Source organism: Argentina silus (genome assembly GCF_951799395.1).
Source record: "Argentina silus genome assembly, chromosome: 5".
Taxonomy (NCBI): Eukaryota; Metazoa; Chordata; class Actinopteri; order Argentiniformes; family Argentinidae; genus Argentina; species Argentina silus.
Window position 1 is genome coordinate 16,781,184 of NC_139659.1, and position 70,799 is coordinate 16,851,982.

The window sequence follows — 70,799 nt, forward strand, 5'->3', positions numbered from 1 at the left end:
TGCGTGTGTGTGTGTGTGTGTGTGTGTGCATGTGCACAAGCCACGCTGATATGTGGTGCAACATTTATGTGATTAGAAGAACCTCTTATGTGAAGTGCATTACAAATAAAAGTGCATTGACTGCAGAAAAAAAGAGATAAACAAAGACATAAGAACATGCTGAGCTGTCACAACTGTACAGGTGTTACAGAGGAGCATCTGAGGAACTAATTGTTGCCCAGGTTGTTGCTGCAAAATAGACTTACCTGGTATAATGAGGGTTCAATCAAAATAAATCAAATATTCAGAGAATGCAAATAAAGGTAACAATGTAACAAGTGCAATGTTTGAAGACATATTGATTCAATGGCACTCTGATATCAGATATTCTATGGTCAACACTGGTCTCTCTCAGAAGTGGAGTGTGGAGTAAGATGGAGTGCTGAAAATCTGCACATCATAGTGCTTCACTTCTCACACTCAACCAACTGCATCCTCTCCACAGCAGCCTCCCTCATTACCATTTTACCCCAGGCTAGACAGAGAGAGAGAGAGAGAGAGAGAGAGAGAGAGAGAGAGACAGAGAGAGAGAGAGAGAGAGAGAGAGAGAGACAGAGAGAGGGGGGGGGAAGAGAGAGGGGCGTAAAGAGAGAGATAGACATACAGAGAGACGGAGAGGGGGGAGATGCAGAGTATCAGAGAAACATCAAAACCAGCAGCACAGAGACTTTTAACTGGGCTAAAGCTAAAAACACACATGTACCGTCTGCATACACCAAGATGAATATTTGATCAATGGCGTTTAAAGAGATTCCATTTCTAGACTTCATTAAGTTGACATCTCATGATTCTACAAGCTTTCTAGAAGATCAAAGGACCCAATTCAGAATTTAGATGAGGCACTAAGGGTCACATATTTTTGCGACTCCTATCTCATAATAAGGGAGGTCAATCAGAGGGAAAAGAGAAGATGAAATAAGATACAAAAAATGTTACCATATATAGGGAATGGTAGCATTACAGATTGGTAGGATAAAATGAACAAAATATTGTCTGTCGACTAAGGAGCTTAAAAATCTATATGAAAACTGATGACTTAAAGGTTATAAATAGTGCTAAACACATGTCCAATGATGTCCAAACATTTCTGGTTAATATAGATAGAATACAGACATAGATAGAATCTGTCTCCGCACAGCAACAGAATCATACATTAGGAATGTAGTAAACCAAGGCTCTCCTCTTGTCTATTTACCATGAGGACATGTCACCTGGGTGGCTGTGTAGCCTGCTGCTGATGTTCTCATTCCTCACTGCCACTTACTGGCTCTGTCTTACTGGCTCGATCTGTGGCTATGGCAACAATCTCTGGCAGAGAAACAGAAACTATATACATCAGGGTGGTATTGTACTGCAACATAACATTCTGAAAATGGATCTGTTTAGGATAACTAGTACTATATTCCCCCAAATCTTAGCCCAGTACACAACAGTTAGCTATCACAGGCCTATACAGTACTTACCCACCCAGACAGCATTGTTTACTTCGTTCTTCTTTTTACGGCACCTCTCAGAAATATCCACTAGAGGGTGGCATTTCCAAATACAACTCTGTACAAACAACTGTACTAGTCCAGCCACACAAATATTTTCTCCACATCCTGGATTTATGTGTATTGGAATACAAATGAAACACCAAATATAGCAGGAAGGTGAATGTGAGTGTGATTGAAGCCCCACAGGGCCATAGGAGGTATCTTTTGTTAAAGAGTTTTTATCTCAATGAGACGAACCTGGATGAATAAAGGTTCAATGAAAACATTTACTAGGAATCAAATGACACCAGATCAAATACAGAAAAGGAAACAAAACATTCACTTTTATTTATCCAAAGAACTACAAAATATTACTAAAGCATGGTTTCTACAGAGACAAAATACTCAATGATGTCGTCACATAACATTATGTCACAAGAGCATTATCAAAACACATGAACAAACAATAAATGATCTGTAATCTTTACGCTTCTCCTGCTGTAACAGAGTTTATTGATTTCTCTGAGCACACAAGGAGGCACCAGTGTCTGTTGATATTGACCAAACTGTCCTGAGAATCATCTGTATGTATGTCGTGTTGGTTTACACTTCTTCCATCAACAGACACCCTTGCCTAGAAAGAGGTACAAGTGCAATAAACTGTATTGTATGTATACAAATGTATTCCCATAACTGCACATTGATGTTCTATCGCACTCCCTCACACACTAACAACCCAGACACTAATTTAACACAGTGTTGGGAAGTTAAACAGGCTAACACTGCATAGAGGTGTTGCATATACCATCTGGAAGACTCGATGGTTCCTATTTCAGTGTACCCAGGTGAGCTGAGTCCTTCCCCTCCATGGTGTGGGAGAGTGAGGGGCGTTTGGAGGATGCGTACATGGAGGAGGATGAGGAGGAGGGTGTCCGGGGCAGGGTGGAGGACGAGGGCGAGGGCTGTGTCTGCCGGTCTGGAGGGCAGTAGGCAGGGGAGGGAGAGCGGCCTTTGCTCCGTAGACTGCTGCTGCTCTGCATTGGAGAGGTGGACGACTTGGGGGCTCGAGTCAGAGAGGAGGAGGAGGAGCTGGAGAGGGGTGACCTCGTACCTCCATACCCCAGGATACCAGTGCTCATCATGAACTCCCGTGAGCCGTATGCGGGTGGGGTGGGGCCGCGGGAGCCTGGGGCGCGCATGCTGTCTGCCGGTAGGCTGCGTCTGCTGGGGATGTCGTAGACCCCCGTGTCTGGGCCGTAAAGGGCCTGGGATCTGGCCTGCATGCGCAACATCCTGTCCCTCTCCTCATGCTCCCTGCGCTCCTGAAAGGAGGCCATGATGGCCTTGGACAGGTTGTCGTAGCGCACTGGAGAGGGCTCCCGTTGGATCAGGTCCCGCTGGAGGTGACTCTGTGGAAGGAGGTCTCGGGAGGTGAGACCCTGTGGGGTGAGGTCTCTGAGGAGCCCCTGTAGAGAGGGGTCCCTGGGCGAGGGGTCCCTGGGCTGAGGGGACTGTCTGGTGACCCCCATGAACACTGGGCTGTAGGCATGTGGTGGCGGCCGCTGCAGTAACCCTCCATCTTGGCCCAGGGTCATGAAGTGTGGTTGGTACCCCAGCAGAGGCCCCCCTCGCTGGGCCAGAAACTGGGGGTCTCCAGGGTTGAGGAGGCTGTCGTAGGAGAGGCTGCTGCTGCGGCTGGCCAGCACTTTGGGAGGGGGGAACACTCCTGGGAGGGGGTTGGAGACCAGGCTCTCCGGGTGCAAGGCAGGCAGCTGGGATTTGTTGCCGTGGCGATAGGCGTGCTTGAGAGTGAGGGAGCGGGAGTTGAGGGTGAGAGAGTTGAGCTGCAATGGACTGGACATGGGGTTGGAGTTGGGGTTGGGTTTGGGGTTGGTCGGGAAGGTTGGCTGCCCAGGTAGAGAGCCCTGCTGGTCTGGTCTGCCCAGGTTGGGCTCAGATGTGAAGTCATGCCCTCTGCTACTCCCCTGCTGCTCTGCTGCCTTGGCCATCTATACCCCAATACAACCACAACACCAGTCTATTAGGGAACACTCATACAGTGACACAACACATAAACCATACCTGTATAAACAGCTCAAAACACAACACAGATCTACTGCATGTCTGAATGCTGCTAGTCACCTGTTCACCGGGTGAGGGGGATTGGCCCTTAGAGGAGGGCTCCAGAGCTGGTCGGAGATGTGGCATGGTCTGGACAGATGGAGGGATCACATGTTTGGTGGTATGGATCCCACCCTCTGGAATGCAAAAACAGAGGACATTAATACATCAATATATTCAATATAGTGAGTTCCTGTTGATGCGCTCCTTAGAGAGTAGACAGCAGTGAACGTGGTTAACGTGAATGAACAAAAGCTTTTTTCCAATAGGAGCTACAGTATAACCATGACCGCCAGGTGGCAGTAGTGGGGTAGTGACTCTACAGTGATTTCTAGATTTCAGCTCTGTTTTGGGGGAAGGCAGGACATTATGCATACAGATTAGAGAGCAAATAGGGGGAATAAAGGTTTGGGAAAACTACAGCTAAAACTATAACTGTTGTAAGTTATAAGTGAAGAAGTGAAGAAGAAGTGAAGAAGTAGAAATGTGTCCCTACCCTCCAGAGCTGCTAGGTGGCTTTTGAGCAGGCTGGAGTCCGGTTTGGGGGGCAGGGGTGGTGGGGTGTTGAGTCGCTTGATGTCTGGCACATCCAAGCTGACAGTGGATGGACACTGGCAGAGGAGGGGCAGGAAATACAGTTAAACACATCAAGTCTGTGTGTGTGTGTACAGTGTGTGTACAGTGTGTGTGTGTGTGTGTGTGTGTGTGTGTGTGTGTGTGTGTGTGTGTGTGTGTGTGTGTGTGTGTGTGTGTGTGTGTGTGTGTGTGTGTGTGTGTGTGTGTGTGCGCGCGCGCGTGAGTGGGTGCGTTTGTGCGTGTGTGAGTGGACAGGGGCTTGTCCCCTTCAGAGGGCATTGGGCACAGACTCACTTTGTTTTGGAGATCACGATCATGACTCTGGATGCCATTGTCCCTGACCTTCAGTGGTATCTGTCTCTCAGCCTCTGGCCTCAGGAAAGGAGCCTGAATACGAACTGTTGTTTTCTTAGTGGGCCTCGCTGTGTACCTGGTATTTGGTACAAACACATAAATTAGTTCATCAGTTGCAATTCAAGGACAGTTTGCATAGTACATGATGCTTCCATATTTCATTTCTTACCTCGGGGAGATAGGACTACATATGAGATATTCCATGTTGCCACAGCAACCTCGAGTGAAAGGATTTACTCCTCCTTGAAACTTCCCAGTAACCTAAGGAAAAGTAAGCAATGATTTCATCATCAAAGCTACTGAGGACCGGCCTAGACCTCCAATATTGTATCTTTTTATCTATTTCATTATAAATCACTGCAATTGATGAATCTATCTAATCTAGCTACTAATTTGCAAACAAAAACAGTAGGATACTGTGTTTGTCTGACCTGTTCATTGGTGGTCCGGCCCCTGGACACCAGGTAGAGGTGGAATCCTGTCAGACCGAGGATAGGGATGAAGAACAGGCCTGACACACTCATCGCCACCAGGCTGGACACCACTGTCAAGGAGTCTCAATGGCCCTTTAGCATTAGGAATCAATGACCATTAAGCACATACAGTAGCATGCACAACACACACAAACACACACACACACACACACACAAACACACACACACACACATACCCAGCTTTCATGCCTCTAAATACATAGAATAGAGAAGATTATAATAATCTGTACAGAAATGGTATACGTATATGAAGATATGTTGGGCACATGCATGCACGCACGCACATATGCACACACACACACACACACACACACACACACACACACACACACACACACACACACACACACACACACAGGCAGAGGATGTATGTAAGGATACGTGACAGTACAGTGCAGCTTCCAGAGGTCCTCCTGGTGGTGAAGGACGTAGAGCAGGCCACAGGAGAACACTCCCACCATGTGCAGCGTGAGTGACAGCAGAAACAGGAAGAAGTAGCGGTAGTTCCGCCTCCCGATACAGTTGTTCACCCAGGGACAGTGGTGGTCAAAGTCCTGTAAGTAAAGAGCAAAAATGGGATCTCTCAGAGAATGACAACATAGCCCTCTCACTCTCTCTTGACAGTGTGCATGCATACTACAGAGTGGTCTAGGGTGGTCCTTAGGGTAAGGCTGACCATACATAATGCATTGTTTGGAGTGTGAAAGTACACTCTCTCACAGAATCAGAATAACACATTCAGGGTTCCAGGGTTGATATTCAGTGAGCTGCCTAAATATACCTTAGTGCACACAGATTGTCAGAACTCTTTTCAGATTTCATCTCTCCGGAGACCACAAATGGAGAGGGGATTAACCTGATTAATGGGATCTCTCCCTCCCTTCCTCCCTTCCTCCCTCCCACTCTATCCCTCTATCCCTCTATCCCTTATTCTCCCCCACTCTACATCTATTTCCCCCTCCCTCGCCCCTCACCCCCTCCAACACTCCCCCCCTCCCGTCAATAAGCCCTTCTCACTTCCCTTCCCTCTCTGTCCAACCCTTCCTTCCTTCCCTCCCTCCTTCCCTGTCTCCCTCCCTCCCACGCTCTCTCCTTCCCCCTCCCTCCATCCCTGCGTTCCTGCTTCTCTAACCTCCACACAGTGGTCACAGACACTGCAGTGGGAGCAGCGTGGAGGTCTGTAGAAGTGACAGGAGGCACACCACTTCATCCGGACCTGGACACCCTTCACGTCCACGTTCTTGTAGAGCGGAGCACGGAAGTCATCGTCCTTGTCCTCATCCTCATTAGCTGAAACACAAGAACACAGCTCTTGTCTAGAACAATGTCACCCAACCCATTCTCAAACTGCAATGATGTAAATCCCAGTAGGGCACTCGCTTTACAAATGAATCACACATATTCTTACTCAATTCATTGAGGTTGGGAAAGGACAAGAATGCAGGAAGGCACATCTTACTAATTACAGTATTATTGGACATCATCATCAATCATTCAATGCAAAATAGGTGAAAACTATGTCCATCTAGTTAGCCCTCGCCATGCTAGGTTATGCTAACTAACCTATTGGGAGCACGCCTGCATCCATAAATGTTGCCATGGTGAAGTTGGCCAACACGAAGAGGAAGAGGGTGGCACAGCATGGTGGCACCACGGGGTGGATGGTCACTGCCAGCCATGGGCACCTGTGACAAAGACAAGAGAGAGTGTTTCCACTGAGGAATTGTACACTCACAGCACACACACACACACACACACACACAGCTACACACACACAGTCACACTTACCAGTAATCACACACATACACACACACACACACACACACACACACTCAATCAAGCACAGTTGACACACAGTTCAAGGGTTCAAAGAAGTCCAAGAAGCAATCAAAACAACAACTATTTTTTTGCTTCAATTGAACAAATGAATTCAACAAAGGATTATGTTTGTGTAATCCCCACCAACATTTAACAAGGTTGCAAAGATCTACACATTCTACAAGTTCAAACTGATGTCAAATATCATCATGGCCTACAGTGTGTGCCTGTCTTTTAGCCTACAAAAGAGCATTTTCTATTCATCTGACAGTGGATTTTTATTTTTATATATATACTGTTACTCAGTAGTACAAGTATTTGGAATTTTAAGACTAAGTGTAAAGTCCAAAGCCAAGAATGACCGTAAAGAATTTAGCTCTTGACTTGTGGGGCTCCATCTTTCAAGTCTTACTGCACTTATCTTGCATACCGTATGTTCTCATGACCTACAGGCAGGTGTCTGAGTGACCATAACTGTAACAGTGACCGTAGCCAGTGCCATAATCAGTGTGAAACGGATACTGGCTGCCCTCCACATGGCCTGAACCTGTCTCGCCACAGCTACAACATTCTGGGTGTGATCCAGGGTGGCGGAAGGTGTCAACTCAAATGGAGAGAGTTCAGACTGTGTTCAGACCATGACTGCAAACACTGAGACCGATTTTAGAGTCATGAGCCTTGCCAAACCCCAGCCCCCATGCCACAGGCCCAGGGCCCAAGCCCCCCAACCCCCAAAGGACAACCCCCCAGTCAGAAATCAGGATGAGAGAGTGGGGGAGGGGCTACCCCCAGAGGAATGCCTGGTAATGCCCATGCCAGATGCAATCCCAATAATCCCCGGATTATGGACTCTGGATTACAGACCACTCTGCCAGCCCATTATGGTGGAATCCTCACATCAGACGCCAAATGCAAAGACCATGCAATCAGCGCACACACTTGTTCATAGGATTGTTCCAGCAGACTTCATACCCCCGCCTAGCAGACCTATTACCATTGAGCTAATAAAATAACTGGATATTTCCTTTGCTGGTGAGACTGTAAATAAATGTCTGAATGTGTTCCACTTGAAGGATTTTACCTAATTCTAACATGATCAAATTATTATAACCTTTAAGTAATAGTGAATTACCACACTGAAGACGATTTAGGGGCGGGGGGGAGGGGGGGGGTGAGGTTCTCTTCAAAGCTGGAGGAAAGGATTTGTATCTTAATTCCTCTCCGAAACATCATTTCACTAAATGTTGTCATGTTTGACATGCGCTTATATTATCATACCACAGCTTAGTTACTTTAAGCTATGCAATAAACAATAGCTCTCTGCAATACAGAGCTCATACTCAATAGTCCTGGGCTTCATCATGTCAGGCAACCCTAACACAAAGGTAATGTTGATTAAGTTGGCAAATTCAAGGGGCGGCTGAGCAATACAAACCATATAATGGACCAAACTCTCTCAGTCTCCATGATGTGAGTTCAAATGCATGCATATTGCTTCAACCAACCCTTCAACCAGAAAGACTAATGGGTGCTGAAGAAATGAGTTGCCAACGAGACGATCAAGATTGGAATAAGTATCTTTGGTGCTGCTTGTCTCTTCAAAATTCATTATCTCCCTAGTCAAATCCCCAACCCTTTCACCCCTCTGTCAAAACATGGCTCAATCACCATACACATACAAAGGATCTGAATCAAAACCACAAAATATGGAAGAGATTACGAAATGTTATTCCAAACAGACGGAGTTCTGCCAAATTCAATTGGCCTGAGTGTGGACACTAACAGAGAAGGTGAAGGGCAGCTATAGGAGGTCGCCTGCCTGACTTCTTATGGGAGGGATTACTATGGATGCCTTTGCATGGGCCGCCCATCATTGGTCTGTGACCATCTGGACCATAGGGAGAGTTCATTACACTGCAGCCTGGCCAGACAAGCCCCTGCGCCTAATGAAACAGCAGAGGCAGAGCAGCATTAAATCATCCAGAAGGGTAAGCTGCTCTCCAATCTGCACAATGAGCCCTTAGCCCAGCAGTGGGTCAGCAGCACTGCCACCCCTGCATCAGTCAAGCAGCAAGTCAAGCTGCATTGCTCAATCAGCAAGTACTGCTCTGCATCAACAGGCTGTCAGCTGAGGCTCCTTGAACATCATGAAAGGGAAAATATTTCTGTTGTTAGAAATATGATCACAAGCCCTTGTTGATCAATCAAATCCCTATGAGTTATTTGATTTAAACAGTAGTCTAATAAATTGCACAAAACAAACACACAACACTGAGCAGTTTAGAAACACAGCTTCAATTTAAACACTAAAATCTACTATCTATATAGTAAATCTAAATCAACTACAGTATATGTTAAACTGTATACAGTATGTACAATATGCATGTCAGCCAAAAACAAACTGTTTGAGTGGGGAGAAGCATTCTATAAATATCTGACCCACCATGGGTGGCTATCAAATATGACCTCCGCACATAGATCCAAAATTAACCCCAAGTAAGCAAGTAAAAGGTCAATTCTGCTTCTCTTCAAGGAATGTAACAACAGCTCAGCTTACAGTGGCATTAAAGATTGTTTATGAGACAAATCACTGAAGTTACCCTTGATAGTAAAGGTCTTTGGTCTTTGGTCAAACTTTCTTGTTCTTAGTTTTATCCATTATTTGAATTGGTGCAGACAATCTCCACTGAGTCTGAATTATATCAGAGTTTCATTTCGTCAAAACACCCAATCAAACAAAAAAAAAAGACATATATCCCGGGTCTTTGGCCTTTTGCATGGCTTATGTGAAGTATCTGCAGTAATAACACTTGAGAGAGAACAATGAAACACTAACATTCAGTGACTGTGAAGGCCAGGATAACAAAAGGAGGAAGTTTCTGCTTAAGCTCAGTAATGGGGCTGTTTATCAGACAAAGGATCACCAAAGGTTTCTACTTTAAATAGCCCTTTGCCAACTCGACCACATATTACAGTAAAACACACACACACACACACACACAAACACGTAATAAGGCAATTACATGGAATATGGAGTTGTGCAGTTTGTGTTGTTACACAAGTAGAATGAGGAACAGTCCATATTCCACTAATGTAATAACACAAACTGTTCAACTCTATTACTATACAGCATGTTAATACAAAGTTGTTAGTATAGTGATCACAGAGTTACTGCACAGGTATCAGGGTAACCTAATGTAAAGAGTGATTGATAAATATATGTATTAATACACATCTACACTCACCGAACACTTTATTAGGAACACTATACTAATACTGGGTAGGGTTCCCCTTTGCTCTCAAATCAGCGTCAATTCTTCGTGGAATTGATTCCACAAGATGTTGGAAACATTCCTTCGAGATTCTGGTCCATGATGACATGATTGCATCACTCAATTCCTGCAGATTTTTCAGGTGCACTTTCAAGCTGTGAATCTCCCGTTCTACCACATCCCAAAGGTGTTCTATTGGATTCAGATCCGGTGACTGGGAAGGCCACTGAAGAACACTGAATTCATTGTCATGTTCATGAAACCAGTTTGAGACGACTTTTGCTTTGTGACATTGTGCATTATCATGCTGGAAGTAGCCATTAGAAGATGGGTCAAATGTGGCCATGAAGGGATGCACATGGTCAGCAACAATACTCAAATAGGCTGTGGCATTCAAGTGATGATTGATTGGTAGTAACGGGCCCAAAGTGTGCCAAGAAAACATTCCCCACTCCATTACACCACCATGAGAAGGTGTACAGGTGTTCATAATAAAGTGTTCAGTGAGTGTATACGTCTACGTCTACGTCTATCTGTATATGCTTCAGCTCACTCTCAATACAAACAGACAGGGGGTACACTTTAGGCACTTTCTTTTGACATATTCAGCTATGCAGGGTCTTAATGCACCTAACAGCGCTCTAAGTAAAACCTGAGAGTGACTGGCACTCCCCCCAGACTCCCTACAGCACAACAACCAGGGAGAACACATGGTTGATTTTATGATGAGAGACAACCAAGGTCCCTTTCCCTCAGCGCCGGTACAGTACCAAGGTGAGGTTGCATGTCTTTGAGATAGCCTGAGCAGAATGGGCACAACCTGGCATCCATCCATCTCTGCTTTTAAAGAGAGTCAGCTCGTACTGCTGACAGGGCAAGCAGACTGTAGACATAAACCAACCTTTTGCTCATACTGTGTTAAACTAATATGATGAAAAGAGAGGTTTTATACACATCCAAAGTAGTAAAACGCTGTCATTTGAGCTGCATAACAAGTTTGAGCGGACATTACTCCTTTTTTATTTTAACTACTATGTGATACAGTATCATTCACGGCAAAGGGTAGTTGCAGTAACAAAGCGCTGGAGCTATGTCCATTCCTATCTTCAAGGAAAATTAATGAATTTCCTGTTAGATACAGATGAGAATGGGCCCCCACAGCACTTCCTGAGTGAAAGGACAAACAAAGAGCATGTGCGATTGGGCTGGACCACTCTGGTTAAACATGACCTCATCCCGTTTAGAATGGCTGTCCATGGAATAGATGCTGCAGACACAGACAGAATCCCTGAGAAAGCTGCAATGCACAGCTACTCAGCATGGAGCAGTGGTGTCCTGAGGGGAAATGTGCCCTATAGTGTGAGTGGCTTCTCTTAAAAATGCAGATTGTCTAGTAGAACTCCTGCCAGTTTATCTATAACTGATAGAAAATGACTATGAACTTTCATGATACAGTACAGGGCTAGGCTAGTCCTGATTGGACATCCTGATTGGGTCACATACAGTATATTACCACCACCACCACAGTATGTACAATTCAAATTAAAACATCCCCTGAATCAGTCCATCACAATAGCAGACCCCCAAGATTAACATAATACACAAGCCTGTCTATGTACTGCAATTATCTTGCAGCAACAGTATGTTAAGACATCTTTGGATTAGCATACAGCAAAGCTGTACCACTGGAATGTAGCAATTGAAATGCAAACAGCAGCAGCCATAAATAAAGATAAAACAGTAAGCCTATGATTTTACTTGTATTTTCTTTACACAGTAATGTTCTGCCAGAAGTGTCATTACTTTATAATTACCATGAATAACTCCAGATTTCTGATTTGCAGTAGTTCTGTATATAACTGGGCAGAATAGGCAATGGTCATATCTATTTCTTATGCACAGAGATAAGAGATAAGAGGTCTATTTTATTTTTCTCCGTGTCACAGTTCCCTGACAAAATATGAAATGGACCTAAAAAGATGAAATAGTCTTCCATTCCAAGGATTTCTGATTTTATACACAGAGGATTATATTTCTCTCTTAAGCTCACTTGTGACACTTGTGTTGGAACAGCAGCAAGTAAGAGAGCAAAACAATGGGAAGGATGTCAGTGTGAGATCATTCTTTCCAGGTTTTCTGACACCTCAGATGGGATAAAACCAAGTCGTGGTGGTAGTTTTTGGCTTCAAGTAAATCCACAGTGTACTGTAGTAGGCTATAATCATCCCACGCAGGCCCCATTCTCTGCTTTCCTCATCAAATATAATCACACCTATCACTACACTTAGACCTATATCCCACCCCTAGTTTCCCAGATGTGAAATCAACATTGATCAGATGATCCTAATCCCAAACTTCCCATCTGTTAGATTGAAATATTGCTGGGAACAGAATCGGATAAGAAACTAGGACAGATATGGCGTCAGAGGTCGATAGACTTATCGTACATCTGCTGTGGTTGGCCTACTCATGCAGTGTCTAGAAATCTTGGGCATGAGCAAATGCTTCTATTTTCCCTATGTGGAAGTGATCCCGTTCACATTACAAAATACTAGTTTTCATCATCTTGCCCTTGCTTAGCTTTTGGGAGGTTTAGGTCATAGAGTCATAAACAAATGCAATGAAAATACAACTGAACCTGTTTTGCTATAAGCTGACCCAGTCTGACTGCATCATTGACATTAGCCCCTGGAAGATAAAGAGATTTAGAAATAAATTGGGGCATTATGATCACTTGCTGCATGCTAGTGTGGGTTACAACTCTGAATGACAGGTGTGGATGGTGAGATGTTTTGTGTCTGAATTGAAAGTTGTTTTTGTTTTTTATGGAACTGGGTAAAACCAGGTGATTCTGTATCAATCCATTGGAATAGAATGGTAATTATATTGTATGTATCAACCATTGGGCCCAATCACCTGAATATGATGTATTGATGTTTCCCTCAACAAATGACCAGACATAATGGCCTCTCTCATACCTACAGTACCAACCCTCAATCCATAAGTAGCTTAGACTAGGAGGATCTACATGATATTAGATAAAGCAATGAAACAATTAATAATGTTGACCACACTGATAGGTAAATAGGCCTTGTACACGTGAAAGAGCAAGAAGTTATAGATAGTAGAAGACAACATCAGCATTTGTTTCAAACATTTTCACAAAATGAATATTAAAATAAAATTGTGGGCCAATTAATGTAGCCTAAGCCTGTGCGAAGTGGTACAAGAAAAGTTTAGGCTTATGTTCCATTCTGCTCTTTATTGCAATGTAGCGTGTGCCCATGCACATTCCATCATATCTTTACGCAGTGATTTTCAATTCAATTAATGTTTATGGTTGTACATGGACCGTGCGTGACTGTCTTTCAGTAGAGATAGCTTATGGTTAAACCGCGCTACTGGTTATTGAAATTATGATCGCAGCTCAATCTGATCCGATATGCAATTGCATACACTTCAGAAATTAAATTATGTAGTTTCGAATATGTCGATATTTTTTTTTTTAAAAACACCTTTTTCCTATTTGGCAGGCAGTTCAACTTACGTAAAAACGAAGAATAAAGTGGTTGACCCGACGAGGAGGCAGGCAGCGGTGGACACCGGAATAAATGCGCTGGGTTTAAATCTCTCACCGCCGCTGGTGGGCATTCTGTTCCTTCCACATTCATCAGTAATTTATTCCAAAGAAAGCAATAGGCAACTCCGAGATTCAATAAGTGCTTCACTATATAATGTATTCAGGCTCCACTCCATCCCCCATAGATCAAAGGCAAACGAATGCATCATCAAGAAAGTCCAATAAACTGTGGCCGCAGTGTCTTGGGAATCCCACCCGACCAAGTCAGCGGAGCGCACTAGCTGCTGGGTCACTGCTTTGATAGGCTACAATAAAGGTGGGGCTATCGTGAAAAGAATGAATGACGTGAACTACAACATAGTGGACGCCTGAATCGTTCCCATGTATTTCTAAATGATAATTGTGACTGTTACAATATATTTTCTTTCATGTTCTGCACTTGCTTAGACATTTCTCCACCATGTTCACTATTTTCAATGGTCACATGAATAAGGATAACCATTCTCATTCTGCACAGTTTGGTGTTGTCATGTTATGACTTTTACAAGCAAGGCTTTCTTAGCCTTGACGTTTTTTCCCAATGAGAAAGGCTGGATATTGACACTAATGTTGCATTAACTACTGTGATAAAATCATATGTAATGAGTATTTCTTTCCCCCACTAATAAGGCCTACTTGCCCTGGTGTATGATCAATTTGCTCAGGGTTTTTTTTGTTCTGGATGGTTGTGATTGGGGTGAAATTAGTTTTGCTCACTGGTGCTCTCAGATAAGATTGAATACAGATACGTGCTGAATACAGATAAGACATTAGATCCAAGAAGGGAATGCCTCTCTTCATGTGATTGTGTGGCTAATATTGGTATTACAACTGTGAACCTGCCCTTGTAAAAGCTGTGAAGTCATGTGTTGCCAGGTGCATATGACATGGTAGTAATGCAGTTGTCTTTGGTAGTCTTCAGTACATTCTGTATTTGGGGCCTGAGGGTGAGCCTATAGGGATTACTTGGGGGTTGGGCTTGATTATGCATGATTTTAACATCCTCTATAAATGTTAGGCCATCAAAGCTGCTTCAGTTCCAAGGCACAGTAAGGCAGGTTTAGGTCAGTGCTGAAAAGTCTGCTTAAAAATAGTGTATACACTGAAACTGTGCTGGAACTTTTGTGTGCGTAGAGAATAGGGTTAAATACTTAAATGCCCCTTGTGTGATGGATGCAGAAGATTGGATCGAATCCATTATCAGGGGACTCATGTGCCTGACAGGGATCCTAGGAAACAACTGGCTGGGCTTCCGCTCTCTCCCTGGACCCAAGTCCCAGCTGCGAACCAACGAGGTCCTCTTCATCAACCTGGCCGTGTCCAATCTCATCACCAACTACTTGGTGGACTTGCCTGACACCATGGCAGACTTCGCTGACCGCTGGTTCCTGGGGGAAACTTACTGTGGCGTGTTCTACTTCTGTGCTGACCTGTCAGAGACCAGCAGTATCTTCTCCACCCTATTCATCAGTGTGTTCTGGTACCAGAAGCTTGTTGGCTCACTAAAGCGTGGAGGAGCACCAGTGCAGCTGGACAACCTACGCCTGGTGGCCTACCTGCTGGTTGGCAGCTGGATGGTGGCTCTGGTTTTCAGTATTCCACACTTTTTTTTTGTCTCAATGGAGGGTGGGAATGAGAGCAAAGAGGACTGTAAAGAAGACTACCCCTCCCATACTGCAAAGCAGACCTACGAGGTGTTGTATCTCACCATTGCTAACGCTCTCCCTATTGCTGGTATAGTATTTTCTAGCATCCAGATTGTGATCACTCTGCTACGGAACCAGAACCGTATACAGGGCCAGACCCCTGACCCTCACAAGGGGGCAGCTAATGCTTTATCCAACAAGGGTGAGAAGAGGGACCCAGAAGGAAAGTACAACGAGAGGGGTATCAACACACCTAGTAATGAAGCGAATCCAGTGAGTTTTCCAGACACCAATCTAGAATGTTCTCCTTGTTCCGGTGACCCGAAGGACACAGATAACCACCCCAACCTACCTGGTGCCCCCTGCTCTGATGCAGGACCATCAAACAGTCACAGCTCCCCCAGCTCTCCCCACTACAATGTTGAGCCCAGTGCCGGGGAGAACGGAGTCATAGCCCCACTGGGCCCCCAGAGGCCCACCCAGCCTCCAGCTAGGCCCACCCAGCCTCCAGCTAAGCCCAGCCCAGGCTCAGGCACTCAGAGGGCAGCGAAGAGCGTGGTGGCTGTGGCCACTGTGTTCCTGGTGTGCTGGCTCACCCACCTACTGTTGCGCATCACCAGTAGCATCCACACATCATCGCTGGTGGTGGAGGTGGCCAGCTACGTCGCAGCCTCCTACACCTGCATCATCCCCTATATCTTTCTGTATGGAGTGAAAAAACTGTCTTGCTCCTGCAGAGGGTAGAAGCTCAGGCCCCAGACTGGGCTGCTCTTACATCTGGCTTGCCTGACTATATATCAGACAGATTTTCACATCATGCACTATGATATGATTACTGCAATTGCTATTATTGTCATGTAAAGAGTCAGACACCAGGGTGGATATCACTATAGGTTCTATAACTGAGTGTCTCTTATAGACAGCTAATTAGGGTGACTGAAGGAGGAGGATGTTAATTGATAGAAATATGACTGTCTTTTGAATGCAACAAGCACTTCATCAAGCCTTTCAAGAGGTTTGACTGTTCTCCAAGAATCTGCTTACAAGAGGGAAATCAATTTTGCATCTCAGGAGTCAAAGCTAGTCTAATTGTTTTGTTTTCAGCACATTAAAATCAAGGACATTTTCTGCCTCTGTGCTTCAGTAATTGGAGGAAAGTATCTCAGCAACTGTGTTAGTGACATCATCCAGCCCTGAGGCACAATTATCCTCCATTAAGGGTAATTATGTCAACAAAAGCAGCAGGGACATAAAGTATTAGTCTTAATTCTTGAGAACACAATCTACACAGGCATATCTGTTAACTGTCAATAATTGTGAGGTTGGTTCATGTAGTGACAGGTTATGTTCACTGTAAATGTATAATGCAAGTTCATAGTGCATAACTGAAGTTTTATTTGTCATAAAAAGCACAATCAAAAAGGTTACCCAACAGGTTGCAAATGTTATTATTCTTTTTGTTGCAATACAAACTTGAACTTTACCATCAACAAAAAAACCAATGAAAAATCTAAATGGGTCACTTTCTGTAAAAACTGCTTAGTATATAAAATTGCTCATTCCTGTGAGGGCCACCTTCTCAGAATAAAGCTACTTGAATGGCATCCTCATACAAGGCATGGATTGAGACTCAATTTACCTAAAGACAGAAGTACAACCTACATAATTATACACACTCGTACTTTCAAATAAATGCTATATACAACTTGTCAACCAAAACAGACACACTGATCAAGGTTTTACAGAATATAAACACGGAGACCTGAAAGTATGGTTTAGATGTTGCAATAAACCTTTACCAGAGAAGGTATTCTGAGTGTAATACGAGTCCAATATTCCACTTGTATTGGAGGCCTGGAGGTTGATTGGTACTTAGGAAATAAACATAATATGCAAAACCTTCACATCTCATGGGGGAGAACTTTAATCTAGGGTCAATATGAGATTAACAAGAAAGCATCCATAGTTACCACCAGTCCCCATGGGTAAATGTAAATATTGTGTGCTTTACTGAATCATGGTATGTTCAGTGAAATACTTTGTTTGGGGTTAAATCAGCACAATGAACAACGAGTGGATTCAAGTTGGAACCAATCAATCAGAGAACAGTCATCCCATCTTCTGGCCACTCTAAACCAACTCCATGGTGTTGGTTGAAGTGAAGACCCTGTTCACCCTTTAACATTCTCATCCCCTCAAATTCTTGTTTTTTTCCTCTCAATCTGTGTAAGATAACAGTTAATGTGTGTCCAACAGGCATAAGTGAAACAATTCACTCAGACAGCCACCTGTATCTTGTTTTGTTTTCCCCCACCTTTAACATAACTTTCATGCTTATTGTTTACAAAACAAATGCATATGTATAAAATAAGTTAAAAATAGGATGTAAAAAGTCAGGGGTGGACAGAGTGAACTGGTCACTGACACCTCTTCATGAAATACAGTTCTTCAGGTCTCCACTATTAGACTGAACGGTTGTCTAACAAACAACAGATTCACTTATCAGCCAGAAGAGAAGGAATACAAAGATGCATGGACTCCTGTGACAGACATTCAAATCATGTTATGCCAAACTCCTGATCATATGCAAAGCTCTGTCAATCCTGACGAGACTTCTGAATAGGAATTTAACAGTAGCGGTTTCTCTAGCTTCTCCTGCCCTGTGACCTCTGATGATCTGGTCAACAGCGGCCCTCTGTGACCTCAATGAACCTTCTCCAGCTTAGCCTGCAGGGCCTTGAAGTTGCCGATGGTCTGCTGCAGAGCAGAGTTGGGGCTGAGGGACTGCAGCTCCACCAGGTAACCGCAAATGTTATCCAGACACACGTTGGTGAACCGCCGTCTAACAGAGAGAGAGAGAAATATTAGGGAAAGAATTTTAAAGACGCACAACAACAGATAATGAAATACATTTTCCTATATTTTATGAAGCGTTCAATTGTCATTGCTATGTATGCAACTGTTTATGCTCTCCAATAAAGTTTGCAGACAAGGAAATAAAGAGTTTAGATAACAATCAAATATATTTTCTCATATTACATGAACAACACATTCATTGCTAAGTAATACAACAGCATATACGCTTGACAGCAGCAGTGTGTCTAGACTGGTCAGTTTATTCACCCAACCACTGAACACTGTCAACCAAAAATGGCGTACTTGGACAAGAAGAGAGTTAAGTTACCTGTCATAGGTTGGTACTCTGCTGGGGTCGTCCACGTAGCCTGACAGCAGCACATGAATGCACTCTACCAGGTGGAGAGGCTTTTTCAGACGCTGCCAACACGGGTCCTGGGAGCAAGACAGTCACACACACATAAACACCACTACTTTAAGTGTATGCCCAATTTCCTTATGAATGAAGTACTGCTTCGGTCAAACATGTGCGTTTGAGATCATACGAGACACATACTCGTGTTTTGAAGAGCTGGTCGTAGACCTCCAGCAGGCGAGGCAGCTGTACTCCTATCTCCTGCATGGTGAAGGTGACAAAGCCAACATCCCAGCCCAGACGACACACTTCCTGTTCCAAAAACTTCACTAGGAATTCTGGTAAGACAAGACAGGGGAAAAATAAATGATCAGTATTAAACATAAATTATATTAAACAATACGTGCATAAATTGTCAACGTAGCATAAATTAACTGCGTTGGTTGTGAATACATCAGAGAGATCATCATCATTGATGTGTGTGTGTGTGTGTGTGTGTGTGTGCGTGCAACAAATCCCTCGAGCCCCAGGGTAGGCAAGCTTGGACAGGACACATTGTTGGGTGTAAAATAAAGCAATTACAGATATAACATCCAGACCCTACAGACATACACCTTAGAGACATATGTGTTGACAGACAGTGTAATTAGATGAGCAGGTACGCTAAGTGGATAAGGTTGGAGAGGTAGTTTAAATGTTTTTTTACGGAGAGGAAAATCAGTTCTGAAATCATGGGGATAGTAGAAATGTGACTCTACTGGTAGATGAGCAGACATGTGGTTTTACCTAATGGGAAGTATCGGGGCGTTCCAGCGTATATCTTTCCCAGGGACACCAGTTTCAGACTCAGAGCCCTCATTCTGTCAGCTGGACTCATGGCCACACTGTCACCCAGCTCTGGAACACAGGGGACAGTACATTTCAGGGCACGAGGTGACGTGGCCTTAGGGCTTTGAGCGGATGTTTATCAAAATCCATCTCAGTCCAAAATACTGGTGGCACGCACAAACAAACACACCTTTCTCCATGATCTCCTGCCACAGAGAGTGCACGAGGATGGGGTCAGAGTGTCCTGCACAGTGGATGATGGCCAGCTTGCATTCAGACAACCGGAAGTGATCAGCAAACTCCCCATAGAGCTGGATAGGAGACCAAAAGGCCACAGGTTAATCAAACCATGCGGACGTAAACATGTTGTCACGGCGTGTACACTTTTTCATTTCTTTTATTCTTTTTGTGGCTTTCTAATGCGTCGTCACCTTGGTGATGTCCATGAGTTCCGAGTCCAGTTGTGACACGGCTCCTTGCACAGATGGATGCTGGGAGTACTGTCTGCTCAGTGTGTCCTGGATCTGCACCTGAATACGCACCACCTGGGGAGGGAGGGAGGGGCCACAGAGACGACAGGAGAAAACAGCATTCAGTTGAAAGGGTCACATTTGATTACATTCAGATCACTTCACAGAGAAGTTTAGGTGTGTTGTAGTCTGGGCTGTCGGGAGTGTTCTGCCACGTACCTCCATCTTCTCCTCCAGCTCATGCAGGAACTCTCCGTCCGCTCCCTGGGCGGAGATACAGGAGGAGCTCTTGGCAGACAGGATGGCACGAGAGATGTACTCCAGCCTCTGCTTCAGAGAGATCTCAGTACTGCGCGCGCACACATACACACACACAAAGATGTACACAGGTTAAATGTTGTGTAAGTGTAAGGCTTTGAGGTAAAACAGCCTGCTTCTCCATCATCATTAGAGAGGAAGATTAAACATGAGACGTATACCTGTGCATGTCAGCGAGCCGGGCCAGGACATGAGAAGCCTTGCCAAAGCTGCGACTCTTCTCGTAGTATCTCCACAACAGATCCATGTTCCGCACCTTACTCTGGTCCTGCTTGATCATGTGCATCAGGTGCTCCTCCAGGTAAGGAGAGTTCACCTGGACAACACACACACACACACACACACAAACACACACAAACACACACAAACACAGGCCATATCAATGTTATATACTTATCCACAATAAAATACAGACCGGTGTACTGTATATCAGGGTCTGACAGTGGGACTATGCAGCAGATTCTTACCTCCAGAAGCTTGTCAGTGAGGTCAGCCTGTATCAGCCAGTTGTAGAGTGCTATGTGGAAGAGTTCATCCTGTGACCTCTGGGCTAGACCAATCATCTGCTCAAACTACAACGGACAGAAGGGAGGAGAATCATGACAGGTTCTCACAACACTGGTAGTAAGTAAGGCTCGAATGCTGGTGGTCTTTTGTCAATCTTTTCATAGATGACCACCGGCTCCAATTTACTTTCTTCTCAGCACTCACGTGGGCAGTAGCGTCCTCGTTGCTGAGCATGTTGGGGTCAGAGGTCATGACGGGGGGCCCTGGCTGTTTGGGGACGCTGGGAGACTGAGGAGCGGCCTTGCTCTGGTTCACCAGCTCCTGGATGGTGTCTGTGATGCACTTATAACACGACAGCCTAAGGGAGGAAGGGACAGGTAACATCAGCACAGGAGGGGAAAATCAGGTCAGGAGGTCCCTGAGAGATTGGAACAAGATTTCCACTGAGGTCCTTTTAACCTCGGCTCCCTGTCATTCTTCTCACCTTGTTCGGAAAGCCTGGGGAGGTTTCAGGCAGAAATTCCCTACAGAAGGGTGGAGACCTATAACGTGCTAGCCACACTCCCCACGTGGCTAGTGTTCCAACAACCAAATTATAATTCCAGGAAAAATCCAAAAACCACTTCAGCAATGTCCATTTTCAAAAAATATAGCTTGCTAGCAGTGTGAGCTAAGTTGATTTGCTAACACTGACTAATTCGCTCTTTTCAAGAGTAACAAAAAGGGAAGGGGTTTTTTGTTCTCGAAGCGTCACTTCTGCCCAAAGCCTATTCATGCGGACGCAGTCAGTGTTCCATCCAAGCAACATCAGCAAATCGAAAATTCTCTAGACCTCCAAACGAAGCATGAGAACAACGTGATTTGGAGGTATGGCTACACAAAAGGTCTGTTTAACACTAATGTGAAGAGGTACTTACCTCTCCTGGAAGGCCTGCTGTCCAGCCTGGTCCTCTTCTGGCTCTCCATTCTTGTAGAAGTGAGGTCCCAGCCTCTGAGGATCCTTCTTATCTGCTGCAGTGAGGCACAACTCCAGAACGCCCTCATAGAAACGCACTGAGAGAGAAACATCCTTAATGTCACACACTAGACACACTAAATATGGGCTTACGTGGCCATTTCAAACTCTAGCTAGAGTGACGAACAGAGGTGTGTGTGTGTGTGTGTGTCTGACGAAAAGAGAGAGCAGCCTTACCCTGTCTGTACTGGGAACAGACCAGCGGCAGGTCTGTGTGGTGGCTGATCTGCTGGTAAAGCCGGAGGGACTCCCTCAGTGTGCGCTCCTTATCAGCCTTGTTCTGGATCTGTCTGGAGCCCTGCAGCAACTCATTAGCCTAAGAAGAAGAAAATGGGATTCAGTTAAAACCAAAAAACTGCACAGTGGATGGTTTCACCGCAAATGTGTGTGTGTGTGTGTGTGTGTGTGTGTGTGTACCTTGGAGCAGACGCTGTCATCGCTGCTGTACAGTAGGGGGCAGATGTCTCTGAGGTGGTTGCTGACAGCATCCACAGAGGCGCTGTCTTTGATGTAGACGTTGATGAGGGCAGTGATCAGCGCTCCGGTCAGCTCCCGGCCACGGATCACCACGTCCTTAAAACTCACGCCCTTCATCTGCTCCTGGAACTCCTGCACAACGGTCACACGGCGCTCAGAGAAGGCTAGCGAAGACAACCAACGCTAATGCAGCCCTGTCAATCAATGACTCCTAGAACATACAAAGCTCTTCGATATCCATATTATAAGCTAGTCAGTGATAGACAGAACAGTGTATGGGTTATTCCACCTGTAGTTCACCTAGGTGAGGTAGTGGAGGGTACTGTAGCTAGGTGAGCAGTGAGGTTGTGGAGGGTACTGTAGCTAGGTGAGCAGTGAGGTTGTGGAGGGTACTGTAGCTAGGTGAGCAGTGAGGTTGCGGAGGGTACTGTAGCTAGGTGAGCAGTGAGGTTGTGGAGGGTAGTGTAGCTAGGTGAGCAGTGAGGTTGTGGAGGGTACTGTAGCTAGGTGAGCAGTGAGGTTGTGGAGGGTACGGTCGCTAGGTGAGCAGTGAGGTTGCGGGGGGTACTGTAGCTAGGTGAGCAGTGAGGTTGTGGAGGGTACTGTAGCGAGGTGAGCAGTGAGGTTGTGGAGGGTAGTGTACCTTGGGCAGCTCAGAGATGATGAGACTGAACTGATGGTCACACAGCAGCTTCCACAGAGACAGAGTCTGGCAGGAACGATGCACCAGCTGCTGGATACCCTGCAGGGAGATCTTCTCATAGGCCTGCGCTTCAGCTGCGGAGAGGGGAGAGGAGAGGGGGCAGGTTGAGAATGAGAGGCATTAGACCATCAGTCAGAGACTCCCGCAACTCAATAACAGCGTTTCATTGTTCTTTCTAACTTTAATGTTCAAACAGAAGGTTATAGGGCCGATATCAAAGTTAGGCTGCAGTCCTCCCATGGTGGAACATGAGTCACACATTCAGACAGAAACACTCACTGTGATACTTCCTCTGGAGCTCTTGCTGCACCTGCTGAGAACTGGCACCGTCAGGACGCATGAAGCCCAGCAGCCTTTGCTGCAGATTCGCAGGGGAGCTGAAACTGACGAGATCAACATGATGTTATTTACCCAGGCTGACGTTGAATATGTGCGACATCAGCAGAATTAATTTAGCAAGACAGCTATAGAGCTGTCCACTGTATTTAAGCCTGTGTAAAGCAGTGAGCCCAAGGATTGGAGGTGACAGAGGGAAGGATCTTACCTGGCTACGCCCAGAGATGAGGGGCTAAACTGAGAGTTTTTGTCCAGGAATTCCTTCAGACCCCGGAGCTCCAGGAGCACTGACTCCAGATCAGAGGAGGTGGCTGTGCTCTCCAACTTGGGGGGAAAAAAGAGGAGACACACGGTAACAATGCAGATGAGACACCCTTAGGCTTATCACCACCATCATCATCATCACCATTGTTAAATCATCATAACACTATATATTTAAAAAGGGGACGGAATTGTATTGCGATACTCACAATACTGGCAGACTGGTTTCCTTTACTGATGATCTTCTCCACAGCAAGACTCCCGTCCCAGATATTTCTGTTCATCAGTAAATAACACAGATGATCAGAGAGGAACTATACTACTTTAGAACAATGATCACAAAATAGTCAAGTAACTCCAACCATGACGGAATGTCTCTCGCTCCAACACACACTTTAATTGTGTGTGTGTGTGTGTGTGTGTGTGTATGTGTCCTTAGTGACTCACCCCAGTATGCGGGTGAAGTAGACACTGATCCCATTGTGTTTCCCTGAGAAGACCACCTCCGGCCCAGAGGACATGGCTGTGATGGGGGCAGAGCCTGACAGCATGGGGGTGGCTGGTATGAAGGGTGTGGACACAATAGGGGGCATCATACCTGGAACAGTACGAGGAGAGACCAATAGGTAAATGTGTGTTCAATTATGTTGAAAAATCATCAGACAAATACAGTACGTAGAGAGAACATCAGGAGGGTCATGTACCTGGACCAGGTGTGGCTAAGAAGCTAGGGTTAGGGAAGGGGCTGCTACCAAGAGGCATAGGGGATCCTGAAACAACAACATCCCGACACAGGCAGGCTTGGTGTGAGACAAGAGATCCAGACAACTTCTCATTCATCTCTAACAACAACATCCCAACACAGGCAGGCTTGGTGTGAGACAAGCGATCCAGACAACTTCTCATTCAAGTCTAACAACAACAACATGCTTTGTCTGTACAAGTTTGAACAAGGGATATTTGCTATGACAATATTGACATTGGCATGTTATAATTAAGAGGAATTTCGGATGATAGTATGGCCCCAAAAAGACCATAAAAAGTAACCTGGTACAGGAGACCCAAACAGGGGTCCAACGTTGCTTGGGGCAGAGAGAGCTGAGGGGAACCTCATCTGAGCCTCTCCTCCATACCTATGGAGGGAATACATATAATCTCAGATGTAACAAAGCAGTAATGAACATTGGCCTAAGTGAGTTACTGTGTGAGTACAAGTGTGTGTGTGTGTGTGTGTGTGTGGTGAGGTCTGACCTGAAGAAGGCTCTGGTGGCCCACTGAGACACCTCTCTGTCGCAGGCAGAACTGGAACAAGCTAGAATCAGAGAAGTGGCACAGGCCTGTTCCTCCTGAAGGGGAAGAGGAGAGTATTAGTCAAATGTGTGTGTGTGTGTGTGTGTGTGTGTTAGAAGTAATGAGACACTTACTCTGTGCAGTTTGAAGAAGCGTTCAATTTCTTCACTCTCTCCACCGGTACAGCTCACCAACAGGTGGCGCAGCTGGTCCACTGGTCGCAGCTTGTGGAAGATGTGACTTCCCTGTGGGTCAGAGGAGCAATGATCAGAAGAATACAACTATTTCCAGACTTTATGCAAGGTACTAACATACTAGTACCATTCAAAACTTTTTTTCGGAACCTAAGACAAATAACTTCAAAATTTGGTCAATGAAGTCAATTTAATTCCAAAGTGTACAAGGTATAATATAGACTGTACCTTGGCAGAGAGGAGGACAAACTTCTGTGGGGGAACGTTGTGTTGCTGCACCACCACAGGAGAGTCAGTAAGGGGAATCTGATCCTTATTCATGGGTGTAGAGAGTCTGGGTGCCTTCTCCTCGTCGATGGCACACAATGCCCAGGAATGCCCATCTACATTCGACATCATCTGCAATATAACAAATACAGACAATTTAAGCAACGGGTTTTAGAGCATTTTGAACATGTGAGCTGATAGTAACTGCAAACTAAGATTAGTTTTGCCAGGAGGCGTGTGAGGCCCTCTCTGGGTGTGCTGGTGTGATGTTTCTAACCCTAACCCTCTGCTCCTACCTGAGCCTCCATTAGGGGTTTCTTAAAGGGGAAGGAATCGTGGTTGATGCACCACAGGATGTCACTGTCCTCAGTCTCAGATGCTGCCATCAGGAGCACTCCTGTGGGGGGAGGACAGACCAGAGAGATATGGGTGAGACACTCCCCTGGGATCAACCAGAGAGGACCAAACACAACAGGACAGGAATGATAGGGAGATTTTGGGATAGTGTTACCTTTGCTGTGTAGAGCCTTGTGGACCTTGGCAGGCTTCTGCAGGGTGGACGAGGCGGAGAATCCAGGGGGCAGGCGAACGTGGACCAGGGCTAGCAGGCTAGGGCGCCCTGCCATGTGCTTCTGATGTGGCAGGGAAAAAGGTGTGGTGCTAAAGTAGAGGCGCACTCCTGCACAGTGAGAGAGAGAGAGAATGATCAGGAAACACTTATCCTGTATTGAATTTAAATTTCCATTTTTCTCCTTCTCATGTCAGTCTCCTTACCTGCATGAGTGACAGCCAGCAGGTGGCAGTCTGAAGACTCAGGTCTGTCTATCACAGAGATCTGGACAATGGGTTTGAAGACAGAGCGATCAATGGTTCTATAACGAGAGAGAGAATGACAGCCTTTGGTTACCATCAAGGCTAAGCCAACATTAGAGGTGGAGACTAACGGTAGAAAGAAAGACTGTTTATTTGCCATGCAATCAATTCACATCAATTGTTGGAATGGGTCTTTTTGCACACACCCCCCCCGAGACAACACACACGCACTGCACACCCCCCCTCCGAGACAACACACGTGCACACCCCCCCAGGGAGAACAGAGCGCTGGGCTCTGGGCACAGGGTCAGCCAAGTCAGCGCCCCTGGAGCAATTCGGGGTTAAGTGCCTTGCTCAAGGGCACAACGGCAGTGGTAGGGACCTGGATATGCTGCCAGCAACCCTCCAGTCACCAACTCACATCCAGATCCCTCCTGGAGCGGGGATCGAACCAGCAACCTTCCGATTGCTGGCCGGCCTCTTTAACCTCCAGGCTACCTGCCGCCCCCGTAGCAGTGAGTGGCTTGACCGGTACCTTGAGCTGGATTACAGAGGAATAAGAAGGGAAGATATCTTAAAGGTACAGCAAACACAGACACACCTGGCAATGTTTCCAGCTGCAGCCACGATTGAACTCTGTGACATGGCAGCCACACGACTCATGCCCTGCCCATCTGCACCCAGGTCATACACCTGGGAAACACAGTGATCATTTACATGCAATGCTCTAACAAATTTCCAAATTAGTAATTTCTGTGCTTCAGGAAATAAGTGGATGTTCATTGTGATATGTCTATACCCTAAGGGGGGGGGGGGAGTTACCTGCAGGACCCCCTTCTCTGAGCGGGTGAAGAGAGTGTTGCGGGAGTTGTCAATGGCAATCTGCACAACGGGGTCTGTGGAACACAAAGACACACGTGTCTAATTCAATTGGAAAAGTAGAGCATCGACAGTTCCAATTCCGCAAGGAGCGACTATCCTTACCGTCCTCGGAGAAGGAGAACTGGAGCAGGGAGGGAACGAGGAAGGACAGGCTGCTCTTGGAGTGGTTAATCTTTTTGCAGCGCTGGCTGAACCAGCCAGCCTCGGCCTGGTAAGCTATCTCATACAGACAGCCATCTTTGCCTGCCAGGAAGATGCGTCCCAGGTCTGTGGAGGTGATGGCTAGGAGGTAGGTGTTGTCTGTGGGGATGGAGTATAAGGGGTCTGGCAGCAGCTGCATCCCACCAGACATGCTGTCATTCAATCCTACTAAGAGAGGGAGAGGGGAGGGGTGGGTAGAGAGAGAGAGAGAGTGCTATGTTCAAGAAATATAATGTAATGTAGCCCATATGTTTATAATGGTATTACCCACACAATTATCATGTTCTTCTACACAGAATGCATCTAGAAAACGAAAAAGCAAAACCATGGGTATTTTTTTTATGTCTGGTGTGTGCTGCAGGTGTAGGACCTTCTGTACTCACCTGCCTGTGCTTTAGGGAAGCTGAGCCCCAGGATCACCACATCCACAGGTGTAGCCAACACCAACAGGAAGTGGATGTGTGGCTGGAAAATACCTGAAGGAAATAAGGATATCCTGCTGATAAACCAACTTAACTAAAAAAAACACTACTGTGATACTGAACGTATGGGAAACATTGGTCCCATAAGAGATATACCATAGGGCATTTCTACCTTGTTTAGGTTTCACCAGCCCCACTGACAGGATGGTTTCACTGAGCCCGTCAAAATAAGCCACATCCCCACTGCAGCAAAAGAAAAAGAAATAATTACATGGGTCCAATTCCATGTTAACAGCACCACCAATCTGATCTCAAATGCAAGAGCATGGACTTCATACGAACATGGATTGGTTGGTACTCACCCATCCTCATAATTCCACATAAAGATGTCGTTGTCAATGGTGAGCCATGCCCGACAGATCTCAGGGAAAACTCCCATCATGCAATTGCACTGCATATCTGTTCGATTTTGTTAGGGTGATTACCGTGGTAAATCTAACATGAACACAACATGACATTTGCATTTTGTCTTGTACAAGACACTCTTAGCACCATATAACAGACACCTAAAAACAGCTCCCTGTACATTTGCTCATAGGATACGGCTGAATTGCTCCACCAGCTCAGGGGGCAAGGGAACCCTGCGGACAGCACTGAGCTCTGGCAGGTTTGGCACACTGATTAGCCCAGGTCCCTGCAGGGGGTAGTCCATGTCTGATACCCCAGACAGAGATGGCATGTCTGTAAGACAGACAAAGAGACATTTACAGTGTGTGCGAACTGAATAGAATTGACAAACTCCTGCAACATATCCCTGAGCAACAAATAACAAGATTGACCGCGCTGTTCTGCAACCATGTGTCCATTGCAGACACCAACTGACCATCACTTACTGTGTGAGGGTACATTGAGGAGCTCCGACAGGTCTGGGAAGCAGCGGTCCTCTTGAAGGTGTCGGTCAATCAGCCGGCCGGAGTTCTCCAGCGCCTCAGCAACTGCAGCGGCAGGACTGCTGGGTCCCAGGATGGACGGCATTGCTTATGCTGGGACCAATGTGTCTAAGAAAACAGTATAACAAGATCTAACTCCATTCTCTTATCTCACTACCACTGTGACGCCATCCAGACCATGGCGAAATCGGACCAACGTTTCATGAAAATATCTCTGGTTTCAGACAGATCATCTGGGGACCAGTGTGATTAGTTAACAAGCTACCTAGCACAGACAGAGCTTTTTGTAATAGATATGACTCCTGACTGAGATGAGTAGAACTGGGTGGTTTGCAATGTAACTTATCACAACAACTCGAACTAGCAAGCTAGCTACCTGGTCAAATAAAAAGCGGGCTAACGTTAGCAACTTGCAAGCTAGCTAATAGCTTAGCTAACTTAGCCAGAAGCCATGTGAACACCTCAAAATGAACGTCATCTTACCCTGCAGAAAAAGCAGTCCGGTGGTACTCAATTCTCTACCGGCTAACAGTTTATTCCCAAGATACGTCTTTTGATGTAAGAAATAGCCAGCTAACTGTTGGAACCCGCCAGCCTCATGCCACTGATAGGGGTGAGGGGTAACAGGTCATGAGAGAAGTGTTTCCGGTGACAACAACAAAGCTCGTTGGTTTCTGTACGAAGGCTTTTGAGCAGCGAATTTTCTGTCTTCTCTACGACTTGTTCAGCTTCATTATTAAGTCTCATAAATACTGCACTTCCATGTAGCACTCATGCCGACTTGAGACCACAAAGACTTTATCAGAGATCGTTGCTATTTGACTTTATCCTAACTCGATGTACTGTAATAAACATGTTTGTCCACTAAGGGGTGCCAAAGGATTAGATATTATTCAAGAGCCAGTATGATTGCAGATAGAAATGTGGTCCACAGGTGAAAATGCCCCTTTGCTATACCTATCCTGCAAACTAGTAGCTACGGTATTCTTTGAACCCAATAATGTAGGAATACATTTCCATACCAATGTATGGTGCTGTCATCATGACTATAAGCCACAAAGCAAAAACTGTTTGACACAGAAAGGGGTGAGTAGTTGATAAGTGTTGCACTCTCTACCAGTTTGCCTTCTTTCATATGTTCACTTCAAACATTGTTATACCCAATTCAGTTTTCAAGACAGACACTGGAAGCAGCATACAGACAAGTTAGATGGCCAGTATTCCCTCTGTTACTAGATGATAAAGTGTTAAAGTTGAGAACACCGTATTAATCAAATAGACTACTAAACCCAGCCAAGGCAACCATTGAAAACATGGGGCCATATCATTATCAATGGGCCATACATTATAGTTCTAGGGAATCAAAATACTGTTGCCGCCTGAACCAACCTGGATGGTCTACATGGACTCAATATCATCTCTCCTTAATTCTTAAAAAAAGAAGAAACAAACAAAATGACAGACAACAAATTACAAGCTGACGATTGATACTACATGCATAGTGGGTTTACAATACCCATGAAAAAATAAAACAAAGTCAAATGCAAACAAGACCAGTAACAAAGAGAAGTAAAAAAATTTATTGCAGTATTTGCTCCGCCAGAAGCGCTGGGGATCCCTTTTCTCGCTCTCGGGTGACCTAATACATCAAAATCTACATTTACAAAAAAACTCCCCCTGGATGTAGGCCACAGATACTGCATGCTTCGCTTTCAATAGAATAAATTATATCCAAGAGACTCCATTGTACAGCATGGGTAAACAAATAAAAGTGAATAAAACATAAAAGAAAAGGAAAAGTTTAAAAGGAGCTTCCCTGGAAACTGAGCTAAGCTAAAGAAATCCATCCGGTGCTAGGTTAAACTCCAAGAACACTTTATTAAGAACATCAACAGACTAATTTCCAACATTCACTTTGTTTATTTTTTTAAACAGAATTTTGTCAGAGATATAAACATTTTTGTTTTGTTTTTTGTTAAACTATTATACAGTGGGAGTAAAAATCAAACAACCGAGTTGCTGCACAACAGCGAAGGAGCTCCCACACAATGTTTTCCAAACATTTCCTTCTTGTGTTTTTTCTGTTTAACTTAAACATGTCCTGGATCCAGATTAAAAGTACTTCCTCTGCCCCTCTCCCTCGCTCTCCTCCACAGTATCTTGTCCATACATTTCTTGTTTTATATGTCTGTAGTATTTGTCTTTTCTGTATTGGTTTAGAAAACATTGGATCTTCGTAGAGTTTGGCTGCAAAGGGTGCCTGTCTGAGAAGCTGTAGTTGATTAGCTGGAAGTCCCCTCCTTGGCTGCGTACAGTGACCGTAAAGTCTGCACTACTCTGTTCGTAAGCTTGTGTGCACTCGTCAAGGCGATTTTCTTGTAAATAATGTCCGACTCCTTGATAGTGTCCACCCAAGGCACCAGTTTGCGTCCGTCCCGTTTCTTGGCCTCTGCCCAGATGCCAGAGTAGGAGCCGGCCATCCAGTGCACACTGTAGCCCGTGCTGGTCTTCTGAATGACACGGGCGATCTGTGGCCGGTCTTTATACTTGGGGCAGCAGAGGGCGATGACATCCATGGCCCCCACAGTTTCATTCATGTGACCTGATGCCTCGTCGCCACCCTTCCTTCGCCGTGATGACTGAAAAGAGGAATAGCAGAGTGTTACAACTTACACAACAGTTCAGAACTACAACCCATTACTAACAACCTGCACCCATAAGTAGAGAGACCATACAAGGTTCAGTATCTAAGTGTGGTGGTGAGAGAAATCATTGACATGACCATTTGCTAAAGGACAATGACACTGTGAACTCCCTGGGCCCTAGAACCCAGGTAACCCAGGTTGCTCACCCCGGGGGTTTTCTCGTCTCCATCACTCTCGTCGTCCTCCGTGTCTACGACAGGCGCGTGGTGGTTCTTGGGGCTGGGCCCTCCGAGCAATGAAGTGATGGCTTTATTTCTGGCGTTGGCCGACGCCTCACCTTCCTCATCCTCTTCATCAGGGTCCAAGTGCTCCATCAGTAACTTGAACTGAGAGAGACAAGAGTGTTAACCTGTGTGTCCAGGCATTCTCTTACTCGTTCACACTGCTTTTTTTATTAACTTCTAAAAGAGACTCCATTACCTCCTCAGGAAATCAAAACAAACTCAGATACTCTTAAGAAAGAGGAGATGTGGCCGTGGTGAGACTGAACGCTTACATCTAGGTACTGTTTGACGATTCTCCTCTTGATGTCGTAGGTGAGGTCTACGTTGGCCAGGTCACTGTTCAGAAAGTCTAGTGTCTGGCGCGGGCTGAAGTGCACATTACCCTTTCTGTTCACCGCCTTGTCGTACACCTTGGCCGATTCAGTCGGTGAGTACTTCTGGATTTTACTACAATCATAGAGGATGGTTTAGTGAACAGTATTACACATAACACAGACTACTGCACTAGGATAATAAAATAAGTAGTTTTGAGAAGATCCGGAAGCTACACAAAATATAAACTCAACTTTTTAAAAATGTGATAGTGTGTCCAGTGAGGCTTTGAGATGTTGCGTTCCTCCTAGCTGTGACCTACCTGTCCGAGAAGCCATAGAAGTTCTTCAGGTGCTGCTTCAGCACCAGGAGCAGCAGAATGCCCTGCGAGGCGTTGGCAAAGTCCAGCAGAGGCATGGAGTTATCAGGCAACCGCTGCATCACCTTATCCACATCCTCCAGCTCCAGGTCGGAGTCAGAGTCCGTCTCCACCGGTGCCACGGCCCGTTTGGGCTTCTTGGGCCTGCGGACCACCTCCTCGTCACTGCTGTTAGACCTGCTGCTCCGCCGCTCGTTCTCCTCCTCCTCATCTTCCTCCTCTGAACAATACTTCCTGTCTCGTACCTTCTTCTCCTTCCGCCGGGGCTCCTTGAGTAGAGACTGCAGAGAAAGCAGAGGAGGGAGTCAGTCACAACAAGGCAAAGCCTACTGCAGGGATTGTAAATCAGATATGAACGTGACTGGAGCCGCTAACAGCTCAGCTGTTTTCACAAGCATGTCTGTGTGCTTAATCTTTAAAATACTATGGCAGGTTGCTGTGTGTTTCTTACCTCTTTGAAGGATTGTAGTAGATTGCTGCCAGACACAGACAGTGTGATGTCGATGTGGTGCATGATGAAGAGGGGCTCGTCCTGGCTCACGAAGGGGAAACAGGCCAGGTTGTCCGCAACGTAGAGGAGCATGTTCACATCAGTCTTCTGCAAGGGGAAAAGTCATAATAGTCATGACTACTTCATCAAACTCTTTATCTGTTCCACACTATACAAATTATGTCAAAGTGAGCAACAGTATGGTAAAACATACATGGCATTTATAAAATAAATAAATAAAAAGAAGTGATTTCCTCTCTGTGGGGAAGAAGGAACTCACAGAACTGTCGTCAAACAGGTTGAGCAGTGAGATGAGGAAAGCTCGTCTGTGCTGCCGGTTCGCTCTGACCATAGCGAAGAGGTGGGAGCAGAGAGCTGAGTGCGTCTCGTCCTGCCGGTAACCGCGGATCACCGTACCCTGAGCTGCCCAGATGGCCTGCTGCACCTGGTAGGACATCTTCATCCCCGCCACGGCCTTCATCTGTACAAAAACAAATCGTTACGTATTGATTACAGAGAGGTGTACACACACACACACACACACACACACACACACACACACACACAGACACACACACACACACACACACACACACACACACCCTGCCTATAGGCCAACCTCTAAACACACTCACATGGATGAAGCCTGTATACTTCTTATCAATCTCCACCAGCTGCTGGTCAGCCTTGTTCCTCATGGCGGGCTCTGGGTCTGTTCCCATGGCAATCAAGTAGGGCACACACTGGAAAAAAAGACAAGGACACAGGTTCCAAAACTATGCAATGCAGGTCATTGTAGAACTGGTATTTTTCCTTTACCTTTTATCTTTCTTATGTGTCTTTCCTAAGCATTAGACAGGCACTAGGCTTGTGTGAGTGTATCCAAGGTGAGAGCGTACCTGCACAGGATGGATGAGGCCCTGGTTGAGCGTGAGGGCGATGACATTGAGGGCGAAGTGGCGTACATTGGACTGTGTGTGGAAGAATGCCTCCAGCACCTGCTTCAGGTACAGCTGCATGATGGAGCTGCTCATACCTGACGAGATGTCGCCCATCTCCTTCAGGTCCTCCTGCTTAGACAGCTTCTTCCCTGAGGATGCAAACACAAGAGCCAATTAGATGACATCATTAGGGGCCGAGGGCCCCAATAATTTTTTGCTCTTGTGACATTGATGTTCTTGTGTAGAGTTGCTCCTCCACCTGTGCAGATGTGAATACATGGGACACAGGTGAGAGGTCCTTGTGTGAGACTCACATTGTTGGTCAGCCTCCTGCATGCGAGAGTCCTCCTCCTGGAGGTACGTCTGCAGGTTCTTCAGCACCTGGATCTTCAGGTTCACCGAGCTCTTGCTGTCTGACAGGATGCCGTTATACAGACTCTTCACATCATGCATAAACATTAGGTCTGGGTACTGGATGAACAGGAAACCTGGAGAAAGAGGAGGAGGAGAAAAGAGAGGGGAGGCATATTAACACAAGCGTAGCGGGCCAGGGGAAAAGGAGTCATTGGTGGTGAATGACAGATGTGACTCCATCACAATGTGAATCTCATAGCAAGGTTTCCATGAGCAGAATACATGATCGGAGGTGAATTTTACCTAGACCAATGATGGCCTTGGTCTGAACCTCCTCATCTTCATTCTTGGTGAAATAAAGCAGAAGCTCCATCACTTTGTCTTTGATGACAACCTGTAGGATACAAGAGGGGGGAAAACATCAGCTATTGAAAATAAATTCAATGTAAAAAAAACTATAATAAAAAAAAAAAAAAAGGTATCCCTTTTACTCTCAGTCCCTACCTTGTTGGGGCCTTTGAACTCCTCCTGGTCAAAGTCAAAGTGGCGACAGAGCGCACCGACAGTGAAGAGTGAGCGTAGCAGGGCGGGTTTATGAGAAACCAGATTAGTGTTGTTTGGGTCCTCCTGGTGCTGTGTCTTTAGCTTGGTTATAGCACCTACAGACACACAAGGGCAATGAGAGACCAAGAGAAAGTGTAAGTTTGTTTCCATAGTGTGTTAAATCAAGTGTTGGAGCTATGCTTGTGTTAATCAAGTGATTCTTACCATAGTATCGGTTGAAACAAGCCCAGACAAACTTATAGTTTCGAGTGACCCTGTTCACAACAGCTCCCAGACAGCTCACACAGTGCTGCACAACCTGAAAAACAGATCAAGTGACATTATTATTACATTTATAAAAAAAATATAATAATTATTATATAATATATATATAATATGAATATTTGAATATATATATATATATTTGAATATATGAAATTATTATTACATTACATTAATAAATAAATAAATAATAATATATATATATAATAAATATATAAAAGAAAGTAACCTCTTATTTGTTACTTCACTGGTATTTTCACAGTGTTCCTGGCAACAAGCAGTATATTGTATTTGAGACTGACCGTCATGCCGTATTTGATGATGAGCTTCATCAGGTCTTCCTCTATGGTGGTGAGGAAGGTCTCACTAGGATGCTCCATCAGAGGCACCACTAGCTCCAGGATCTTCGCCACGTTACAGATCACCATGAAGTCACTCTGGGTCTGTGAGAACACATTACAAACACAGACAAACCAATGTCAATACACAGGCATAGAGGCGCATGCCGTCCACCAGACAGGTTGAAAGCTAACCTGTTGGACATCTTGCTGTAAAAGGTGTGCTTTCAATGACCAACCACTAGATGGCCCTAGAGGTCCATATAACAAAGTTGATACTTTCAACTTCATGGCACATAACATCACTCTAGAGCATTTTTTGATGAACACTTCACCATACAGTCATTAAAATTAAACATTTCAACATTTTACAAGTTGAAATTAACGTGTTCATCATTGTTCTTACGTTGCACTTGGTGGTCAGGTAGGGCTGCATGGTCATGGCATGTTTGACCATCAGCTGGGCTCTGATCTTGCTGAACAGGAAAAGAGTGGTGATGCAGGACACCAGACGATTGGAGTTCACCCCTTTATTCTCACAGTCTGAAACAGAAACACAGCTCTCTACCTTAATCTCAGTCCACAACGGAAAGAGTTCACCTTGTTTGGATACAAAATCAACAGTAAATTGAGCTGTCAATATAAATGGTGATCTGCAAACAAAACCATAGGTTTTATATCAAAGGCAGCTGTGAGTGAGAGTCATACCAGCGAGAGACTCCTCGTATTTGAGGATGTGTTCCACTAGATTGTCCACCAGCTGAACGCAGGCCTTCCTGGCTGGTTTGTAGGCGGCATCCTGCTCTGTCTTGAGCAGCTACACAGAGAGGACAGGTAGATGGTGAGAGGAGGCACACTACATGAAAAGCTAAACATTTCAAACTTAAGGCTCAGTTTTACCATGGCCGGAACAGGCTTCATACGTTCAAAGACACATGAGGTACTCACATTTTGAAGCAGCTGCTCAAACCAGTCATAGCCTGTGTCTTTGCATGCAGACACCTGAGAAAAAAGCCACAGATCAAGAGATGAAAAAAAAGACTTAAAAGAGTCAGACAGATGAACATTAATAGTCATTTTGAGTTATTCTCTCACTTGTTAACCCCTGGTACTCACCACATCAGTGATGTTGAGGATCTTCCGGGTCATGGCCTCTTTATCGTTATTGGGTGTTGGGGTGAACCAGAGTTTCTGGAATGTCTCATTCACCAGTTTCTGCAAGAGGGGCGTATTAATGAATACATTTGTGCATAAATACAGGTAACATTTTCCAGACCAAATAAGTATCCATTGATTCACACATAACTATATGCCCATACACACCTTGATCCCCTCTTCGTCATTAACCCTGCGGATCATCTTCACACACATCTCAGTGACCTTGTTGAAGGTTGGCTGCTCCAGGCAGATGTCTCTCAGGATCTTGATCACCCTCTTCCTCACACTGATACCCGTGTCCTGGAGAGAGAGGACAAATGTCCACTTCAGTTACGCTACATCACTACTCGGTTACAAATCACTGCATTTTTATGTATATATCATAAGCAACCAAAATAAATGATCCACAATGTATGAAATATGAATATGTTAGGTCATAAACAAAGCCACAGTCAATCACCTGACTTAAGTGACTCAAATAACAATCTGAGTCACTTCTGCAGGGCAAATCAAAACTCTGTTTACAAAACTCAAATGTTTACATTTGAAAAGCCTACAGTTCTCCTGTAGATCCCTAGGTGGCAGTGTGGATACACATGAGGATTTTACCTTATGTGAACTTTTACACTTGGAATGAACTCTCAGTTAGAGGTGGCCAATGTCGTGGACACAGTTCCATTTCTTACAGCTCCCTGTGAGTTGATGGCTATTCATTTTCATAAAACCCATAGAAAGGGCTATGAAAAGTATTACCCCCCCTAATAAGTTTTAGTGTTGCTCAGAGAACTGTACTGAGCATCTGTGACTCTGGTTGAATATAATACGTGTTAGTCTGCTTGTTCAGGTGTGTGTTGTTATGTGTGTGTGTGTGTGTGTATTGTGTGATTATATTACCAGTATCCTCTCTATGAGCATGTCGTAGTACTGCTCCGTGAGCTGGGGTCTGCTCAGCACAAAGCGGCCTAGCAGCTCCACTGCAGCCTCACGCACGCTGGTGGAGTTATCCATCAGACGACCGTGAACCCCACGCTGCATGTCCAACTGAGGAGAGAGGGGAGTAGGTGTGAGGAGTGAGGAGACACACACACACACGCAAACACACTGTATTTACAGCTTAGAGGGTAGGTGTGAGCGTGAAGAAAAGAAACAGTAGTTAACACCTCACAATGATAACATTAGCACATATACTGTGAACACACACACACACGCAGGCATCTCAAATTAGATCCAGGAAGAATAGTACAATTTTATGCATGCATACAAGCATGTCTGTGGATCAGGCCTGTGGTTAGAGGAGCTTGCTCGTTTTAGTGCTGGGAAGAGCAGACAGACTCACCCTGGACAGAATACTGGGATCTACAGCCACCACCTCAGACAGACACTTCATGGCTTTAGTTCTGACCGCGATGGCACTCTCGCCCAACACTCTCAGGATCTGTGGGAGGAGAGAGGGAACAGAGCCCCAATTTTATACTCCTTCACCGCAGAAAGTCATCACTCACTCCTCATCGTGGTATTGGTCTTACCTGTGTTAAATAAATATCGAAGCTCTGCGAAAACGGCCTCATAGAGGCCAAATATCTGACAATGAGGCAGGAGTCATCATAGTCCACAGTGTCCGAGTTCATCCTGGGGGGAAGAGAAACAGAGGATGTGTCAACTCATCTTAATAAAAAGACCTTGAGGCTGGCAACAGTTGGAGGACACACTTTACATCATGTACGACAGCATAGTGCTGCAAACACAACGGGCCAGTGAGGATTGATGCCTACCTCAGTGTGCTGAATTGTGAGGGCACGGTCTTGATAATGTTGCGGAGGTACTTTTTACGTGATTCCGCTCTCTGCATAATCTCTCCGGTGCTTTCGATGTCCTTGGCGTGGTGCTGGCCTTCAGACGAATCCTCATCCCTCTGATTCTGAGACTTCATAGCCTTCTCCGTCTCAGTTGTAGTGTCCCTGAACCACTGTGCAATGTAGAACTTCCTGGAAAACTGTGAGGCAACAACAGAAATAAATGGTTACAATTCACCAACTTAATAATCTATTGAGCTAAAAAAACGTGGAGGGACCTAGTCTCTTACAATGGACCCAATGCTCACTAAAAGCTTTCTTCAGATGAGCATAGGCATATGTAGTGAAGACACTCACAACTAGAGATGGGTCTGTCTCTGCGTTCTCATCCAGGTAGTCCAACAGGGTTTTCTGCAGCTGCTGGGTCTCATCATTGCCTGAGGTCTAGGTTGAGAACAATCAAGCAAAAACATTGTGTGAGCAGTGCAGTAATAGACAATAGAAACTGCACACATTTAGAATGACACATGACTTTGAGGATGTGGCTAAGCGTAGATCATTCAGATGTGCTCCCCAGAGTGACTGGTCTACCTCTTTGAGGATGCGGTCGATGGAGCGCTGGTCCATCTTGCTGGTAACAGCGTCTTTGCGTAGACGGGCAGCAACAGTGCCCAGGTAATCCAGCGATGCCACCCTCAGGGCCATCTCTGTCTGCTTGTTACTGAACTGGTGCACCTGACGATGGAGAGAAGGCTGTCAGTGGCTGTATAATGACCCCCCCCACACAATAACAACAGGAACTCATCTCAACCATCATCAACAAATTCTGCAATGCTTTTATCAATAGTTCTACTGCTGGTCAGTGATTGAACTGATTAATAGATAGACTCACAAGCAGACGGCCCAGTAGACTGAGTAGCAGTTCAGCTGCTGGCCACTCAGGCTTGTTCACCGTAGACAGTAGGTCCTGGACAAAGTTCTCAAACAGTGGCCGGTAATCCTCCTCCCCCTGCTTACTACCACACCTGAGAGAGGGGCAGAGGAACACAGCAGTTTGGTAAAAGACCTCGACCATTAGGACAAAGGGATAATGCACCATGATATTCCTGAACATTGCGAACATTCTAGGACACATTGGAGCCCTGAAATCATGTGTGATAACAACTGACTCAATCAGCGATGCCCATTTTGAGATGACCTTACTTCTTGAGGAAGACAGAGAGGAAGTTCTGAGCCGCTCTCATTGCCGTTTCATAAGAGTTTGTGATCAGGAGGTCTAGATCCACCTAGGAAAAGAGTGATCACTTGTCAAAGTCTTGGAAAACATCATCACTAGGTTTCTATAAAACCATTCATAACTTCCCTCCCATACCTTCTTGTCATACTCATCATGGGAGTCCTTGCCAGAGGGGAGCTGCACCACACACTGGATCAGCTGAAGCACCAGAGCAGTGACCATCTGGATGAACATGGGCTCTCCATCCTTATCACTGCTATTCAGCCTGGGAGAACACAACAAACACCACTTCAACATACTGAAGAAGATGAGTCAATGCCCTCAAAGTAAGAACAACTTACATTCATCAACACATTACAGTATTTCAGAAATACTTTATGGATGGACACAGGGGTCTGTCTGTGTGGCGTCACCAGGTGCATGGCACTTCCTGGAAGTGTAGTAGTTACCTGAAGTTCCTGAGGCTGCGTTTGCTGGTGGGAAGTCTGGCCAGAGAGGTGAAGATCTCCTCCAGGATGAGCTGCCTGTGCTTCTCGTAGCGAGAGAACACCTGACGGAGAAAGGCACCACACCAGAGACACACAGAAATAAAAAAGCTATGACTTACAGTAGATAGAAAATAGATGAAGGCCAGAAAGATAATATTCTACAACAAATCTTGGAGCTCATGGGATCCCCCTCCCGATTTGGATTCTTACCGCAGTCACTAGTTTGATGCCACACAGCTGTAGCTCACTGACACCCTCCACAAAGAATGGAGTGATGCCCATGGAGGAAACCTGCAGATGGAGGGAGAGAGAGAGATAAGTCATAGTGAACAGGGAACAGGCCAAAGGTCATGAGGAGTCATAACCCCAGGAATAGCTGTAGGGACATTCTCTTACCTGCAGGATGGTGGTGTCAGTCAGCAGCTGGATCTCCAATAGCTCAGAGATGTTGCTAACAATGTCACACACCTTGTTGTACAGCATGACTATAACCCTCTGCTTGTGTGTAGAGCATTTAGCTCTCTTGGCCTTCGAGCTCAGCAAGCCACCTGGGTGAGAAAGAGAGATGAGTAGAGAGGAGAGAGGAAAAGAGGAGAAACTTAAATAAACAGATGCTTAGAGCTAGAGATCTGTAAGCCTTTCCTCAGTCCGCTATGCCAGGGGTTTACAGAATATTGGTTCAGCGAGTTCTGAGTGGACCACACTGTGCTCTTATCTTGACCACAGCATTATTTTTTTATAATCAATATTTTTCAGAGTATCATGAGTCTGAATGTAAAGTCCAACAACATCCCTCTGTGGCCAGCTCTCACCACATATGAAAGGGATTTGTTCCAATTGCTTTAGATAAGAAGGTGGGGTGCTGACCTCCATGTGGGTCCACTCTGTAGACTGGGTCGTACTGAGGGTAGAGGGTGTTCTGCAGGTGAAACTTGGTGTACTGCAGCACCCTCTCGATCACATCCTCGATGTACACAGCCTTGGGCATGCGTGCTGATGTCATGATGTTGAGTGCCGTCAGACAGGCGTCAGCAGACTTGGTCACGCGCTCCATGATGAGGTCACGCCACAGCTTCTCCTCGTCCTCTGCATCATTGTCCTAGGGAGAGAAGACGACATTCAGACAAGTGGAACCCCACTCACTGCAGAACATCATTCTGCCTGGGCATGTTTACCTATAGCTGTTAATGACTGAACAGACTCCCAATAAACCTCCTGTCGCAACTTGGCCACCCAATGATGTCACAAGGAGAACTCACATGGTTCATGAGTGTGGAGAGCCTAGAACCATCTTGAATGTTCTTCTCCAGGATGTTCAATACCTTCACCAACTTATCCGATGGAAGCTGTGGAAGAGGGATGACCAGAGTTTTTAAAAAATGCATTACCTACTAGGGATTTATTACTGACCCAAACAGCGCAACACTCTCAAGGATTAGCATGAAAATATATACACAACTTCTGCATAGCTACATCACTGTGTGTGTTCCCCTCCCCTCCTTACTCTGAATGTGATGCCCATAGCCTTGATCTTGGCAGACTCGCTGCCCAGCTCACTCAGCTGATGTTTCCCCAGCAGAAGCTCCTCTGGGATTTCGTCATCATCTAATGGGAAACCACAGTGGCTCACAATAAACACTTCTGGCATGAACTTCCTAACATTATTATGGCTTAGATTAATGTCATTTGAATGTAATATCCAATAAGTTATCTTGCCCATCCATGGTGCAAATGCATTGTATACTGTCAATCAAACCCCTGAACATTACAAACATCTGTGAAGTCAGTTTGAAAACTACTTACCGACGGCTGTGAAGTCAACATCCTCTAAGCTCTCGAGAATGTTATCCAAACTTGCAGAGAACCTCTTGAACGTGGATGAATCCATCAGTTCTGTTAAGTTAACACACACAAACTCATTAACCATGCTTTACGTGCCCATTGCTACACCATTACTACATCAAAAGTGACAGTTAAATTACCCTCTGATGTAAGCTTAGGCTCATAGCCCTTCCTCTTCTTCTGTTTCTCCTTCTTCTTCAACTTTCTGGCAACTGGACAGTAAAGATAAGTGTTATGGCAGAGTGACATGTACAGCCATACTCGTCTAGCGGCAGGTAGAAAAAGACTACTCATCCTTGGCATTTACCCTGCACTTAATACAAAGAAGCTGAATTACGCTGTATGCGCTGCAGGGTGCGCGGAGGAGTGCATATCATTCATCACTGGTCACACTGAGTGGGCAGTCAGATACAGACACACAGACTCACTGTCACTCATGCTGGGTGGCGGGGACCCCTCGTCTGAGTAGTCCGGGGTGCGTTCGCGGTTGCGGCTGCCGGACCCCCTGCGGCCCTCCTGGATCCCTCCGCTCCGCCGGTGCTCCCCAGAGCCTCTCTTCTCCCGCTCCTCACTCTCCCACGCTTTGTCACGCTCCTTCTTCTGGCGCTTCCGTGCAGCTAGAGGGAGAAAATGAGCATCAAGTCATGAAGAGAGAGTGGAGCTAGACTGTAATAGCACCAGTTACAGATACGCGGTACTCACATTCAGTCACAGAGTCACTCTCGTTGTCGTCGTCCGAATTGATTTCTGCATACTTGGGCTTGTCATTGATGGTGCTGCGCTTGCGTTTGTTCATCTTCACCCTCTCACACAGTGGCATGGTGGACTCTATCTCAGCGAGTAGGTGAGGAGGGAGCTCTTTCAGCACAGACTCATCAAGACCTCCTAAAGAGAGTTTATCCAGTCATCTACCAGCTTTATTGGCTGAATACCATCACACACTCATACAGTCACTGTGTATCACAAAAAACAGTGGTGATCTTGTCTCTCTGATTCATTAGACAAGTGTAACTACCCAATCCCAGGTCCCTGCATAAATCATAAATCTTTCCAAGAAAGTAACATGCAGTATTCTAAAATTGATTCAATATCATAGTTATGGAATATGAGTGAGTGTGCTTCTCATGGACCAACAGGCCAATTATCTAGAACTTAAAGGATGTTCAACTTCATTAAAGAAAATGTGTCTTTGACATATTTCCATAATGAATGGGGCCTTATCAGTATCTAAGGAAGCAAAATAGACTGAAAACTGTCTGGGCTAATCAACTACAGCTAAGGTCAGTGCCAACAAAAACTTTAAAAGTGGAACATCCCTTTAAATGTACTCAAACTAATTATTCAGAGACTTGAACACAATGTCAACAGGTTACCACTGAATTAAACTGCACAAATACAATATGCTGGCACAGTCAAGCATGCAGAGACAGCAGGATGCTCTCCATTACCTTTCCCTGATTTGTGTCGGCTTTTGCTAGACTTGGAGCTGCGTGCATTTTTATCCTCCCTCTCCCTGATGATCTTCTGCACCTCGTCAATGGTGAGCTTCTGGAGCACCACCACAGGTTTGGCTCCTTTCTTCATGTCCTCTACCAGCCCCACACGCTCCAGCTTGACCCGGGGCTCACTCCAGCTCTCCACTGCCCCTGGCCCTGGCCCAAATCCAGGCTTCCGCACATCAGCAGAAACATTTCCATCCTTATCTCGCTTCAACTTGGGAATCACAAAGTTCTTAAAAGCCCCAGACTTGCCCCCCAGCAGGTAAGTGGGGAAGTCCCCAGATTTGCTTTCTGAAGACTGCTGCTTGTTTCCATCCTGACGGCTCTTGCTTCCATCCCCACTCCTCCTCTCCTCTTTCCCGCTCTGGGATTTGAGGCCAGGGCGGTCAGTCCTCTGGCGGCCACTAGGGTCCACCCCTCCACGTCCCTCCTGCTTCATACGAGGGTTGTCTGGCCTGGAGCGCTGCTCAGGAGAACGTTTGTCCCGTGGTTCTCCCGATTCAATCCTGTGTTTCCTCTCCCTGTCCTTATCCCGGTCCCGATCTCTGTCTTTGTCCCGCCCGTGTTTGGAGTCATCGTCTCCTTTGCTGGAGGATTTGGGTGTCTCTGGCCGGCGGACACGGGATGGGTCACTGTCCCTGTAACGGTCTTCCCTGTGGCCAGAGTCAGAGCGTCCCTCATGCTTTTGCCGCGGCGCATCAGGCCCCTTGCCATCTGACCGCCCCTTGCCATTGTCAGGCTTTCCATCATGTCGGTGCTTAGATGAGTCGCGTCTGTTTTCGTGCTTGTGTTTGGGGGTCTCTGGCCGGCCATCTGGGCCCAGCATCTTGGGGGTGTCGGCACGCTGTTTGATGACCTCGGGTCGGCCGTCTGCAGTCTTTAGTGTCTCTCCATCAGTCTTGGACTTTAGCCTGAGGACTCCAGTGGAGTCTGGGCCATCCCCAGGACCCAGGCGTTCCTCAGGCCAGCGCTGGGCCTCCAGGGCCACTTCTGGTTGTCCATCAGCTCTGCCAGCCTGTTGCAGATCAATGCTGACCATCAGGGCAGGCCGGCTGGCACCATTACTGGCAGCACTAGCTTCCTGTGGTGCCAACTTGCTGCCAGCATTGCCCCCTCCCACAGTAGGCCCTCCTGTGGCCCCTGCCGTACCTCCTGCCCCCGGCTCCTGGGGATACGAGTCCTGCTTTCGCTTCTTCAGAGGCTTGTCTGCAATGAGGAAACAAGAAGAATAAGTTAATTTCAATTATCAACAAATTAACTGAAGTCAATACTTTCTATTACAGACAAAATTATCATTTTGAAAACCTTTATGGATCCAGAAATAAAATGACAAAAATAAAATGGGGCCTTGTCAGACTGTCATAACGAGGATCAATCATGTGTTTTGTCAGCAACGTCTTTATCCTAATTCTCATTACCCACCACACACCATTCTCACCATATTTATATGCAATTCTGGATGATGGACACCAACCTTTGTCCTGAACTTCTTTAGAGCAGCGTTCTCTCTCGATGGCTGACTCACGCTCTATCCTCTCGATCTCAGCTAGTGCGTCCATCTCAGCCTCGTCGTACACGGTGCCACTGACTACCCCAGCCTGCTTGGTGTTCTGGAGCACAGGGACCTGCTGGTAGCCTGACTGCTCCCCTGTGAGGCCCTGGCCAGCCCCTAACCTGTGAGAGGGGTCCTGGGGTGTCCGGGAGAATGGCAGGCTGTTAAAGGCCAACTCAGTGTCCTGGTCTGAGCCGTGCTCTGCACCAGGAAGGAGCTCCTCGGATTGGTCCATTTCGGAGGACTTCACCCGGGACAGTTTCAGCGTCAGCTTGGTAGAGTCCTTAGAAGGCGAACTGACAATGTCATACATGGACTGATCCTTCTCCTCTTTGCTCAGCTTCTTCTGCTTCTTTTTGCGGTCAGGAGAGTCGAGGAGGAGTTCTGGAGCACCGTCACGTGGAGATGAATAAGGTGGAGGGGACTGCAGGATGAGCGGAGGTCGTGACCCTGATGAAACACAAAACAGTAATTCAGACACATGAACACACACAGATACAGGCACAAATACAACAAACAGAATATGTAAACTGCCTCTGATTTGTCATTCGTTCTCTTGAGTTAGTGTACCTTTTGGGGTTCCTTCACTCCCAGCAGGGGAACAGACAGATTGCGGCGATCTGAGCGGGAAGGAGGCATTTCTCATGGAAGGATCACTCTCCTAAGGGAAACATATATTGCATACAGATCATTAAAGATGAACTCTGTAGCATGTGATTGCCAAGTCTCGCTTGGTATGAAATGTTTCTCACTGTTACCTCATTTCCTAGTCTGTGAACTATGCTCATGTAGTCTTCGTTTGAGCCATGTCTGGCATTGTGATTGGCTGAATTGCTTGACATTTGCCCGGAGACTTTGTTGTCATGGATGTTCCTCATGCCGCCAGGAACCATGGGACTAGCAACAGAGACTGCAACATAGACACCAAAATACATCTATCACAAATACTGTACAATGGTTCTGAACTCATTGAAACCAAGCCATATTCACAACATCTTCTATATCATCGACCTACTCAAAACCACACAAATGCTTGTTTATCTGGTTCACCTGTAAATCTTCTTGGTTACCATCTAGAGTCAACGCAAATAAACAACATGCAAAACAACAAACCCAAAAGAAAGAAAAAGAGATTCCAAATAAATCCACAGACACATTGCTGTGAATAAGTGCGCAAACTGACATCTTGCATGTTACACAGTTTCCATAGGCCACAAGTATTCTGCGACAAACGCACACACACATAAATTGATGGGTCATAGTTGGGTGGTGATGGGGCACACAACTGACAATGTTCCCCGGTGTCCCCCATACCTAAGGTTGGGGTGGAAGGGTTCTGTTGGGGGGAGGCCTCGGGCTGGAGGCAGGGCTGCACAGGCCTCTGGGGGCTTCCTGAATAAGAGGGTGGGGAAGTGAGAGGGGAACCATGCAATTCTATGATCACAGAACATCAACACACCAGGATGAATCCAGATGGTTGACAGGAGAGAGAGAGAGAGAGAGAGAGTGTGTGTGTGTGTGTGTGTTTACTGTAGGTGTTTGTAAGAAGATGATTAAAAGTGAATGTGGACTAAAATCAGAGTTTGAAAATGTGTGTATGGTCAAATACACTCACCGAACACTTTATTAGGAACCCCTGTATACCTTCTCATGGTGGAGGTGGTGTAATGGTGTGGAGAATGTTTTCTTGGCACACTTTGGGCCCGTTAATACCAATCAATCATCGTTTGAATGCCACAGCCTATTTGAGTATTGTTGCTGACCATGTGCATCCCTTCATGGCCACAATTTACCCATCTTCTAATGGCTACTTCCAGCATGATAATGCACCATGGCACAAAACAAAAGTCGTCGCAAAGTGGTTTCATGAACATGACAATGAATTCAGTGTTCTTCAGTGGCCTTCCCAGTCACCGGATCTGAATCCAATAGAACACCTTTGGGATGTGGTAGAATGGGAGATTCACAGCTTGAAAGTGCACCTGAAAAATCTGCAGGAATTGCGTGATGCAATCATGTCATCATGGACCAGAATCTCAAAGGAATGTTTCCAACATCTTGTGGAATCAATGCCATGAAGAATTAAGGCTGTTTTGAGAGCAAAGGGAGGCCCTACCCAGTATTAGTACAGTGTTCCTAATAAAGTGCTCAGTGCACTGCACTGAATGGCTCTAGATTTTTCAGCATGGACTTCAGAAAACCTACAGCCTGACATGCATGTCTAGGTAAGAACGTTTGAGTATTAGCACAGGCGTTACCACATAACATTTTCCTGTACAGAAACATAACTGCAGCCTCACCTTGCTGGATTTGTTGGTGCTGAGAATAGCTGGGTGGGTGAGGGTACTGCATGTAACTCGCAGGGCTTTGAGGGGTGTAGGGACTGGGTACCGGGCTGTTCTGCTGAGGCATGAACCGCGTACCCGACCCACTTTGTGGGGGAGCAAAGCGACTGTAATGAAAGAAGATAGAAAGAACATACAAATTAGGAGGGGGTTTGCAACTCTCAACAACTGACTAAAGTCTTGTATTGAGCATCAGTTTCACAGATTCACTGTGCCATTAAAATAAACAAAAATGGACAACTGTCATACCTAGAAGGGCTATGTGAGATAGTGGTTTGCTGGTAGTTTGTCGATGCCGGACTTCCATGCATGGAATTCTGAGACATCTTGTACTGTGGCATCATTGGCTGCTGCATTATACCTTTGAGATGAAGAAAAGGGCACTGATTAAAGAGGACTAAATTAAGAGGAGCAGAGGAGGCTAGTGCACAGCACCAGCACTTAGGCAACCACCAGCCTGAGACAGAAGGGGAGTGAAAGATAAGACCCCTCTAGGAGAATTATTACTCCAGCAGCAAGACAGCACAGACAACCAATTTGCTATTTACTATCAAAGGATACACAGCAATAGCCTTTACTGCTTTAGGAAAGCATAAAGGACAACATTGCATTCAGTTCAGTCAGTGCAATTCGGTAATACTCTCTTCTCCAAAAACTATTCAAAGAGTTCAGGGGGGCTGTAGTAGGCTGTAGTAACAGAACACGGTGAGATTTCACAAAATGTACAAGACGGTACAATCCACATATTGCTTGATTCATTGTTGAATACAACATTACAGCAGCAGGAGCACAGTGTCAAGCCACGGCTTGAGTGAGACAGAAGCACAAGATGGGTCATTCTGGCAGCTGAGATGGCACAGGATAGTGATGCCAAGTCTGTGTTATTACACCCTTGGCTTGCCTAATCAGAGTCATAAGCCATATATACGATAAACACACAAATGCCAAACCAGAGCATGCATTTAAACTATTCTGATGAGTGCAACAGCAGCCTGAGGTGGGAGTAGCAAGTGAACTGATGTTATAAAAACTAACATTCATGACTGACTTTCAATGACCAGCTGTTTATCTCGATCAATGATGCTTGAAGATACAGTTATGCCTTCATAATCTGTCTGATTCTGTCTCCTAATCTCTGTCCAGTAATCCATACTGACAGACAGTCTCTGTTATAATATGTCATTTAGCTGACGCTTTTATCCAAAGCGACTTACATTGCAGTAAGTGCATACATTTCAGTATATATGGTCCCAGCAGGAATCAAACCCACAACCTAAGCGTTGTTAGCGCCATGCTCTACCAACTGAGCCACAGAGGACCACAGGAAAGAGGTGTTAGAAGTCGATGACAAGGCATGTCCTTTATCCCTTCTCTTAAAGCTGGTAAATGAGAGGGTTATATGTTTGAAGTTGATGTGCACACTGTGTCAGCATACGACTTTTGTATTCTTAACTGAATGCATTCTTAGAACATTCACCTATCACGGTATGTTCTATATTTTGTGTATTTACACTTTTGATTATGACTTGAAAAAGCAGGATTGCTTACATTATTTCTTGTCCAAGTTAAGACAACTTAACTTGTTAAGACAACACTTACCACCCACATACCACTAGCAACCATACACCAGTTTCTCATCAGATTCTCTCTCTTGGCACCAATTGTATCACTAACTGATATGGCTCCCGGTTCTATCCGCGAATACCATCGGCCACAACAAAAAGTACACTGACTAAGCATTATTGTCTCCAATGAGTCTGATGAAGAACATTTAAAACATCAGAGAAAGTCATAACAACCAACATTTCAACCAAATCCAAAATGATTCATGATTCCCAGCAAACACTGGGAATGAGTAAAGGCACTAAAAAGCGGGAATACAGTCAGAGCTGTGGCAGGCAATGTCTCCATGTCTCCTCCTTACCACCCAGAACCCTGTCTCGGGTGGGCTTACTTTTCTCCCTGAAGATGTTGGGGTTCCTGGACAGTACGGTCTGCAGCAGCACAGGCACGTCACCCTCTGGGTCATCACTGCCCAGGTTGTCCTTCAGCTCTCTGCAGAGGGGGGAGAGGAGAGCAAAAGTTTAGCAGTCAGCATTGTAACACAGATACTGTACACACTTAACATATCAATAATCTCTAAGTCATCTCTAAGTACTTTGTGTGCTGTGACCTTCTATTCACAGACAAAAGAATTCACCACAAACATTAATTTTTCTGACTTGCACTTGCTCCATTGCCAGGGGAGAACTTGTCAAACTGACGGAATTATTAAAACTAGATGAGTTCAACTCAAGGCAAATTTATTTTAATAATTATATTCTAGTTTATTACATCCTGGGAGAATTTCTTTTCCCAGTTCACTCCAATATAATGTTTTCACAATGAAGTAATACAATACATCATAAAAGCCCACGGCCTGACATTGCCTAATAACAAGCCTACGGCAACTGTGGCTTGTAATAAGAGGGCGCTGTTCATGATGCTTCGCTCTCCTGAGCTGGTATAACCACCAGAGTGAATGGGGGTCGAGGCGCACGGTACCCACATGTGCTCGGTGGAGACCTGGTTGAGGCTGTGAGCCAGCTGGGACACCAGGTTCTCGTCCCGACAGGCCAGCAGACAGTTGACCTCCTCCGCAATCCTCCCATTGTACAGCAGACTCTTAGTGGTGGTGGCGGGGAGAGGGGAGGGCAGGGGCAGCTGGTTTAACACTGAAGAGAGGAAGAGACGACAGGTTAGCATGAATGAATGAGTGAGTGAGTCAGAGGGTGGGAGAAAAGATGGACAGAAAGGGGGAGAAAGAGAAAGCAGGGGTCGAATTACCTTTCAAGAGTGTGCATTTTCAAAACGCAGACCCTTCAAAACTATGTGCTTTGCTAGATTTCATCTGTGTTCGAATTAAACCAAACAGACATTTAGCAAGCTACTGTAAATTTGCGCGACAAACATTTCACCGCAGTTTGCGGCAATTCACGGACGCAGAAACATGTTTCTCTCAATATCACTGTATACTCTGGTTAAAATTAGCATTACACGCTCGATTTTGGGTGTTGGAACATAATATTGGTAATGCTAAAACACTGAGATTATCCTCTCTTGAACAGTGGCCTTTGTAAAAATGCATTTCCAAGACACCAATCAGAGTGGAGGGTTCACAATGCATCACACTTTTTTTCTTTTCTGTGTGACTCAACCACTGGAAAAGATGGAGCCAGATAAAGGACAGAGAAAAACCAATGATCGTGACAATGGAGTATTGGGGGTTCATAGATAGCATATAAAAGGAAAGTCATCAATCCCAGAATATGCAACAAATATGATTGAAAAAGTGAATGAAAGAACATTAGTATAGACAAAAAAAATGACTACATTTTAAATGTTCATTTTAAAACTTCATCTACATGATCTACACAAAAACAGCTTAAAAGCCTAAAAGTGCATGACATTCTGAAGCATTGGGTAGAGAGGTTTCTAAATGATTCATATGCATTGTTCTTCAAATTCATTTCAGCACACAATTGACTGGGAAAATAGAATAGAAAACAAACAAAAAAACAACTGAAATAAGTGATCTAACAAAAGAAACTCATCACAGGACTAGTTTGATGGTCAGGTTTTACAAGATAAAACAACAGGCTTTACTGCATCCATATCACATCACATTATTCTCCTCCTCTTTCAAAACAAATATCTGAATTCAAACCAAGGTCAGTCTGTCCTCCTCCAAACTAAAATCAAGCCATATCCAGTGACAATATCTAACTGTGAAGAGATGGCCTAACACCGTTGAAACAGTGTAGTTATGTTGTAATTCACATCTTATAAGCACTTTATCAAGCAGCACATTCCAATTGCCAATGCTTGCAATGCATGCAAAAATCAGGACCTACTAAACTGAATGCCAGGTGAGGGATTAGTGATAATGGTGCGGTCACCATTATTAGTCAGCCAAATAACTAGGATAACTAAGTAGGCCTAGATCATCATCACAACCTACACAACACTGTACTACACAACTCACAACTCTTCCCTTTTTCACTGAGCAACACAACCAACGTAAACACTATCGAATACATTTTGATACAAATTTAAAATAAAAATAAAAAAAACAAACAAAAAAAAAGTATTTAAAAAACGAATATGTTTATTATACTGGTTTAGACAGCCACTTTAGATCTCAGTATTCATATAATGTTATTCATATCTCTGTCAAGGCCTCAATGAAAGTTGTGTAGAGATCAGGAAAATCTACACAAACAAAAGTTTCAGGCTCTATCGCAACACAATAAGATCAGTGTAATACTTTTGCAAAGCATTGTGGATTCAATACAAAGCCTGCTATAGGAATAATAAAAATATTTTTTATTCCTTTTAGTGTTGACTGTTGCTGACTGTTGTTGTTGAGCGAAGAGCAAGATCCCGATGCATTTCACTATGTCAATTAGGGCTGTATGCGATGTACATGACAAATAAAATGTGATTTGCTTTGAAATGTCACTATATCATGACAAAATAGCCCACAACTTGATTTAAATCTTGCACAATCAATCTTTTGGAGACACTACTCTGGCTCTTCCAACACATCTTTTTTACTGTTACTTCTGAGTGAAAGTATTATACTTACAGTCTGTGAGGCTAGCGATCCCAGCAAGAGTAGTGATGGGAACATGAGGCATATCCCCATTCATGCTGAAGATGGGGGTGGGGGGGTCGTGTCTATGCACAGGTTGCTCAATGTCGTCGCCTTCCAACTGTTCCTCACATCTCCCAAACTCTGCAGAAGAGGGAAAGAGCTTCATTAGAACAGTACAATGTCATAGTCGTACGCTTCTCAGTCTGGGGATTTCACATCAAAAGCCTCAATGATGGAAGAAGAATCATTAGTAGACAGAGCTGAACAAATGGTTTGACAGAAATTAAGCGCTATAATTTATACAATTGAGGGGATTGACACAGATTAGAGAGTAGTGCAATAGCATACAGTAGCAATACAGCGGGTTAAACTGGTCATAAAGGGGGTACAAAGCTCACTCAGCTCCACAAGGCTTTATGATCAATTAAAAACAATTATTAAGCAGTCAGCAAATACATGTCAGTGAAATATGGTCATATGGAGAGTGAACACACACACACACACACACACACTACTAGGCAGTATGCAGAGTCAGACAGGGATACAGTGGGAGGGGCAAACTGGTGCTGCTTCACCTGTAATGTTAAATCTAAAATGTGGATGTCAATGTGTGTGAAATGTTGAAATAGTCCTTCAAATACACCTCATCACGAAATATTTCTCTATACCAATGATAAAGGCTACACTAATAGGGGGTAGTGGACGATCAATGTATGGGAGAAACTCCCTTGCAACCATAGTGGAAATTCTGACATGGTCCACAGGAGACAGTGAAGAGCCCAGGAACTGCAAAGGCATATATAGCAAGATGCACACATGCCTCATATTGGCATATCTGGGTATTGGTTATAACCTAAAGCGTGTTTACGTGAAAACAGGGACCCCACTGCGACCCAGAATGCACATGGTCGCGAAAGGCAAGGCTGATCTGGTGGAGGGGTGGGCGCGCTGCACAAAGGATTCATTTCACTGGTGGAGGGGAGGAAGGCAATTCCTCTAGCGCAGCAGGATCCTCCAGGAAACACTTGCACCTAAGCTCGCTAACTGCAGCTTTAGCGTGGTGCCCTTATTTACGAGTAAAGGACCATCGTACAAGCAGTCACAAGTACGCCCCGGACCGAGGTGTCTTCATCACTTGCAGAGCATAGACTATAAACTGGAGCCATATACAGTACAATAAATCTGCATACAGAATAAACCATCTGAATATAATAAACTCTGTGATAAACTAATCTACATAGAATGTCAGGCATTGGAACAGTAATTTGCAAGCCATATCTATACATTGGTGTGTACTCTGCGTTACATGCGATAAGAGGGCAAATCTGTCTATTAGACTGGCTAACGTTAGTCAAGCTAGATGCTAATACGTTGCCATTATTCGCATGCAAGTCCCCAGGCAAACTCGCTTCATAATAGTCGGCGGTCGCAGCACGAGCGATCGTTCCCATCATTTGAATGCATTACCGAATAAACACATGGTGCATAACTAATAATAGGCGCTTATTAGTCAGTTAATTCAACTGTTGTGTGCACGCAAGAATTAGCTGCAGAGCTATCCGGTACAGTACATCCCGTTTAGGATGCCACTCTAGCTAGTATCATGACAATTAAGGTTAGCCAGATAGATCACCTAGCTGAGATAAAACGGCTAACTACCACAAATACACCAGCAGCAAATTCTAGGGGACACTGGGGAGTGACTGAGCTAACTTGAACATTTTCTGCGATTGCCAGTTGGTAGAGGGCCTAAGCATCATTTGCAAGCCAGCAAGCTTTTTAGCTAGCTAACTAGACTATCTGCACCGACTGACATAGCTAACGTTTTATCTAACGATGAAGGGATGACCATCCAGATTGGAGAGGTAAGTTTGGTTTGTTTGAGATATGTTTCACATGAAACTGGCTTCATGAAAACGGACTCTGCTACCCTGGATGACAATAATCGCTGCACATCTGGCTGTGCCTGCTTCACGGTGATCGTGACCTGGTACTAATTAGTTAGATCCCTACTAAATATCTGATATTCTACCGTCATAATCCAGTCGTACAATGTGCATACAGCTTTGTTAGTTTGAGATCCAGGTAGTTAACGTTACATTATTCCATCAACTTTTCAAATAAATGGACTTCCAAGTATTTCATGTCCAACATTTTCATAAACTTGAATCTGATTTATCTGTGCAAAGCACAAGGTCAGTGTCTGTCCACAGCCAGCCTTGCTAGGAAACATAAGAAAAAGTCCTCAGAAATGGATAGCCGATTTCCATATAAACAAATGGCAGATTGTAAGGGAAATATAGGTTTCAAGTTAACAATGTTTTAAGTGAGCAAGCGGGTGGGCTCTCGAAAGTCAGCTCTCTCAGGCTATGGTCTCATCATAACAAGCTGTGTTATCGATGTGATACATTGTAGTAAATAGAGCTGGGTAGCTAAGTGATGAGCTAGCTTGCTAACGTTACATGCACCAGCTAACTTAGTGATGCTGAATGTCAACAATTTTGTCACATGATCTAACGGGCTAGATACACTATGACTACTGGCATAGTTAGCTAGTTAGCGATTCTAACATCCACTGCTAGCTAATCATTACTGTTTGTTACACTATTTAGCTGACGGCTAAACCAACTAGTGAGACAGGTACTGAAACGTTTAGCTAACTAGCTATTTTTCCCAGCACATTCATTTGGCTCAACTACAAAACGTCAGCTAGCAGGCTAGCTAATATTGTAGTTATTTGTCTTACTAAATTAGCTACCAAATTAGCCACTTGCTAGCTATGTTACGCATCACTATTATTCTAGCCAGGTAACCAACCTATAGCTAACCCCTAACTAGACAAGTTAGCTATCGTAGCTAGCTACCCAGACTGCAACCAAACCAATGTTTGCTTTGACTCGCCCACACAGAATAACACATTTGCCACGGCAACGCTATCGTTTGTTTTGTTATCAGGATTGGTGTGGGTAAGGATTTTCCTTCCAGTTTCAGTGGCCTACGTCGGCCTATTAGCTAGCGAACTGGACCTCGGACTTGCTTGAGGAAGCGTAACCCCGACCTGACGCCTATGGAGCGGATACGAGGCAACAGCCAACAGAAGAGGAGTAATAATGTAGCAGTGCATTCCACAGCGACTAGCCAATTGCATGTAAATCCAGGAGAACCACATCGTGTAGCTGATCGGAATTGTTCAGAGATGGTGCTTTTAATTTTGGTTTGCATGATCATATTTACCTCAGGATGTGTTGATAAAAAGAAATGGTTGCAGGGGGGTTGGATCCGTGTCTCTAGCTCCCTCTCCGTTCTATCGCCCTAACAGCTCCTCCGAGTAATAATATAACAACAGTAATCCTGGTCGGGAGGGTTCGTTCTTCTTCCTTCTCACTGCAAACATGTATGCTTGAAGGGGGCAAACATTCCCATAACCGGTCCTTGCGTCGCTTTCTTCCCGACGCCAGCGGAGGATGGATGTAAATTCCGACTGGTCTCGGAAAACAATCAAATGTGAAAAACAGAAAGCCTATTGACGCGGTGATAAAAGGGATCCACTCAGACTCTCCCCCTTCTCGCAGAACAAAATGCCGACCGGAAGAACTGCTGCAGGAATGACTCCCTCCACCGGCGCCAAACCAACTAGCAGCGACCCAGTTACTTCCGCCGCTTTCAGCATTGCTGCTTCGCTGTGTACCGTACACAGATACCATCCATATACTACAGTGTCCTGGCTAATGTTTTGGATGGGTCGAGCACATCGTCAATGCATCTCTGCAACCAGATCCAATGTGTTCATCTAGTTTACTCTAATCTAGTTAACTACTCCAAACCTTTGTTACAAGTGCATGGGCTGACTGACATTATAGAAACTTCTCAGTGCTGTGAGAGAGTAAATCAAAGGCCACCATCATCCAGTTACCAACAGACATCAACCAACCAACCAACACACACACACACACACACGTTGGAGAACGTTGTATAGGCACACAACTAGATAATCCTACCTAAATGTGATGTATCCAGCTGCACACATCACAATCAGAAAAGATGCCAGTATCAGACAGACACCTTTGACAATTGTATCAGGCAGTTTAACTGAGCCAACAATGAACAAAGCTACAAAATGGCAAATAATTGCAACCAGTTCCAGTTAATCAGGTTTCAGATGGGAACAGTAAAATGTAAATTGGCAGCAACAATATTGATACAGTTACACTATTGATTTTGAAAGACAGCAATACAAAACCGGGAATTCCTGATTATTCAGGAAAAACATATTTTCAATTGAAAACAATACTACATTTTTAAGAAAACTGCATATTAAATTCAATTACAGGACTAGGCTACTCTTCCAATTAGTGTATTCCCCCATACGGCATGCTGGGCATGTTTCAAAAAGTTTTAATGTATGGATTTGTTTGGGATGTCTGGCCTTCTTTACACATAATCAATCAATATTTTGTTTAATTGAGCCATGCATGTACCTAGATGAATTGAATGCCAGTACAAACTTCACAGACATAGATGAATAGTTGACGTGCTGTGTTCGGAAAATACTGTACCATTACTGAGTCAGTATGATATTCACACTAGCAGCTCTCGATCTCCATCTAGTGGAGAAAAGTTAACTAACGCTGTTGACTGTACAGTGTGGTTTTGGTCAAGAACAAGTAAACCAGCTCCTAATACACACCTGAGGCTGTGTAAGATTTCAGTGGTAATCCTTGTGAATGATACATGTTAAGTATATTGAAACGTAAACATAGATACATGCCTAATAAGCTCAGTGCAGCTTCAACATGTTTTTAATCAACTCATGGACTGTCCCTGCAGCAGTCACACCTGAGACGGTGCTAACTCGGTCTTACCTTTCTTTCCGACCCTCTTCTTTTTTCCTATGCCCAGAACAAGATGTGGGAGTGTATATGCAGGTGTCTAGCTTTTTTCCGCCTTTTGTTTGTATATTGTTCTGTATAATGTCCTTGTAATGCAATTAAACAACAACAATAGGAATGGCTTAAAAAAAAAAAAAAAAAAAAGACTTTTGATGAAGTAGTGTAGCTAGGTAGTTAGCATCCTGTGTGACCGCGTTAGCATTAGCGCTAACTTTACTTTAGGTTAACTGGTCAACTTTCACTTTCCATCAAAATGTTCAACTTAAATATTAGCACGTACTTGGGAGCTGGTAGCTGTTATCAAATATTCTATAATTATATCTGTGTTATTATCTAGTTAACAATTACAATGACTTTTGCTTTATCCGGTTTATGGAGCGAGCTCCATCGAAATCCCCTAGGTAACGGCTGTGGTGCTGAGGACGGCGAGGGTGTGACGTCGAGGCAAGGCAGAGTGACAAGCGCGTAGTATTGATGAGTTTTCCTTAGATGTTGGATTTGAGGTAAAGCCCTGCGACAGACTAGCGTTCTTAAGTAAAATGAGTCTGATGGACGTCTACTGGTGGTTTGTTATGATGCTCAATTAATGGTCCAATAACTTATTTTTAGCATGTGACCCGAGGCCTATCCACTTAAGTTTACATACCAGAAAGACAGGAGGAGCCAGCAGTAATACAGGCTGCCTGTTGAAAGCTTGTTGAGGTTTACCACAAGATGGCAGCAAAGGTCTACGAATCGGATGGCTCGTGTGCAATAAATGACCCCAGGCAGAACAATTTGGGACAGAGGGGGAGATTATCTATTTTTTAATGGAGATCTACATTTTGATATCCTTTGTTTACACAGATAATCAGCTTTTAAAATGATTTAATCTTATTCAGTATTTTAAATCATTCATTTATTTCCAACAAATTGACTTCCAGATGTGATCAGCTATGTTTGTTAATGTTCTCTAACTAAGTCTGATTTTACACAATGAATGCATTGTGGTGGATTGTTGCTCTATTACTTTTTCAATTAAAATAAAAATACAATTACATTCCTGACTGTAATTACCAGGGCACATTTTAACATTTAATGAACTATCACACTGCTCATAGTCTTCATGTAATGGCAGGAGTACTCAGGCACTCAAGGACTCAAATGCACGACTCAGAGACAAAAACTTAAATCCAATAGAATACTCTTTACTTTCAAAAAGGTTTGGTACACAGGTAGGCAGTCAATGGGTAGGCAGATAATCCAGGAAGCGGCTAGCCAAAGCAGGGTTTGGTACACAGGTAGGCAGTTCAAAAAGGCAGGCAGATAATCCAAAAAGGGGTAGGCAAAAAGGCAAAGTCAAAAACACACTCGGAGATAAAAAAAAAAAACAGGAATACTTATCACTAGGAAATGCTGGGACGTATTACACAAAGGTACAAAGATGAACTGGCACAGAGACAAGGGAACACACAGACTAAATACACAGGGAAGGATGATGAGAAACAGGTAAAGCCAATCAGGGAGGGATAGACAATCACACAGGCGTGAAACACACAAGGGCAGGTGGTGAAGTGTCTGAAACGAGAGACAAGGTGAGTAACACGAAAATAAAACAAGAAACAATAATTGAATAACATGAAACAAAGACAAACATAAACTAAGAAACAGGACGAGACGTTACACTTCACCACTCTGCAACAGTTCTTTCTATGTCTGAGTATTTGCAGTTGATTAGTATCAATGCTAACAGTGGATAAGGTGAACTCCCTATACTGTGCAAGTGAAATCTTTCACTTATTTATAATGAATCTAATTAAACCTGATCTGAGTAAAACCCATTACTTTCTTACTCAGGCATCACATTTGTCTTGAAGACAAACTGAGATTTTTTTTACTGATGCAGTACCTTTCATTATGTGTAAAACATTGTCAGTACTCAAGGTAATAGGCTACACATTTTTCACAAATTCATAGTAACTGAGAATATATGTTTGTGTAATATCACCAAAATCACATCCGGATACCTTTTTCTATTTTATTCAAAACTTTATTCACCAACGACAGATCTACCACTCTATTTATTATCCCTTTTTCACCACAAATGTTGCCTTTACAGAAAGTAAACCATAACATCAGAAAACATGAAAGGAAATACAGAGGAAAAAAAACAAAATCACAGTTTCCGATTGAGTTAGATCACACTTATTGTAATTAACATATACTCAGGAGTGACTCCAACCATGTCAATGAAAATATTTCTGTATTGAAATAAAAGAAGAAGACATTTTCAAGTAAACAGTTATTATGTCTCTACAGTTCATTTACACAAGTATATCTACATACAGTACAACCATGCTACAAATTCTACACAATCCTATTCACCTCCTATGTTATCAGAATATATAATATGTAATAAAGGGATAACTTTGGGATTGTTTGATGAATCTCATGGAAGTTTCATCAATATTGTGGTCATAACAATAGACTACTTGTAATAGCAACTTGTAATATGTATCAAAATAAAGTCAAAACTAAAGAGAACTGCAGTTCATATACAACAGATGAAGATGCTCTTCAACTGATCTAGACTAGTGAATAATGACACCTTTTTGATGACTGCTTGATTCAGATACTGTTTGTGGCTTCCATTGTCGATGTAATGCAGGTTAGATTCGATAGCTGTTTCTCAATTGCATGTTTATCTCATAATACTAGTGTGGTTCTTTTTCCACAGAAACAGCTTTGCTGGTCAAGTGGAATCAGTTGTGTCAAATTAAATGTGTTCTCTGTTGCATTTGTGAGGGATATTGCTTGCCTAGTCATCCGAACATACAGTTTTATTTTTTTACCAAATTCCTTTCTGACATTATCTTCATTATCAGCTTCCTCCCTATACCATTTACTTTCAGCCATAATGAGGGCATTCACCCCACAACTGCACTAATTTTCAATATGCAAAATATCCTGAATATTATCTTATTGGAAAAGGGGATAAGTGGCCAGTCGTGGATCTCATTTGAGACCATACCTAAAGTACTGTATTGTTTGTAAGAGAAAAATGTACACTTGGGTCATTTCAGGGGAACATGACAATGTAGACCCATAGAGTCCCCTATTAACTAAAATAAAATAAGCAATAGGAGAAGTACCTGGTAAGTCACTAGAACACACTGTGTGTGTGTGTGTGTGTGTGTGTGTGTGTGTGTGTGTGTGTGTGTGTGTGTGTGTGTGTGTGTGTGTGTGTGTGTGTGCTTGTGTGTGTGTGTGCTTGTGTTTGTGCGTGTGTGTGTGTGTGTGGGGGGGGGCATCATATAATGTAAATATTCGGATATGTGGTGGGTGGTATTGAGGATTGAACTACATCTTGCTTTCACTGTCTGGACGTTTTGCGTTCTCGTAATCGTTTTCCTGTGAGATGAGCCGGTATGGCTTCTTTCTCTCCTTCTCCTCCAGCACAGAGTTGCCCATCTCCACATCCTTGGACTGCAACTCATGTCGAGACAAGAACTCCACAATGCCTGCTCCAATGGAGTCACCCAAAACATTGGTCATGGTACGCAGGCGGTCACTATAACACAGGGAAAATGTCAAGAACACAAAGGTTAGGCAACCCAAACAGAAAAGACTTGGGCCTCTGGGACTTTGAGTCATGTCAAACGGAACACTCAATAATGGATCCACAACTCAAACATTCACCTTTTTCTGCCCTGGATGAAAGATACACCTTTTATCTTTAGGTTATCATAGTCAAGAGCATGAGGATGGGAAGTAGGCCACAGCACTCAGGGACATTTCCCACCTACTGCTATGGAGTAGTAAGAGCATTGGAGCTGACCGGACCTCCCTGTAGGCTATCACATATTCTAATCACTGAGAGAAACATCTCTGTTTTCATTAAATGAAGCTATGGTCCATCCTAGTTTAAGAAGAGTGGGATTTTTTCTTATTACCCAATTAGCTGTGTAATTTCTGGGAAGGGGATTCTAATTGAAATGATTAATTTGGGCAACCTAATTATGTTTCTATGTTAAAACTCATTGCAAAAAATATGCAATTCAAAAGAAAAAGTAGAGCAAGACCCTGGGGATAGTAGACAAGTGTGTCACTAGGGTGGTAGTTGATATAGAGGCAGTTCGACCTTTAAAATGAGAGAGATAAATGACTATATGATTATTTGCATTTCAGTTCAAGTAACAAGGCAAATACTAAATTACTAAATTGTTAATTACAATATCATGAGTCATTTATTTTTGTATTTTGCTTCATTAAGAGTAAGAAATAACTCACAGGAACCAATCAACTGCAATGATGAGGGTGATGTCATCAGTGGGAAGTCCGACAGAGGTCAGCACAATCACCATGGTGACCAGCCCAGCCTGTGGGATCCCAGCAGCTCCAATACTGGCAGCAGTGGCTGTGATGCTGTGTGATAACACACACATTGATGGGATCAAAAACTCCGGTCAAAATTAGCCACTCATTCATGTGTTTCAGTTGTATATCTATTACATAAAACCTTTTGAAACATATAGAAACGCTGGTTCATTGCCAGCTATGATGTGCACTATGAATGAAACCATAGTCATATCTAATGCAGTGAGCTATTTCCATTCATTCTTACCTTATTGTGAGGATCTGACCGAAGTTCATTTCCATGTTGTTCACCTGGGCAATGAAGAGGGCCGCCAAAGCCTCATACAATGCTGTTCCATCCATGTTAATGGTGGCACCCACCGGCAACACAAACCGCGTTACACGCTTATCCACTCTGTTGTTCTCTTCCAGACATTTGAAAGTAATGGGCAGGGTTGCTGAGCTGAGAGAGAGAGAGAGAGAGAGGGGTAGGGGGGAGTAACAGATAGTATTGAGTATTTGAGCTTGATGTGTTTGTGAGTATCTGAGTTCATAAGTTGGTTGCTTAGAAAGCTGGATAGGCCAGACCAGGAGTCAGAGCAGGGAGGACAGCAGTGTGGGGCGGAGGAGGAGACCTACCTGGAGGATGTGCCTAGCGCAGTGATGAGGGCCTGAAGGAGCCCGCCGATGAAGATGAAGGGGTTCTGACGCGTTATGGCGAAGTACAGGGTGGGAAGGACCAAGATAGCATGGATTGACAGGCCAACAATCACTGTGATGGTGTACATGGCCAGCTGGCCTCCCATCTGTGTGATGTCATCCATCTCCACGATCTTCCCTGAAATCAGGAACATGATACCCACAGGGGCATACCTGGCAAGAGAGGGGCGAAAGAGGCTTATTTGGAAGAATATGGGCAAATAGATAAACTGTCGGTCTGAATGTCCTTCAGAAAAAATTGCAAGGATATTACCCTCTGAGAAATTGAAAAAAGTACAATTAACAATTGAAAAGTTGACTCCATCCTTATTTACTAAATGTTGAATTGTAAGATATCCGACTAAGATTGATTTTTATTGAATTGAGTGAACTTGGTCATCCATCTGTGCAACTACTTAGCAACAGGCTGTTAGATGCCCTCAGGCTGGCCTTTGGGGGGTAATGCAGCTATGTTACAATATACAGTAGATATAGATGTTGAAGCCGATACAACATATAGATACATGGTGAACTTGTCAAAAGCATTACACAAACACGTATCAGCACAATGAGGAACACCAATACTTACCACATGATGATGGCCACCAGCCTCATGATGGCCTCATTGAGGCTGTCAAAGAAGTCCTTGAGGGGATGACCCAGCTCCTTCATGTTGCCAATGATGAGGCCGAAGCACATGGAGAACACCACCAGACCCAGGGCATTCACCCCATTCACCGCGCCAGGTATGGGAATCACCTCCTCTTGCAAGATCTCCTGGGTGCTATTGGTCATGTTGAAGATGGTGTCGTTCAACGTCACTGTCACATAGACTTTTCGCGTCCCATACTTTGTTTTGAACTGGAGGGAGAGAGACAGTTACAAAAGTGAGGAAATATTATAGTAGGTGACCTTTGATACAATAATGTGAATATTTAAGAAAATGTGATGATAGCTGAATGTCATTGAAATTCTTAAATGTTGTGCTGAAAGAACACCTTCAAAATACAATATCATGTAATCATTTCATTCTTGCTAGTTATCTAGTTTTCCAGACCTGATTTTGATTCAGTAAAGCTCATTCAAATAAAAGCTGAGAGATAAGGTGTCATGGGATGGTAGTCAGAGTTGTGCCCTTTTGATAAAGTGCAAGAAGTTGAAACAGTCTGCTGCTCTCATCTCAAACTCATGAACCAAACAATGCCTCTCTGTGTTAGTGTCTGTGTTAGGTCCAGCTGGCTCTGTGGTGGCCCTGGGGAGAGTGTCCGGACCACAAAGCATTTAGCCCCCTGTGGACATGCTCCTCCATGCCTTGGTATTTTCTTGCCCCAGCAGTCTCTCTCCATCTCAGTTTCCGGGCCCTCCCTTCCATCCCGCCCCCACCATGCGACCATTGCTTCCCTGCCAAGGTTCCTCCATTGCAGCCCCGACCCCACAGCGACCATCAACCACCCTGTAGAAACTCCAAACATCCAAATGAATAATGGAAATCTGTCCTTTCTTCTCTGACACAGGCGATCATTTAGTATTTACACATGAGACCAGAGGTCATATTTTGGTCATTTGCTATTGGGTAGAGTATTCTCTGCAGTGTGAGTCAATGTCCCCCCCTCAGTTCTGGGTTCAAAACTGTTTTTGTTTAAGTTTTCTCGTTGTCTCTTTGGGTGATGATGATTTATGTTTTTGCAAGCTCTGGAAGCTCTCAGTCAGACAGTTCCTGCTTAGAAATAGCAAAATCAAACTTATTGTGCCAATAATTTGTCTTTAAAAGTATTTTGCAATACAGCCTTGTTTTGCAAAACCATTATGCAGATTTATTTAATATTACAATACATCCATGTTTTGTGACAGGATTTATGATGTACAAACAGGCAGTGATCCACGATTGATTAGCCTATGCTTGATTAGCCAACACGTCAAACTTGGCCTTCATTAAGCCAATAGAAAGAGCGTTGAAAACAGAAGCGTTTACTTTGGCTTTACTTTGCATCAATCATCTCCCAGAGCACTCTCCCCCCAGTGCACACCACACATTTCTGATTTAGAGCTACACCTCACAGCCGTGTGATTCACTAAAATCAAATAATAACAAATACTTTACCAAGGCCAGGTTTGAGTCTTTGTTATTCCAGTCTTATATGTGCTGTGCACAATAGCCTGGGGATGAGGTTACAGAGAGTATGATGTGAAAAATATAACGTAATACTTTACCTGCTGTGTGCAGGCTTGAACAATGTTTGGTGGAAACATGTTTCTGAAATGAAAGACAATCATCATCACTGTCAATGGACATCCTAGGAACACAAAACAGCATTACATACTGCGTAACACATGTCGACGCACTTGTTGACATACTGTATCCATCTACGTACAGTAAATTGTAGCATACATATTACATATTAAAGTCTTTCAACGGTGAACCTTCTTAACCCAGCCAAACCCCAGCTACCATGACCCTTCTCCCAGTATGCTGGGTAGTGATTACCTGATGAGGTCCAGCAAGGCATCGGCAGGACTGACTTGCTCTATCTTCTGCTGCTTGGTGAACTCATCCTTCGACCCTCTTCCAGGGTGGATGATGAGGACGCAGACGATACCAATGAAGACCGCAAGGATGGTGGTGGTCATGTAATATATCACTGCTCGAATCCCCATCTTTCCTGAGGCCTTACTGTCCAGTGCTGCCATGCCTGGTTGAGAGACACAGGGAAGATGCTGTTATCACACTATGCAACACTATAATGGTTTTCCATGTATAATCTATAAAGAGACAGGGACCTGTGAGAACTGTCCACATGAGGGGCCACACAAGTTTACAGATGAAGCACCTGCTGAGACTTAAACAATTGTTGGCTGTTATTGGAACAGTGGGACTCTCAGCTTCCTCATCAGACAATGGCTGAAGTTGAACTCAGTGAACAGGGACTTTAAGGGGCAGCCATGAGAGATGAGCGAATATGTTGTAGATGACCTCAGTCTGAACCTGCATGTCTACTGTCCTGGCAGTCATATCCTTAGAGATCTCCTCTCCCTCAGCAGTAAGGGAGGGAGGGAGCCATATTCATCATCTCCCATACCTCTAGAGTATAGACTCAGTCCAGAGACTAGCTGACCTGTTGGAGAATGCAGCACAACACAGAGTCAGTGGGTGTTCAGTCATTGACAGAAGTCATCCTTGGATTTCAAACTAGGCTTGAAACAAAATATCCCGGTGGATAATGAATTAGCAATGTTATTGCTCTGTAATTGTAAATAGGGTTATGAAAATGTTTGCATCCTCATTTCTGTCTGGCAGTCAGACTACTGTTGCAAAGACGAGACAGAGAGAGAAAAAATCATGGAGAAAGTTATACAAAAAGCCATGGAGGAGGTCTTCAACCTGGCGGAGCGTTGTCATAAAGTTAGTTTAGCATTTTGCGAGGTAGCAGGGGCCGTTATGTTGCGTTATCCCATTCAGTGGGTCAATAGAGAAAGAGTTGTTGTGTAAGTGATACGTATGTGCTTCTTTATAATCATGTTGGGGGCACTGCCATTAGACAACAACCTCTCACCCTCCCTTTCACTCTCTGCAAGCTCTCACACTCCACTACACCCCTTTTCCAGTATCCCTGTGCCCCCCCCCCCCTCTCTCTCTCTCTCTCTGTCTGTCTCTCTCTTTCCAAGAGGCCTGGGAAACTTGTCCATTTGCCATGCGCCCATAATGATGTTGCATCTCCACGTCACCATGGAAACTGCAAACAAGCCTGTGTGACCACTTTCATAGGACTAAAGAAATGACTCACTTGAGTTCTTTGTGGGGGGTTACTACAAAGAGGGAAGATGAAACAAAACTGTGTCCCACACAATACATCTTTGCCTTTCTCTCCACACTTCTCCTTCTTTCCCAGGGGGAAAAATAACTGTTTGGGTTATTAGGGGTGAAATCTGTGAGTTTGGACAAATAAAGTATGGGTAGAGATACAATAGGCTATAGGCTTTTCTTTGAAAAGAAAATTTGATTAAAATCAACTCAATTCCTCAGAATTAACTGGATCTTGCTCCAGGTCAAGTTTCAAGGTCAGAGTAAATCCCACTTGGCACACACACACACACACACACACACACACACACACACACACACACACACACACATACCAAGCTGGGTCATATGGATGGCGGGGGACTCTGGAGGACTCTAGCTGGATATGTGTACTCAGGCTGTGGGCCTCTTTTCTGGTCTGTAACCCCTTATTCCATTCTTCAAACCACTTACGGTAATGTGGGTGGTCATGGAATGGTCTTGGAGGAAGAGGAGGATGACACTTTGTGTACATTTATCTGTGTGAAGCATAGCTGGGGAAAGAGGAGCAAAGGGGTACCCATCCCAGGGCTGCCCTCTGAGACCCACAGGCTAATGGGCATCTTTTCTCCAGAGACTACCCCCACTCTCTCCCTCCCTCCTCCCCCATTCTCTGCACACCTTTTTAATAGCAAAGGAGCCCAATTAAATGATTGTCTCCATGCCAGAAACTAGAGACGAGAGAAAAATAATGGCAAAAAAATTCACACAGATAGCACAAGTTAGCACAAAATTATCTTTTCAGTTGTCTTTCAAGCCACAAATTCCTTTTAACTCTGCATCCCCCAAAGTCTACAGCCTGTCTCAAACTGTATTAAATCCATCCCACTTCTGTGTGGTTAGAGGGTAATGTACTGTTTCCATCCACATGTTCTATCACACTAACCCAAAGTTACCAACGTTCTGATATCTTGATGTGTGATCCAGTCGAAATTAAGTCATCTTGTGAGGGCACAGATACAATATGTGACAGGTCCCTGTTGTCTTCCCAAAGTGTGCCAAAGTGTCAAAATATCCAAACGTGCTTTAGGGCAGGTCATTAGTTGAATGTAATCTAGCGGCTTGTACCTGTGATGAGACTGGAGACCAGCAGGGGCAGCACTAGCATCTGTAGCATTCTCATCAGCAGTTCTCCAGGGAAGGAGAAGTATTTCATCTCTCGGTATGTCATCTTATAGGGACGCAGAGCAAAGCCTAGTATTATACCTGGAGAATGACACAAGGTGATTAGTGTTGAACATGAAACATAAAACGGAAGGCAAAAGTGTGTGTGTGTGTGTGTGTGTGTGTGTGTGTGTGTGTGTGTGTGTGTGTGTGTGTGTGTGTGTGTGTGTGTGTGTGTGTGTGTGTGTGTGTGTGTGTGCGCGCGCATAATAAGGATGTTGGTCTTGCTTAAGGACGATAACCAACATTTATTAACTAGAGACATGAGGTAGGATACTCACCTATGATGACCGCTCCTACAGTAAAGAGCACAAAGGCATTCTTCTTCAGGAAGGCTAGGATATCTTCTTTAGAGATGTCCTCCACCTTCCTCTTGGCCTTCATGGTGCGTATGTGGATACCCTCCCTGATCCGCTGCATCCTGCTTTGGGAACCCGGGGTATCCCCGTTACTTTTGGTCATGGCTGCAGGTGGGACTAGGGGTGCTACGCACCTCTTAGACAACCAGAGAATGTGAACCACGGGTTGACACGGATCAGGGTCAGACCGGTATCTGTCAGCCTTACTCTGGTGATAGCGACTGGAGCAGAGATGAGACAGGACATGCAGGTTGATCTACAGAGCCATACACATTGCAATGCAAGCAGGTGATATAAGAGAAAGAAGGATAGCTATATTGTGCACAGAGTATTGTGAAATATTATTATGCATGATTATTTCACAATATACTGTATGTTTCATTGTCACATATTGTGCACAATACATGCATTTAGTTGACTTCTTTCTCTTACAATGCATCAAAATAATAGAAATGTAGGCTAAATGACAAAAATGTGCAATGATTAAGCTTTTCATGATAACATAATACATTTCACAATCAGATAGAATTAACAGACAGCCAGTAACTTTGAACAGTCAAACACAAAAAAATGCATTTTGCCATGACAGTCTGGGCACGAAATAGCATGAATACAAATAAAACATGCAATGCCACAGGTGCACACCTGACTCCCTGGATAGTCATCACCCTAGACTAGAAAATATTTTATTCATCAATCGGACATAATGTGAATTTATAGGAACCCTTGATTTGAAAGCCTAATTCAAAGCTGAATAATGGAGCACAAAAAAAAATTCATTAGCAAACATTTGACACACTGATGAATGTATTAATTCATTTCTACTTTGATTATCCCAGAAAAAGAAAATTTGTTTCTGCCCTCATGCATTGGAGAGATGTTTTGCATTGCATATGTATATACTGTATAAGCACAATAGCCCCCTGCATTGTCTTATCAGAAGGGCAAAATTGATTGAAAATTGATTGAAAAAACACTTTCGTCACAATTTAGAACAGATTTAGTCACAAAGTTTTTTGATTTCATACAAGCTATCCAATGTAAAACATGTTTTTCTGAGCTGTGTGGAATGAAAATTGGAAGGAAAAGATTAGACTTTTCATGCGTGCATGCCACATCAATAGTATGGATCCATGACATACAGATGAAACATTCAGCATTTCCTTGCGCAACATCAAATTGGAAAACATACACAAGTTGTAAATCACTGACCTTTCACCAGTGGAGATGTTCCTGCTTTACACAAACTCCTGTTCTTGTTGATGCTCAGAGTTCTCCTCAGATAGAGGACAGGTCAGGCAGGCAGGCAGGCAGGCAGGCAGTGGTGGAGTCTGGCAGTGGATCCAGTAGGAGAGAGAGAGGAGGAGGAGAGAGAGACTGGAATATGGAGGAGATAGAGCAAGACACACAGACTATGGGAAGTGTGTGAAGACTAGTGAGGTAATCCCTCATACTCCCTCTCAGAAGAGGGTGGAGACTTTTAGAAGAGAGAGAGAGAGAGAGAGAGAGAGAGAGAGAGAGAGAGAGAGAGAGAGAGAGAGAGGAGGAGGAGGAGGAGAAGAGGGGCTTCTTATGGTGGAGAGATTTTTAATTATTATTAATTATTTTCTGGTAAGTCAGGTGTGTTCCGTCACATAATTTGTGCAGGCATAAGAGAGCTGTCAATGTCGAGTATTGATTCTAGGCCTTTGCCTTCGGAGTCTGCTATTGGTGTCTGTCAACATGGAGACCAAAGTAGTGTCAATGAAAGTCAAGGAAGCCTTTATTAGGCTGAAAAATCTGAAAACAATGATCAGAAACGTAGCTAAAACCTTAGGCTTGCTAAAATCAACAGTTTGGAACATCATTAAAAAGAAAAAGAAAGGGAAAAAAAGCAACAATCCCAAATGGGCTGGTAGGCCAAGGCAGACTTCACAATGGATGACCGACAGGCAGTGGATGACCGAAGAATGCTCACCATACTGTAATTAAGAAAACCCCCAAAACAACTGTCCCACTGATCAGGAACACTCTCCAGGAGGTAGGCGTGAATGTGTCAGAGACCACCATCCGCAGAATACATCATCAGTCGAACTACAGAGGAAGTACCTAAAAAGCCTGCAGATGTCTGGAAAAAGGTCTTGTGGACAGATATGATGAATATGATGAGAAAAAAGGATCTGCCCAAGATTTACAGCATACCACCTCATCTGTGAAACATGGTGTAGGGGTTGTTAATGTTAGGGCATATATAGTTGCCACTAGAACTGCTAACTTGCCTTAATTGATGATGTAACTGCTGACGGCAGCAGAAGAATGTATTCTGAAGTGTACAGAAACATCTTGTCTGCTCAAGTACAAGCAAATGCCTCCAAATTCATTGCGCTTCATCATACAGTAAGAAAATGTCCCAAAACATACTGTCATAGAAACTAGGGAGTTTTTTTAGGGCCAAGTTAAAGTTCTTGACTGGCCAAGTCAATCTTTAGATTCATGCATTTCATTTTCTGACGATAACATTTTAGGCAACTGAAAATGGCTGTAGTACAGGCCTGGCAGAGCATCACAAGAGAAGACTCCCAGCATCTGGTTAGGTCAATGAGTTGCAGACTTCAGGCAGTTATTGCATTCAAAGGATTGTCAACCAAATACTAAACATGAGTGCTTAATTTGGATATTTGATAAATCTGTCTCATCACTTTTGGGTACCCTGAAACAGGGGGACTATGCATAAAAAGCGTTGTAATTTCGGAATGGTGAAACCAATATGTACACAAATACCATCAAATACAAGCTGATAATCTCTACTGGAAACCTATAGGAATTGTGTGATTTCAAATCCAAACTTGTGGAGTGTAGAGCTTCAATGTCCCATTACTTATGCAGGGCACCATATATAACTGATGAGTGAGGAAGATGAAAGGAAGATGAAAGGAAGATGAAAATATACAGAGGAACTGAGCGACTATTGTTGAACAGCCTCTCTTTTCTTACTCATGCAAACTTTTCAAGGAGTCATGTCCCTCCTCCCAACACACCTTTCACTGCTTCTCTTCTTCCTCTCCCTCTCTTTAATGATCTCCTCTTTCTCTTCTTCTTTCCCCTCTCTCCTCTCCCCTCATACATCCTCGCCTTTGCCCAGCTATTCATCCCTGTCTGGAGTGCTCCTAGGAGTTCTGTAGCTCAGTAGGCAAGCTTTGCTTTAACCCTAGGTGGCAGGGTTCTCTCCCTTTGCTCCAATGTAACCTCTCCCACAGTCCTGACAAACAGGAGCTTTCGTCCCTACCAGCAGTGATGTTGGCTAGCTAGAGAGTCCCTTAACAGTGTTTTTTTTTCAGAAAGAAGGATGTTTTGCGGCAGCAGTGAATCATCTTAGATGTTTTCATGGTAAGGGTCTCTTCCCTGGCCTCCTCTTTTGTTTGTGCCCAGTCAAACCTAGGATGTACAATCACATTTACATTTTAGTAATTTAGCAGACGCTCTATCCAGAGCAACTTACAAGTTACAAGTACATTCGTCGAAGGTAAGTGGATCAACTATACATCACAGTCATCACAAGTAAAACGTTCCATTATAATTGTCAAAAAGAAGTCACAATTGGTTTGTGCAAATCCCTGCCTAAAGGAATGTCTGTTGGTTTTGATTGAACCTTTAAGTGAAATTGTAAACAATGTCTGTCTTGCCCCCCAATTTGCTGTTGACAAATCAACTACATTCAGAGAGTCATAAGTTAGACATTGAACACAGTCATGATGCAGACCTGCTTCACGTTTACATTGTTCTAGAAGTTATCTTCAGCATACCACTAACATTCCATCAGGCATATGCCCTCTTCTAGAGGTCTCCAGGATTAGATCGC

At 44.4% G+C, this 70,799-nt stretch overlaps 5 protein-coding genes across 7 annotated transcripts; 1 reads left to right on the forward strand and 4 right to left on the reverse strand.

The window, feature by feature from the left end:
* Positions 1-2,341: 2,341 nt before the first annotated feature.
* Positions 2,342-13,800, reverse strand: zdhhc8a (zDHHC palmitoyltransferase 8a; the record flags this gene model as incomplete). Its single annotated transcript, XM_083670763.1, has 10 exons — positions 2,342-3,523; positions 3,657-3,772; positions 4,132-4,246; positions 4,506-4,641; positions 4,735-4,826; positions 4,997-5,099; positions 5,441-5,613; positions 6,192-6,349; positions 6,623-6,744; positions 13,697-13,800. 10 exons carry the CDS (start codon positions 13,798-13,800, stop codon positions 2,342-2,344), a joined length of 2,301 nt encoding a protein of 766 aa, XP_083526889.1.
* Positions 13,801-14,937: 1,137 nt separating this feature from the next.
* Positions 14,938-16,158, forward strand: ora5 (olfactory receptor class A related 5; the record flags this gene model as incomplete). Its single annotated transcript, XM_083670764.1, has 1 exon — positions 14,938-16,158. The coding sequence occupies one exon, from the start codon at positions 14,938-14,940 to the stop codon at positions 16,156-16,158; it is 1,221 nt and encodes a 406-aa protein (XP_083526890.1).
* Positions 16,159-16,785: 627 nt separating this feature from the next.
* On the reverse strand, positions 16,786-29,172 carry nup155 (nucleoporin 155). 2 transcript variants are annotated; one of them, XM_083670355.1, is made up of 35 exons: positions 29,043-29,172; positions 28,503-28,667; positions 28,213-28,350; positions 27,972-28,068; positions 27,782-27,852; positions 27,571-27,663; positions 27,089-27,352; positions 26,927-27,000; positions 26,706-26,797; positions 26,066-26,163; positions 25,803-25,970; positions 25,588-25,688; positions 25,253-25,423; positions 24,965-25,075; positions 24,792-24,886; positions 24,588-24,673; positions 24,245-24,310; positions 23,988-24,138; positions 23,750-23,816; positions 23,488-23,603; positions 23,223-23,326; positions 22,884-23,017; positions 22,181-22,372; positions 21,941-22,079; positions 21,666-21,801; positions 20,953-21,106; positions 20,709-20,813; positions 20,403-20,557; positions 20,143-20,272; positions 19,885-19,998; positions 19,644-19,764; positions 19,412-19,522; positions 18,827-18,963; positions 18,599-18,705; positions 16,786-18,256 (listed from the first exon to the last, which is right to left on the reverse strand). In XM_083670355.1, the coding sequence occupies exons 2-35, from the start codon at positions 28,642-28,644 to the stop codon at positions 18,118-18,120; spliced, it is 4,179 nt and encodes a 1,392-aa protein (XP_083526481.1). In that variant the 5' UTR covers positions 28,645-28,667; positions 29,043-29,172; the 3' UTR covers positions 16,786-18,117. The 2 variants fall into 2 exon arrangements, with proteins under 2 accessions (XP_083526481.1, XP_083526480.1); XM_083670354.1 differs by having other exon boundaries at positions 27,089-27,355.
* Positions 29,173-30,123: 951 nt separating this feature from the next.
* nipblb (NIPBL cohesin loading factor b) lies at positions 30,124-55,171 on the reverse strand. 2 transcript variants are annotated; one of them, XM_083670206.1, is made up of 48 exons: positions 54,912-55,171; positions 51,669-51,818; positions 49,590-49,755; positions 48,996-49,096; positions 47,291-47,402; positions 46,997-47,148; positions 46,011-46,088; positions 45,455-45,606; positions 45,267-45,357; positions 44,619-45,146; positions 43,094-44,350; positions 42,348-42,530; positions 42,074-42,262; positions 41,786-41,857; positions 41,607-41,696; positions 41,308-41,408; positions 41,063-41,149; positions 40,671-40,902; positions 40,200-40,351; positions 40,014-40,094; positions 39,765-39,865; positions 39,451-39,580; positions 39,282-39,364; positions 38,971-39,103; positions 38,670-38,813; positions 38,436-38,522; positions 38,058-38,278; positions 37,812-37,914; positions 37,622-37,720; positions 37,180-37,326; positions 36,451-36,585; positions 36,244-36,342; positions 36,076-36,129; positions 35,836-35,944; positions 35,534-35,670; positions 35,092-35,232; positions 34,733-34,826; positions 34,469-34,623; positions 34,268-34,358; positions 33,925-34,098; positions 33,569-33,759; positions 33,305-33,412; positions 32,950-33,150; positions 32,631-32,777; positions 32,123-32,460; positions 31,761-31,935; positions 31,411-31,590; positions 30,124-31,198 (listed from the first exon to the last, which is right to left on the reverse strand). In XM_083670206.1, the coding sequence occupies exons 2-48, from the start codon at positions 51,730-51,732 to the stop codon at positions 30,842-30,844; spliced, it is 8,022 nt and encodes a 2,673-aa protein (XP_083526332.1). In that variant the 5' UTR covers positions 51,733-51,818; positions 54,912-55,171; the 3' UTR covers positions 30,124-30,841. The 2 variants fall into 2 exon arrangements, with proteins under 2 accessions (XP_083526332.1, XP_083526333.1); XM_083670207.1 differs by lacking the exon at positions 46,011-46,088.
* Positions 55,172-59,656: 4,485 nt separating this feature from the next.
* Positions 59,657-67,064, reverse strand: slc1a3b (solute carrier family 1 member 3b; the record flags this gene model as incomplete). Its single annotated transcript, XM_083670876.1, has 9 exons — positions 59,657-60,116; positions 60,836-60,970; positions 61,170-61,364; positions 61,541-61,774; positions 62,190-62,461; positions 63,812-63,854; positions 64,086-64,290; positions 66,507-66,644; positions 66,884-67,064. 9 exons carry the CDS (start codon positions 67,062-67,064, stop codon positions 59,906-59,908), a joined length of 1,614 nt encoding a protein of 537 aa, XP_083527002.1. The 3' UTR covers positions 59,657-59,905.
* Positions 67,065-70,799: the final 3,735 nt, after the last annotated feature.

Excerpts from the sequence above, each read along its gene's own strand:
- nipblb (XM_083670206.1), bottom strand. The coding sequence starts at position 51,732 with ATGAATGGGGATATGCCTCATGTTCCCATCACTACTCTTGCTGGGATC. Across the intron at positions 35,671-35,835 it reads ATACGAGGAGTCTCTCGCTG|ACTGTGAGAATAAAGGGGTG; the intron begins GTATGACTCTCA and ends TTTCTGTTTCAG. Across the intron at positions 31,591-31,760 it reads TCGTCAAACAGTACCTAGAT|TTCAAGTTACTGATGGAGCA; the intron begins GTAAGCGTTCAG and ends TGTCTCTCTCAG.
- nup155 (XM_083670354.1), bottom strand. The coding sequence starts at position 28,644 with ATGCCGTCCATCCTGGGACCCAGCAGTCCTGCCGCTGCAGTTGCTGAG. Across the intron at positions 24,139-24,244 it reads CTTAGCCACACCTGGTCCAG|GTATGATGCCCCCTATTGTG; the intron begins GTACATGACCCT and ends GTACTGTTCCAG. Across the intron at positions 22,080-22,180 it reads ATGACAGCGTCTGCTCCAAG|GCTAATGAGTTGCTGCAGGG; the intron begins GTACACACACAC and ends TCTTCTTCTTAG.